This window comes from Indicator indicator, chromosome 32 (genome assembly GCF_027791375.1).
Source record: "Indicator indicator isolate 239-I01 chromosome 32, UM_Iind_1.1, whole genome shotgun sequence".
NCBI classification, from domain to species: domain Eukaryota; kingdom Metazoa; phylum Chordata; class Aves; order Piciformes; family Indicatoridae; genus Indicator; species Indicator indicator.
In genome coordinates this window covers 2,975,274-3,045,494 of record NC_072041.1, presented here as the reverse complement: position 1 = coordinate 3,045,494, position 70,221 = coordinate 2,975,274, and the positions used below count along the sequence as shown (strand labels likewise).

General features: G+C 49.3%; 2 protein-coding genes across 2 annotated transcripts in view; one reads left to right on the top strand and one right to left on the bottom strand.

Moving 5' to 3' along the window:
• Positions 1-27,929: 27,929 nt before the first annotated feature.
• TTLL10 (tubulin tyrosine ligase like 10) lies at positions 27,930-62,439 on the top strand. The gene is made up of 13 exons (XM_054394831.1): positions 27,930-28,023; positions 32,002-32,167; positions 32,567-32,685; positions 33,634-33,754; positions 35,637-35,722; positions 36,554-36,725; positions 50,317-50,325; positions 51,323-51,485; positions 51,792-51,932; positions 53,577-53,693; positions 60,050-60,147; positions 60,634-60,763; positions 62,299-62,439. Exons 1-13 carry the CDS (start codon positions 27,930-27,932, stop codon positions 62,437-62,439), a joined length of 1,557 nt encoding a protein of 518 aa, XP_054250806.1.
• Positions 62,440-66,050: 3,611 nt separating this feature from the next.
• TNFRSF18 (TNF receptor superfamily member 18) overlaps positions 66,051-70,221 on the bottom strand; it is a 7,992-nt gene continuing 3,821 nt past the window's right edge. Inside the window, exons 4-6 of the mRNA XM_054394830.1 lie at positions 69,090-69,178; positions 67,750-67,890; positions 66,051-66,193 (exon numbers count right to left, since the gene is read on the bottom strand). Of these exons, the coding sequence (XP_054250805.1) occupies positions 66,051-66,193; positions 67,750-67,890; positions 69,090-69,178 (373 nt within the window). The remainder of the gene's footprint in view (positions 66,194-67,749; positions 67,891-69,089; positions 69,179-70,221) is intronic.

Below are 70,221 nucleotides of genomic sequence, written 5' to 3'. Positions count from 1 at the left end.
CTCTAGAGCCATCTTGCCTGCTGGATTTTTGCTTTCCCCCCACATTTTTTAGTTTGAGAATGAAAACATAAATAAAGCTTCAATGGTTGGAGGTACTGGAGGGAAGGGAAGAGTTCTAGAGCCATCTTGCCTGCTGGATTTTTATTGCCCCCCCCATTTTTTAGTTTGCAGTGGCAGATGGAGCAGAAGGTTGGCTGTAGTTGCCCATGCCTCCAATAAATAAATCCATCTTGATACACTTTTGACTTGCTCAGTGTCAATACAAATAAGATCAGTTATTGATGTGACAGTTCTGAAGACATTGGAGGGGGGGATGGTGGGAAGAGGCAGGACTCTGAGCTCTGCAACTATTCCTGGGCTCACCTGTCAGAACTTTCCCCAAAGGAAGAGCATTTGGTCACTGCTTCAATCACAAAGGAGGGACAGCTCCAGGTGGTATTTGGTTTTATTTTTCTCCCTCCCACCCCCAAGTTTTGGGGTTTCTACTCCAAATAGTCAGACTCCTGAGCCTTGTGGTGTAGCTGCTGTCTGTAGAGCACTGATACTGAGATGCCATTACCATCTTACTGGGCAGCATTGGATGTTTTCTGTCTTTCTAATACTGCCTGGTAATGATGATGATGGTGTTTCCTGTACAACGTGGAAAAGCTCAACAGTGCAGTTGGGGAAACAGAGGTCAGGGGCCAGTAGAGAAGTGCAATGCTTCAGGCTCAAATCTCCCCCCCAGGCAGAAGTAAATTGACAACTAAAATGGTTTTGGCTTCTTAGAGCAAAGGGTGAAAGTGACCCTGAGTGATTAAATCAGGTTGGAGGGAGCCTGGCAAGAGAAAGCCCTGCAGAAGGTGGAGCAATGAAACACATTCAAATGAAAATGGTTGGTAGCAGCAAGATGAATGCAGGGAACTCTGCTCCCAACATGCTCTTTTTTTGTTTGTTTGTTTGCTTTTAAACAAGGGCAGGTCTCCAGAGAATGAAAGGAAACATCTTCTTGAAGTGGAAGAGGGGAGTTGCTCAGCCTTTTCCCTCACAATCCAACTGTTCTCCTACATCCAAGCTAACTGAACAGCTAGGCTGCTGAAGGCAAAAGTGGAGCTGATTTTCTTGCAGCTCAGCTGTTGTAACTTAGTCTCTTTCCTCTTCACACCAATTCCTCTTCTCCAGTACAAGGTTCTACCAGCAAAGCCATTTGATGTAGAACTCTGGGCTTGCAGTTTATTTCTATACAGAGACTCTTACATCCATTTGTCACTTTTAGGGGAGGGAAGGGAGCCAGACCAAGACTGAACTCCCTTTGCCTTTAGGGAAGGAGAGAGAACAAGTCTTAACTCCCTCTCCTTTTGGATTGTTTTCATTATAGAATCACGGAATGGCTTAGATTAGAAGGGACCTCAGAGATCATCTTCTCCAACCTCCCTGCTATGGTCAGGGACATCTCTCAACTATATTCAGCTGCTCAAGGCCTCATCCCCAGGGAACAGGCATCCACAATCTCCCTGGGCAGCCTGTTCCAGAGTCTCACTACCCTCATACTGAAGAACTTCCTAAGATCCAGTCTAAACCTCAGCTTAGCTTCAAACCATTCCTCTCTTGTCCTACTGCTAGCCACCCTCATGAAAATTCCTTCTCCAGCCTTCCTGTTTAATGGACTTCACGTTACAACACCTTTTAAAACCTGATGGGCTTGATTTTTTTAATCTGGGAGGTTTCTAAGTCACTTAAAGTCACCTTGAAAGGACTAAAGGGACTGTAGTGGAAGTTGAGAAGGTGTCTTAACTGCTTCATGGAGGCTTTTTGTTCTTTGTGGAGGATTAAAACAATGAAGTTATTCTTGCCAGGTGTCTGTAAGGTACTGTAAATAATGATTTAGGAAGGCTAGCTCTGAGCAGGGGCATTATTGCTGCCAGCTGGGTTGGACCTGACACACAGCTTTAAGGGCAGGTGTTTCACTACCTGGCAGGTGTTAAGCACCAAAATCCAACAATAGCAGCATCCTGCCCCACTCCTCCTCACTCTCCCCTTGGGATCTCTCCTTGCTATATGGTGTGCTGGGGCTGGGGGTTAATTGCTTGCACTGTTTCCTTGACCCCTGTTCACCCCAGATGAATTATATTCCTCTACAGTTTAGGGGGGAGAGGAGGGTAGAAAAGTTCTCTCTACACCCTTTGAAATACTCTGCTGGACCCACAAGGATTTAGGAGCATCTTTCAGCTACACTAAATATCCCAAGACAGCACAACATCACCTCCACAGCTCAGACCAGAGCTATCACCTAGCCAGAGGCCATCAGGACCCCAAGGCATAAGAATTAGTAAGGAGAAAAGAAGACAAAACCAAATCCTGCTGCCCTCCTCCTGGGTGATGCAGTGTTGGGGTGTGTGTGGGGGGGGAATCTGGAGTCTTTTTAAGGGGTTGTAGCCCCATTTGGAATGGCACAGAGCCCTCACCCAAGGAGATGCTGAAGGGAGAGAAGTCTGTGCTAGATTTTTTTCTTTGCTTTTAACCTTCTCTGCACTACAGCAAACTTCCCCTTCTGAAAACCCAGCCACCCAAAAGCAAACAAAAGAGGTCTCTTATCTTATCTTATCTTATCCTCTTTAGCCTCATAGTCACTACTCTTCATGACATTACTGCCTAACAACTGTCCACCCAAGGCTCCTGGCACTGTTCTTTGAAGCTCAAATTTGCCTGCATCCCCCCAACTACAGCCACCACAATAAAGCAGCTGAGTGTCTTAACCCCCCAGCCCTCTTTGTCCCTTTTTTTTTTGGTGCCCTCAGTCCTGATTTCTTCAGAGATCAGTTTTCACTCTGCCTTTTTTAATTGATTGGAAGGCCCTGGATCAGTGTTTTGGGGGATTAAAAGGGAGGAGGGAGTGGGGAGAAAAAAACAACCAACCAAGCCAAGAAACCTCTCTGCTTTTCCATCACCTTGAAATGGATCTTAACTTTGTGTTTCTATTTTAGATCTTTATTAAATCAACCTTTTGGGGTTGTTTTTGCACTAGTTCTGTCTCCTGCCCTCCACCATGATATTTTTCTTTTTTTTTTTTTCAATCCCCAGTGTCTTCCTTCTGGCCACCACATACTGGGGTCAATTATTTACACACTACCAATGGTTCAAGGCAAACCTTTCTCAAGCTATTTTCTGTTTGTTTGGGGGTTTTGGTTTTGTGTGTGTTTTTTTTTTTTTTTTTTTTTTTATGGAACACTGACATCCTGAAGAGTGTGGAATCATTACTGGAGGCTTCCTTTCTCCAGCTGCTGGACAGACTCTGGTCCTCTGTGGGCATCTTACTAGACAGTGCTGGATTTTTTGGCTCTATTCTAACACTGTCTGGTAACGATGTTTAAAGGGTGAACCAAACAGCAACAGAGCATCAGGAGCAGCTCTCACAGACATTGTGCCACAATTTAGGCCAAAGAGGAACAATTTTGGACTAGAGGGTAAGGATGATGGCTCTCATGTTAACATGTTTAGATATTCTAAATGGCTGTACTCACAAAGAAGCTGCTGGGAAACCACTCTGTTAGGTGCTGCTGAACCTCAGCCTTGTTGTGGTGAGACAGGACATGTTCAGCTCTATCACATCTTCTCAGTGGCACAGTAATGCTTTCTTCTCTCCAAACAGTGCTTAGAGCTCTAGGGGGGGTTGGCATGGCACAGCCCTTGTCCAGGAGGCTGAAAGATTTGCTTGTCATGCTGCAGTGCCTTGCTGTGAGAGGTGGTTAGGGCAGGATGCTGCTTGTAAAGGTCATTCCCCCCAATTACAGTTCAATTATACCTCCATGCTTGAGCAGCCTGTGAACTTTCAACCTCATCCCCTGCCCTGCTTTCAGCTTGGAGACCAGGTGGGTTAATCTCTCTGATCATTCCATTAAGAAACAAAAGAATTAACCCAAGCAAGGGACTTAGCTTTAACCCAAGCAAGGGACTTAGCTTAGCTTTACCCCAAGCAAGGGACTTGGACTTAGCTTAGCTTTACCCCAAGCAAGGGATTTAGCTTAGCTTTACCCCAAGCCAGGGACTTAGCTTTAACCCAAGCAAGGGACTTGGACTTAGCTTTACCCCAAGCCAGGGACTTGGACTTAGATTTACCCCAAGCAAGGGACTTAGCTTAGCTTTACCCCAAGCCAGGGACTTAGCTTTACCCCAAGCAAGGGACTTAGCTTTACCCCAAGCCAGGGACTTAGCTTTACCCCAAGCAAGGGACTTAGCTTAGCTTTACCCCAAGCCAGGGACTTAGCTTTACCCCAAGCCAGGGACTTGGACTTAGCTTTACCCCAAGCCAGGGACTTGGACTTAGCTTTACCCCAAGCAAGGGACTTAGCTTAGCTTTACCCCAAGCCAGGGACTTAGCTTTACCCCAAGCCAGGGACTTAGCTTTACCCCAAGCCAGGGACTTGGACTTAGCTTTAACCCAAGCAAGGGACTGCTGCTGAATGTTTACCCTGCTCTACCTAACCAAGCAGAGGAAGATGCAGGGTTGCCACCCCACTAGGATTCATTCCTACTCATGTAGAAGTGCACCACTGAGTGCAAGCCCAGATGAGGCTTTAGTTAGAAGCTGAGGCTCCTTAAGATGCTCTCAGCTGCCACAGAGGTCAGATTGAAAGGCATTTTCTGGCACAAGAATGGAGCAAGCACTGGAGAAGAGCTCTTCTTACTCTAAGAACCCTATCCTAGTGACTTCCTATTTGATCCAGATGGTCCAGCTCCATCAGCTTTAGTCAATGCCCCCAAGGTTCAGTGATGATATTGCTTGCTGTGATGAAGATCTGATTCTGCTGGCAGGTCCTGGGATCTAAACCAAAGCATGTATGGGGACTAAACTAGGCTTAGGTCTTGCTCTTCTCCTCCAGTGACATTTAATACCTTCTGTCTGAACTGCACTTCCACCATGGAGAGTATTTGCTCACCCTGTAGGTCCTTCCTATCCTTACAGATCAGTCCTGGTCAGTGCTTTGCAGAGAGCCTGGTCTAGCTGTAGAGGTTAGGGACTCACGTCAGAACTCATTAGCAGCTCACTGCACACATTCACACTGCCCAGCACTTGGAGTCACAGCATCACAGAATTGTTTCAGTGGGAAAAGACCTCCAAGATCACCAAGTCCAACCATCAGCCCAACACCACCATGGCCACTAAACCCTGGCCCCAGGTGCTGTGGCCACAGGTTTTCTGAACACCTCCAGGGATGGGGACTCCACCACCTCCCTGGGCAGCCTGTTCCAAACCCTGACCACTCTTAAAGGAAATAAGTTTTTCCTAATGTTCAACCTAAACCTCCTCTGGTGCAATTTCAGACCACTTCCTCTTTTCCTATTGCCTGATACTAGGGAGAAGAGACCAACTCCCCACCTCACTCCATCCTCCTTTCATGGAGTTGTAGATGGCAATGAGGTCTTCCCTCAGCCTCCTCTTCTCCAGACTAAACAAGCCCAATTCCCTTGGCTGCTCCTCTGTACAAGACCATAAAGTTTTGGGGATCTAATTTGAGGTGGGATGGTTGCACAGACCTTGTACCAGTTCCTCAGTGCTGCAGCCAGGGGGTTTCAGCTTCTTTCAGTGAGAATTATAAGGCAATGATCCACAAGCACTCTGACCACTCACTCCTCACCCTAGACCTTTAAATAGATTCCAAGTTCATGGATTCATAGATTACATTGGGTTGGAAGGAACCCTCAAAGGTCACCTTGTCCAACCCAATGCAATCAGCAACCCAACTAGAGCAGGCTGCCCAGGGCCACATCCAGTCTGAATTGATTTGTGCTTGAATCACAGCACCAAAACCTTTTCCTCATCCTCAGTGCAGCATTGATCCCTTCCCTCACTCCAAAATGGAACTGGGAACAGCAGCAAAGTGCCAGGCAAGCAAATTCTGCACTCTCTGCCTTCTCACTGGAAATTCCAACTGGTTTTTGGGTTGTTTTTTTTTTTCTTTTTTCCATGCTTTGCAGTAAGCAGATTCCTTGCCAGCACTACCAGGTAGGGAAACAAATAAACAAAGAAGAACCAATTCATAGCATGGTTTGGGTTGGAAGAAACCTTAAAGTACATCCAGTCCCAACCCCCCCCTGCCATGGGCAGGGACACCTTCCACTAACCCAGGTTGCCCAAGGCCTCTCTTGGTATTTAACTTCAGGTTGTTTCCCATTCCAATGTGAACAGCTTGAAAGGAGCTGACTATGCTTGCTTGAACTCCTCTCTGTTGACTCACTGGGACTGGCTCAGTTTAATCCTCAGGAAAACAAGGCAGAGAGAAGCAAGGAGCAGAGAATCAGGTTGGTGGTTTTTTGGTTGGGATTTTGTGTGTGTGTGACTAGCCTCTGTGTTAATAAGTAACTGCTTGACAAGGGGCTGAGGAAATGGTGTGGGATGTGAGTGACTCCTGCAAATTGGCTTTTAACAAGCATTTGGTTGAGAGGAATGGAAGTGCACAGCTACCTCCCACCCTTCTTAAAGTGTGGGTCCTAACCTGGGATGGAGTTGAGTAACTAATAATAATATTAATGAAAGGAGGAGATAATTCTAACTGGGCATCCATGGGAATGGCATCTTAAAAATCAATGAAATGGAGCCCATGCTGATGCATGCTTAGGAAAGCATCCATTGAGTCTTGTCTCAGGGAGATGGTTAGTCACAAGAGCCAGAGGCAACCAAGGGAAAAACCCTTTCTGCCTCAATGTCTTTCCCTCCCCTTCTGCTTCTGATTTTCCCCTCACTGAAATCAGTGTCAGAGCAGAGCAATTCCCACAGGCAGTGCTGCTTCTTAGGAAGGGTTAAGAGCTGTCAGAGCCTGGTCTGCATCAGACTTCTCATCTCCCATCCCTGCAGATATTCAAGGTGAGGCTCAACAGGGCTCTGGGCAACCTGATCACTATAGTTGAGGATGTCTCTGCTGACTGCAAAGGGGATTGTACTGGATGACCTTTGGAGGTCCTTTCCAACCCAGACCATTCTGTGACTCTGTGATTCTCAAGTTCACTCACTGAGAGGAGTTTTAACACTGCTGAGGGCACCATCTTTAGCCTGAAACACGCATCCACAGTCTTGCTGTGCTGCTGCTGCTGCTATCAAAGAATCATTTGGGTTGCGGAAAAAAACCCTCTAAGATCATTGAGTCCAACCATGACTATATTGCTGCAGCTCCACCAGATACAGGCATGGGGAGCAATTTCAGACCAAGGTGGAAGCAGTGGCCAGACAGAGCTCTTGGTAAGTTCTCTACAATGTTTTTTTCTCCTGCATGCCAGTGAACTGGAACCACTTTGTGTTTTCAACCCTTCTGCTGCCTCACAATCAGTTAAATATTTACTGCTTATGGCTTTGTGCGAGGGAGAGGCCCTCACAGCCTTTCCCCTGCCCTCTCTCCTTTTTAAGCCTTTGGATCTGGAGAAATCCCTTGGCTGTTGGTGGTTGCCTTCAGCCTGAGTGCCTGCTGATTGCTGTCTTACCAGGCAAAGTTAGATCTACCTATTTGTGTCTAATACTGTCTGGTAATGCCGTCAATTGCATTGGCAAAGACCTGCGTCCTGACAGAGGTGTGGAGAGAGGAGAGGAAAAAAAAAACCCAAACCTTACCTTGCTTAGAAGAACCCCTGAAGTATGCTGGGTGGCTCTCCTCACTGGGCTTTGAGCTGTTCTGGGTGCACTGGGTCTGTGTCTACCTTGCAAACACCCAAACCTGATCTGCAGTGCCTGCAGAAGCCTAAAGAGAGGGGAGGGAAGGCAAGAGAATAAGCTTAGGATGTCTAGAATGTGTAGAGATGTTTTCTGAACTTGCTTCTCTAGGTGGTCTTGCTTTGCAAAGGGGGAGGCTGGACCAGATGATCTCTAGAGGTCACTTCCATCCCTAACATCCTGTGATTCCCTGGGAAACCAGGATCCTGCATTTAGGAACAAGTTCTGCACCATGAGGGTGGTAGAACACTGCAACAGGTTGCCCAAGCAGGTGGTTGAGGCTCCATCCCTGGGGATATTCAAGGTGAGGCTCAACAGGGCTCTGGACAACCTGATCTAGTGGAGGATGTCCCTGCTGACTGCAGAGGGACCTTTGGAGGCCCCTTCCAGCCCAGATCATTCTGTAATTCTATGATCTGTAGGTTAGTAACTTTTGGACCTATTGCCAGACCCTCTTGAAATTTGATGGGTGCAGACAACCCAACCCAGTAGCTTTGAGACAGACATCATGAAACCAAATCAGCTAAGAAGAGACCACCACTGATGGTAAGAGTGCAGAGTAAGCACAGCAGAAAACTCCCAGTGCCATGACACGAGAAGCTGACAGCTTCTGGAGCTTTTTGGAGTCTCCTTCTCTAGAGACTTCAAAACTCAGCTGGATGTGTTCCTGTGTGACCTGCCCTAGGTGACCCTTCTCTGGCAGAGGGCTGTTGGACTTGATGATCTCCAGGAGTCCCTTCCAACCCCTGGCATCCTGTGATCCTAAAATCCTCACCAGAAGGAGTTACTCCTATACTCCCTGTACTCTTCTGTCCTGTCTCAGTGCAGAAACCACTGAGCTTTCTTCACTGTTGTTTAAGATGAGGAGAATTTCTCAGAGGAAACTCAGGCCACTTAATCATCTCAGGCTGCTAACCAGATTAAGTAGCTGGTTCTGTTTGCAACTTATTAGTTAAATGAGCAAAGTTCAGCCACAGATCAGTGCAGCCTGTTAGTAACTAAGGAGGATGAGCACTGGAACAGGTTGCCCAGAGAGGTGGCTGAAGCTCCATCCCTGGAGGGATTCAAGGTGAGGCTCCACAGGGCTCTGGGTGAGCTGATTTAGATGAGGATGCAGGGCTGACTGCAGGGGGAATTGGACTGGATGAGCTTTGGGGGTCCCTTCCAACCTGGGTGACTCTATGATTCTATCCTAATTTGGAGCAAGCTCTGCTTTATTTCTACACTGGCAGAGAAACACTTTGGAAGGTGTCCTATAAAAGCCTTGCAAAGCCCTCAGTTCAGCACATCCTCTGCTGGGGTTGTGCTGAGTCCACTGATAGAAAAAGAGAAGTGGCCACCCCCAGAAGCTCTCTGCTTGCCCCCACACAGGGCTACCACCAGGCTTCCCCCCTGGATTTCTTCATCCAGGACTCTGAGGTTGTGCAATGCAGCAGTGGTGGGAGGAGGGATGGGAGAGGCTGCACCCTGACCTCAGCTGCTCAGCATCCTGTGCCCCGAGGCAGCAGCAGGAAGGCAGCAGCACGAAGGCAGCAGAGCTCCCCCTGCACCAGGGCTCCCTGAGTCAGGAATTCCCCAGTTAGGGAATGGCCTTGCCCAAAACTTCCCTGATGGAGGAGATGCTACCTGGGGCCTGATTAATGAAAAAAAAAAAGACTCAGTGCTGGCAAGTCTCATTCTGCAGGCTGCAGATGGAATTCTTTCACCACAGGAGAACTTGCTGTTTCTAAAGTCATTTCTTAAGTATTGCTCATAGTTACAGTGTTAATACTGCTGCCTTTTATAGGCTTCTAATATAAGGGTTTAAATATTTGTATTATTCTTATTATTCATTGAAATTTACATCTTTTCTGTGATTTCTAGCATTTATATCCTTTATACAGCCGTTTTTATATGATTTCTATCATTATATCCTTTCTATAGCTATTTTTATATGATTTCTACCATTTATATCCTTTATAAAGCTATTGTTATAAGATTTCTATCATTTATATCCTTTCTATAGCTATTTTAATAAGATTTCTACCATTTATATCCTTTATAAAGCTATTTTTATGATTTCTACCATTTATATCCTTTATAAAGCTATTTTATATGATTTCTGCCATTCATACCCTTTCTAAAGCTATTTTTACATGATTTCTACCATTTATATCCTTTATGTAGCTATTTTTATATGATTTCTACCATTTATTTTCTTTCTATAGCTATTTTTATATGATTTCTATCATTTACATAGCTATTTTTATATGGTTTCTGTCACTTACATTCATATATTTTATAGATTTGGTTTATATTTCCTTTATATTGCTTAGATTATCAATTGTATGAAGTATAAATAACAAAATAAATATCTATAATTCACATAATACCTAAAATCAGTATGAAAAACCCCAAATGTATTTATATTATTGATACCTATATCATTTCTATTCTTTGTATTTTTAGATTACTTTTTTATTTTATTATTATTTTTTTCCCTATCTAAAATATTCTATTCCATGGCAACTTGTTGCTTCTGGGGAAAAAAAAAAAGAAATAAAAAGGTGACTAAACCCAAACTAGGCAGTGGAAAACTGAGAAGAGAGGTTGGGATAAGGAGATGCTGAGAGTCTCTTTTCAGTGGTGCCCTTAGACAGGACAAGGGACAGCAGATACAAACAGGAACACAGAAGGTTCCACCTCAGCATGAGGAGGAGAAACTTTACTGGAAGGGTGGCAGAGCCCTGGAGCAGGCTGCCCAGAGAGGTTGTGGAGTCTCCTTCTCTGGAGACTTTCAAAACCCATCTGGAGGTGTTCCTGTGTGATCTCCTCTGGCTGATCCTGCTGTGGCAGGGGGCTTGGACTGGAGCATCCCTTGGAGGTCCCTTCCAGCCCACACCATTCTGTGAGTCTTTTGGTAGGCTGCAGTCTCATCAAGCTATCAGTCCACCACATTTCATACTTCTACCTGTGCCTATCCCTCCACTTCAACTGCTGGGCTCCTTCTTGTCCCTTCCTCTCTTTGTCCAACACTTACCCTTTGGATTTCACAGAAGCCAAAGTCCCTTGTTGGAAGCTTCACTGTTTCTAGTCACAGTCTCACAGTGTATCAGAGGCTGGAAGGGACCTCCAGAGATCATCAGGTCCAACTCCCCTGCCAGAGCAGGATCCCTTAGGGTAGTCTGCACAGGAATGCATCCAGGTGGGTTTGGAAAGTCTCCAGAGAAGGAGACTCCACAACCCCCCTGGGAGCCTGTTCCAGGGCTCTGTCACCCTCACTGTAAAGAAGTTTCTCCTCCTGTTGAGGTGAAATCTTCTCTGGTCAAGTTTGAACCCGTTGTTCCTTATCATTGTGAACCACCCAAAAGAGCCTGGCCCCCTCCCCTTGCCCCCCACCCCTCACCTATTGATAGACATTGATCAGATCCCCTCTCAGCCTTCTCTTCTCCAGACTAAACAGCCCCAGGGCTCTCAGTCTCTCTCCATAGGGGAGATGCTCAAGTCCCCTAAGCATCCTCCTGGCTCTCTGTTGGACTCTCTCCAGCAGGTCTCTGTCTCTCTTGAACTGGGGAGCCTTTATGAGGTGTTCAACATGAGGTCCAAGGGGTGGCTTGGTGGGTTGGTTGGTTTTTCTTGGAGTTGTTTTTTGGTTGGTTGGGTATTTTTGAGTTAATGTCTTTCCTGGAATGAAACATATTTGACCTTTCAGCCAAACCACCCTCACTAATGACCTTCAAAAAGAGTGAAAAGAGGATCTCCTTCTCTGTTATTAGATTGGGTAGAATCACAGACTCATGGAATGGGTTGGGTTGGAAGGAACCTTAAAGCTCATCCAGTTCCAGCTCCCTGCCATGGGCAGGAACACCTCCCGCCAGCCCAGGTTGCTCAAAGCTTCATCCAGCCTGGCTTTGAACCCCTCCAGGGAGGGGACATCCACAACCACCCTGGGCAACCTGTTCCAGAGTCTCACCACCTTTACTGGTAAGAATTTCTTCCTCATCTCCAGTCTATATCTGTCCTCTTCCAGCTTCAATCCATCCCCTCTCCTCCTGTCACTCCAAACCCTTCTAATGTGAGGTGTTGGAGGTTGGGGTTGGAACTAGATGATCCTTGTGGTCCCTTCCAACCCTGACTGACTGATTCTATGAGTCTAAAAAAAAAAATCCCTTCCCAGCCTTCTTGTAGGCCCCCTCCAGGTACTTGTTAACAAAACCAATCCCCTGAGATGCCCTCTCGGTTTTAAAGGCTAGATATGGACAAAACACTCTCAGAGAAGACCAAGAGCTGAAGACATGACTCTAGTTCCTAACCCTGTGTCCTGATATTCTGTTACCAGCATCTTACTCTAATTATTTTGATGAACATTCTGCTGTCACTGCTTTTATCCCTAGCATCCACATGTGTGGCTAAACACATCCATAAAGATTATTTGCAGGGGTAGGGAGAGAGCAGTTTCACCAGCTGCTGCTGGCTGCTGCCTGGATGCATTTTTCTCTCTTGCACACTGTTTAATGTGCTGTTTCACTGCCTCTAGAGCTCATGTTTATTCATTTTAGGTGTTTGAGTTGTGTATTTAATAAAAGAGATGACTCCCAGTCCAGCTCTGAGTTGCATTCATTTTGAAGCAGGGCTGTGTGTGCTTCAAACCAAGAAAAACAGCATTCCCTGATGATTGGATTCAGTCCAGGAGCTTCTCTGTGTGGTGACAGCCAGCTCCTTGGGGATTCCCAACTGGTTTGGGTGGGTTGCGGCACTGGCACAACTGGATGGTTGCATTTAGACAAATAATCCTGTCCAAGAGCTTGTCTGAGTGGAGCCATCTCCTTGGGGGATTCCTGACTGGTTTGGATGGGATGTGGCACTGCTGCAGCTGATTGTCAAATGCACTCCAGAGCTCTGCTCCTCATCCATCTGCTTCAGGTGGGCTGTGTTGAGCTGACACAATTTACAGCCAACTGTTCAAAGGGGTTGCACCTCTGGGAAGTGGAGCTGGGTGTTCTAGGCAGTGCTGATAAGGCATTGCCTTACCCTTGCCCCACTCCCAAAGCTCTGGCCAGCCACATGAGACTGAAAACAGCTCAGGAACCTTGAAACAGCCTTGAGTTCCAAACCAAAGACCTGCCAGTGGGTGTGTTGGGGGTGGGAAGGTGTTTCTAGGTGTGCTTCCATCTAAAAGAAAACCTTTATCCAGAAAAAGATGTTCCTTACACCAGGCTCTAGTGTCTCTCAGAGAATACAAGCATTGAACTCTCAGTGGTTCTTACACAAGGTTCTAGTGTCTCTTAGCACAAGCATTAAACTCTCCACACTCCTTACACCAGGTTCCAGTGTCTCCTAGAGAGCACAAGCATTAAACTCTCTATGGTCCCTACACCAGGCTCTGGTGTCTCTTAGAGAGCACAAGCATTAAACTCTCCATGGTCCCTACACCAGGCTCTGGTGTCTCTTAGAGAGCACAAGCATTATACTCTCAGTGGTTCTTACACCAGGTTCCAGTGTCTCTTAGCACAAGCATTAAACTCTCCATGCTCCTTATACCAGGCTCTAGTGTCTCAGAGAGCACAAGCATTAAACTCTCCATGCTCCTTACACCAGGCTCTGGTGTCTCTTAGAAAGCACAAGCATTATACTCTCAGTGGTTCTTACACCAGGTTCCAGTGTCTCTTAGCACAAGCCTTAAATTCTCAGTGGTTCTTACACCAGGCTCCAGTGTCTCTCAGAGAATACAAGCATTAAACTCTCCCTTTCAGCTCCTCAACACCCATGCATTTAATGTTAGTTGTCCTTCTCTAGTCTGCAGCAAGCCAAGGAGACTTTTAACTTGAATTCCCTCTTACGATCCTTGAACCAGCAAGGCAGAGACCCTAGACCAAACCCCCTCTACTCAGAGGAAAGCAGTAGGAAGGAAATAAACAACATCTATGGCAGCAAAAAACCCCCACCCTTTGATTGACAAGTGAACACCCTGGGTAGGTTATCTGAGTAGCAGAGAGTGATGTTTTGCTATCAGAACAGCCTGGGCTCAGATAAGGTGGAAACAGAAGCAATCTGTCTGTGCCTGGTGTAATCACATCTTGCTTTGTGGACTGAGAGCTTATCATAAGAGCAAGGCAAGCAGGAACCTTCCAGCTACTTGGAATATCTTCAGCAATACTCCAAAGGCAACAGAAACTCCCAACACAGTACCTGGTACCATCTCTGGGTTGGAGGTAAAGGCACAGCTGCTTAATCCCTGCTTTCAGTCTTGGTACCTAGAAGATTTGGGTTTGGTTTATGGTAAGAAAACTTCATGAGGAAATTATTACATTGAGGCTAAAAGGCTAAAGGGTGAACTTTCCTTTTGCTCTGCTCCCCTTTTATTAAACAGAATCATCACAGAATTGTCAGGGTTAGAAAGGACCTCAAGGACCACCCAGTTCCAACCTCCCTGCCATGGGCAGGGACACCTCACTCTAGATCAGGTTGAGGTACAGCAGGTTTTGAAAGGCACTGACAAATGTTGGGTTTAAAGCTGTGAAAAGGACTTATTTATATATATATTTTTTTCCCCAGCCTTTTTTATTCCTCCAACCCCCTAAAGCCTTTATTTCAACATCCTAAGGTGATCACAGCTTGTCCTGAAGTTAACTCTCCCCTTCACCAGCTTACAGCTTGTGCAATGAGCTACGAAAATCGAACTCTGAGGACTCTGTTGCATGACACTTTCCATAGGAGCAGGTAAAATAAGTCCCTTTTACATCACCAGGCAGCACTTGGCAAGAGCAAGCACAGCATCAGAGCAGGGAGAGCCCTCAGACACTTCCTGTTTGCTTGCCTCCCTTGAGTGCCCAAAAGTATTCTCAGTACTTCCTCCTGCTGCTGGGGAGGGTTTCAGAGCTGGCTCTGTTTGCTCTCACAGTGCCACACAGCAATGTCACCAGGCTCTGAGTGCTGCACAGGAGCATCCTCCCCTTCTCCACCACCCAACCTGCAACTGCCAGCTGAAGACAGGATGGCAACCAAAGTGCCCTGCATGACCTGCATGCAGAACTACAGCTCACACACAGCAAATAACTTGTCCAGACAGTTGCAGGAGCAACCAACCAACCAGGAGGCTTTGTTCTGGGCTCCAAGTATTCAGACTTCTCCTTTGGCTTTAACTCACTAACATTAATAACGTCCTGGCACAGCAAGGCAGGGGGTTAAAAACAAGCTCAGCACCTCCTTTCCTCTCCTACCATATTAGTAATGTTAAAAACAAGTGAAAATAAAAGAGGGGTGGCTGACAGGGAGCTGAGCAGAGACAAAGCATTTTGTTTTCCTGGTATTTCATACAAATCAAGGCATCTGGGGGTGGAGGGGAGGGGAAGAAACCAGCTTGAACCCTTCTCAATGATCTGTTTGGTTTTCTTCCAACCCCTAACATCCTGCGATCCTGTAAATACTTTATTAGTCATCATGAAGCAATAAAACGTCCAGTGCACACACACACAACCCACTTCATAGCACCTTTAACTATGCTGAAAGCACCACCAGTGGGAAAGGATTGTTCTCAGTGGGGGTATGGATCCTCCTCAAACCTTCAGAATATAAACCTGAGATGCTTAGGTGGTAGGGAAGGAAAAAAAAAAAAATCACAGAATCATAGAATTGTCAGGGTTGGAAGGGACCTCAAGGCTCAGCCAGTCCCAACCCCCTGCCATGGACAGGGACACCTCACACTACAGCAGGTTGCTCACAGCCACATCCAGCCTGGCTGCAAAAACCTCCAGGGATGAGGCTTCCACCACCTCCCTCAGCAACCTCTGCCAGTGTCTCCCCACCCTCATGGGGAAGAACTTCTTCCTAACATCCAATCTGAATCTCCCCATTTCTAGTTTTGCTCCATTCCCCTCAGTCCTATCACTCCCTGACACCCTCAAAAGTCCCTCCCCAGCTTTCTTGGTGCCCCCTTCAGATACTGGAAGGCCACAAGAAGGTCACCTTGGAGCCTTCTCTTCTCCAGAATGAACAATCCTAACTCTTTTTCCTCATAGCAGAGCAGCTCCAGCCCTCTGATCATCCTCATGGCCCATCTCTGGACACCTTCCAGCACCTCCAGATCCTTCCTGTAATAGGGGCTCCAGAACTGGATGCAGTACTCCAGGTGGGGTCTCACCAGAGCAGAGTAGAGGGGAGAATCATCTCCCTCACTGTGCTGGCTATGCTTCTCTTGATGCAGCCCAGGATGTGCACACTGCTGGCTCATGTTGAGCTTCTCATCCCCCAGCACCCCCAAGTCTCTTTCTTCAGGGCTACTCCTAAGCCAGTCCCTGCCCAGCCTGTATCAGTGCTTGGGATTGCCCTGACCTAGCTGGAGGACCTTGCACTTGGTCCTGTTGAACCTCATGAGGTTGTCATAGGTTCACCTCTCCAGCCTGTCAAGGTGCAACAAATAAACCACCTGGCCCCCTTAAGAAACTCCTGCTTGGGAGAAGCTCTTTTCATATCCCTTTGTCAGTTTATTTTAGGCAGGGAGAGGTGGAGCCAGCTCCCTGGGCAGTAAAACTAAGGAGCAGCTCCTGGCACAGCTCTTACAACCTAAACCAATTCAAGAACAAAGTTCAAGACATTCAGACTACAGAAACTGTGAGCTCACACTTTGATCCTCTGGATCAACACAGCTGAATTTCAAGCATGAAAAGAAGCTGCTTCATGAAACAGACACACTTCCAGCAAGCCAACAGTGTTTGATTTCCCAGGGATTTTGAACTTGCTCTGAGAGTAGATAGGGAACTAAACCAGCCTGTGTGGCCTGCCCTCTGTGACCCTGTTTTAGCAGGAGGGTTGGGCTTGCACTGGATGATCCCTAGAGGTCCCTTCCAGCCTCCAGCATTCTGTGAACAAAACAAATTCCAAGCTCAGGTTAGGGTATTAGTGGTTGTGACACTGCCCTGGGGCTGCGTAGAGCAAGGAGAGTCTCTAGGAGAGAGCCCTGGGGGTAACCAAGGAATCCCAGGGTGCCAGCATGGAGGGGGTTGGAAAGGACCTCTGGAGAGCATCCAGTCCAGCCCCCTTGCTAAAGCAGGGCACCCACAGCAGCTTGCCCAGGATCACAACAGCCAGGTGGGTGTAGAAGGAGACTCCACAACCCCCCTGGGCAGCCTGCTCCACTCTTCAGTCACCTTCACAACAGAGGAAGCTTTCTTTAAGTTCAAGTGAAACCTCCTGGCTTGCAGTCTGTGCCCACTGCCCCTTGTCCTGTCACTGAGCCACCACAGAAAAGAGCGCAGCCCCAGCCCCATGACCTCCATCTACTTCAGCTCAGCATTGAGAAGATCCTCTCAGTCTGCTCTTTTTCCAGGCTAAACAGCCCCAGGTCTCTCTGAGGCACTCACTCCCCAGCATCACTGTCCCCTCCTGCCACTTTCAAACAGTGTTGTGGCCACCTGTCTTAAGGAGGGGATTGGAAGGACCAAGAAGTTCTACTGTTTCCCCTTGATCCCATTTCAATTTGGCTGTCCAAAAGCAAATCAACTGATAGCCAAAGATCACTTTCAAATGAAACCATTCCCTCAGCCCTTCCAACTGGGAGGCCGAGGCAGGGAGAGGCTGAGCAAACACCAGGAGGAGGAGAACCAACCACATTTGGATTGCTAATTTTATTTGCATACCAAACACCCACTTTAAACAAAGCCATTTGGATTGCTCTGTGTGAGCTCAACTCATTATTCACTCACTGCCTGCTCTTTGATGACTCTCAGCATTTCCTTTCCATGAAAGAATGCAGGGCAAGAGGAAAAGGCTTGAGTGCCACTGAAGACAGGGGAAAGCAGTAAGCAAACTCAGGGGAGTTAATGATGTGCAACACTTTCAGCTTGCCTTTGGCCTTTATCTCCCTTAGAACCAGTCCTAAAATGAGGGATGTGTCACAACTCCTTGGGAACAAAGGAAATGCCTAGAAACAGCCTTTTAAAAACAGCAAGCAGAAGACTAGGAAGAGTCTGAGCTAACTGTGGTTGCTTGGTGAACAGAGGGAATGAGACACAGCCTGCATTTAAACTCTTCTTTTAGAACCACTAAGGTTAGAGAAGCCCTCTAGGACCATCAAGTCCAACTCTCAACACCCCGCAGGCCACTAAACCCTGTCCCCAAGTGTCATGGCCACAGGTCTTATGAACACCTTCAGGGGTGTGGACTCCACCACCTCCCTGGGCAGCCTGTTCCAGTGCCTGATTTCTCCCCTAGCCGCCACTCAGAAGTTCTGGACATGATTGTGGTGGGACTGAGAGGCCTCCCATTCCCTGCTGTATCCCAGTGTCCTGCCCTTTGCCTGCACAGGGGGGTATGGTGGAGCAGGGCTGTGATTCCTTTTGGTTTGTTTGTGGGTCTGTTTCATTCTTACACTAATCTGGCAGCTAAAGAAATGGTAGGAGGTTTACTCTCCCTTCCTCTTCCCAGCCTTGTGTTCCCTCACTCCCTGCATGTTGCTGGCTCCTCATTCACATCCATGCCAGCACTGGCAAGCCCATGGTCTGGAACAGAGCAGGAAAAGAAAGCCTGCTGCTCCCCAAAACACACCAGCCCTCTGGGCAAGAGAAAGAAGCATCACTCAGTGGCTGGACACAGAAACAGAGTGAGCCAGGCACCAGCACCACATGCTGAGGAGCTCAGCAGAGCAGTGGAGCCCCCCAGCCACCAGCTCCCTTGCTGTGCTGACGACCAATGAGTCCCTCAGCTCCCAGACATTCCAGCCACAGAGCAGAGTGGTTAAAGACAGATTCACTTCTTTCCTGGTTGCTCCTCAGGACAGTGCTGCAGTAGCTGCTGGTCAGGTTCACAGGGTCTGAGGACAGCCTTCATACCTGGCCAGGTGAGTCCCACCACCACTCACTTGGGAAGCAAGTCCCTTCAGCTGAGCCTCAGGTATAGCTGGAGCTTCTCCAATGCCTTCTGCTGGCCTTCAAGCTCTTATCCAATTTCTTTCCCGTTTCCTGAGGCTCTGTAAGTGTGCCCAGGCCCTGGACCCCCAGTGCTCACCATGGTTTCTGTCCCAGAGCTGGCCCAAGCTGTTGGTGTGGTCTGTAAGAGGGAATTTGATTGTGATTACAAAAAGGCAATGCACTTTTGCTTAAACCCCCCAAAAGTCCAGCAACCAGGAATGTGCTGTTTTAGTACTATTATGATTTTTGAATATTTTGGGATCTTTTTGGAACAATTAGGAGCAAACAGGAACAGTTAGGAGCAAATAGGAACAATTAGGAGCTAATAGGGACAGTTAGGAGCACACAGGAACAAGTAGGAGAAAATAGGAACAGTTAGGAGCACATAGGAACAACTAGGAGCAAATAGAAACAGGAGCAAATAGGAACAACTAGGAGCAAATAGGAACAGTTAGGAGCACATAGGAACAAGTAGGACAAAATAGGAACAGGAGCAAATAGGAACAGTTAGGAGCACACAGGAACAAGTAGGAGTAAATAGGAACAGTTAGGAGCAAATAGGAATAGTTAGGAGCACACAGGAACAAGTAAGACAAAATAGGAACAGTTAGGGGCACATAGGAACAACTAGGAGCAAATAGGAACAACTAGGAGCAAATAGGAACAGTTAAGAGCACACAGGAACAAGTAGGACAAAATAGGAACAACTAGGAGCAAATAGGAACAGTTAGGAGCACACAGGAACAAGTAGGACAAAATAGGAACAGTTAGGAGCACACAGGAACAACTAGGAGTAAATAGGAACTATTAGGAACCTGAGGAACAATTTCTTTCCCCAAAAGGTCTTTCAAGCCCTGGCCCAGGGCAGTAGTGGAGTCCCCATCCCTGGAGGGGTTTCACAGCCATGAAGTTGTGGTGCTGAGGGCCATGGTTTAGTGGTGACCTGGCAGTGCTGGGTTGATGGTTGGGGTTGATGATCTCCAAGGTCTCTTCCACACAAAACAATTCCATGGCTCTATGTTACAAGGAGCTGAACTGGTAGATGCTAACTGAGTATCTCAAAGGAGAAGCCAAGTTCTGGATCCCTGCAGGAGGCTCTTCCCCCATCTGAAGCTAGAGAGGAGCGATGCAAACAGTTCACAGATGACTTGGGCTATGGCAAATAAATGGTTAAGTTTGCTGGGTTGTTCTCTCCATAGTGAATAAATGGATAGATAGAGAAATAGAGAAATCAACTTAAATCAAAATAGCTCCGTGGGTTGGGCTGTGTGCTTTATGCAAACCATGACTGACAACAGGCAGGGAAATTTGGCCCCCATCTGATAGCTGTGAAGCAACTGCTTCTTTCAACTGCAAGAGGCTTTGCCAGGAGCTCCCAGCAACAGATGGGGCCCTGTCAGGGTTGGAACAGCTCACAAGGTACAGGAAGAAAGAACTGGAGGGACTTTGTAGCCCAGAACAATCTGATCCCCATAGAGCTACTGCAGCGGCTGCCGTCGATGCCCTCGGACTCTGAAAGTCATCTCTGAGAGCTTCTGGGCATCCCTTGCAGCTTCCCAAAGAGGGTGGACTGCTGGGCTATGGGTGGAGCCTGTTCAGAGTTCACTGGCATCAGTTCAGAGTCCTGGAGGCACCCAAGAGGCAGGTCCAGACTTGAGCAGCTGTGGGTTCTGAAATGAATGGGAATGTGTTTTCGAAAGAGGACGCAGCTATGGCAAGCAGGAATTGCTTCAGCCTCAGGAGAAGTCCTGCCAAGCAATGCTTGGAAAGCTCTCCCAAAGTGGGATGGGAAATAAAAAAAGCCTGAAAAAACTCCCCACCGCAGCAGAGAAGGAACAGTGAAGCTCATCCAGAGAGGCAAAGGTGTCTAGCTCATAGATTCACAGAATGGGTTGGGTTGGAAGGGACCTTCAAGATCCTCCAGTTCCAACCCCCCCTGCTATGGGCAGGGGCACTTCCCACCAGCCCAGGTTGCTCAAGGTCTCATCCAATCTGGCTTTGAACACCTCCAGGGAAGGGACATCCACAACCTCCCTGGGCAACCTGCTCTAGCATCTCCCCACCCTCACTGTCAAATTTCTTCCTACTCTCCAGTCAAAATCTCCCCTCCTCAAGCTTCAATCCATTCCCTCTTGTCCTATCACTCCAAGCCCCTGTCAAAAGTCCCAGACTCTTTCCTCTCCCAACTCTTTCTCTGCTGAAGAGATGAGCTCCTGCCTTCCTGTCATCTGAAGGTGCTCAGCAACACTGAAATCTGGTCCTGGTGTGAGCAACTGGTTTGGTGAAATCACTGTGCAGGCAACTCAGCTGTCTCTGAAGCTGTGTGGGTGTCAGTCTAGATTAGCTGCTCAGCTCAGCTGCTCTCTTTTCCCATTGAGCTGCAAGAAACCCTTGTGGGAAGGGGGTCACAGAATGGTAGGGGCTGGAAGGGACCTGTGGAGCTCAAGTCCAACCCTCCTGCATGGCTGAGTCTCCTTGCATGCACAGGGTTTCTGTGACAGGTTGCACCAAAGGGGCACTTGTGCTGAGCCTGCCACAGCTGTGGGGTGGTTTGGAGGGGACTGAGTATAAAACCATGAGAGCAGCCAGCCAGAAACCTTGGATTTCATGTTTGAATCTAGAGGCTTTGTCTTCGTGGAGTCAGGCTTAGATGAAATGAGCACAAGTGCTGACCCTTCCCCACCTGTGGGATGGCTTGGAGGGGCCTGAGTACAAAACCAGGAGAGCAGCCAGCCAGAAAATTGAGATTTCATGTTTGAATCCAGAGGCTTTTGTCTTCTCCTAACTGCACAGCTTTGTTTTCAGGATTTGGGTTTAATCATTAATTTCCACATGTCTGTGTCCTGCATGCCTGCTGTGCAGTGAGAGCCAGGGCTAGGCTGATAAGCTGCTTTGGGAAGGCTGACAAAGGGTTGCTCTGCTTCCTAGGATTTTTCCTCTGCTCTGGAAATCCAGCCATGGCTGCAGCTGGGGACCACACAACCCACTAGTGGGAGGCCCAAAGGTGTGTTGGTTAAGAAACCTATCAAAGCAATTTGGAAGGATCCATTCTTGTTAAGCTCCATGAGGTGTAAATAGGATTTACTTTTTTTCCCCCCCATCATATAGGTGAGAAGTTAAAGAAGATTTTCCTTATCATATAGGTGAGAAATTAAAGAAGGTTTTCCCCATCATATAGGTGAGAAATTAAAGGTTTTCCCCATCATATAGATGAGAAATTAAAGAATCTTTTCCTCATCATATAGGTGAGAAATTAAAGAATCTTTTCCCCATCATACAGGTGAGAAACTAAAGAATATTTGAGTTTTCTGGTCTCAGTGGCTTTCTTGCAGAAGCAGAAGGAGGTGATGCTTTCTGACTCCTACAACCTCCCTGAATGCTGAAGAAAATCCTTGGTGGGTGCCCATGGTGGGTTTCTCCTCCCAGATGGTGCTGTAAGACACCACCCCCACCCCCCACCCAGTAAAAGCACTCCAAACCCCACTGCTTTTTGTTGGAAAACAGCAGTGCCAAGCTAGGGAAAAAAAAACCAGGCTGGAACTGATCTCAGCTCAGCTCAGCTCCTGTTTGGTGGGGGAGGAGATGAGGAAACAGCCTCCAAACGTGATTAAAACATTGTTTCGTGAGAGCCATGCTGCTCTGACCCTCCAGTTAGCTGTGGGAAAGGGCACTTGGAGCAGAGGTAACCACCAGCACATGAGTCACTCCTAAAAAATCTTTGAATGCAACAGATCATCCAGAAGAGAGCCCAGTCCTCCTCCCCCACTACCAGTGAGGCCACCTCTGGAGCACTGTGTCCAGTTTTGGGCTCCCCAGTTCAAGAGGGACCAGGAGCTACTGGAGAGAGTCCAGTGGAGGGCTGTGAGTATGCTGAAGGGCTTGGAGCAGCTCTGTGAGGAACAAAGGCTGAGAGCCTTGGGACTGAGAGCCTGGAGAAGAGCAGCCCCAGAGGGGATCAGAGCAATGCTTAGCAAGAGCTGAAGGATGGGGGACAAGGGGCTGGGGTCAGGCTCTTCAGAGTGGTGCCCAGGGACAGGACACAAACTGGAACCCAAGAGGTTCAATCTGAACTTAAGGGAAAACTTCTTTGCTGTGAGGGTGCAGAGCCCTGGAGCAGGCTGCCCTGAGAGGCTGTGGAGTCTCCTTCTCTGGAGAGATTCCAACCCCCCCCCGGCCATTGTGACCCTGGGCAAGCTGCTGTGGGTGCCCTGCTTGAGCAGGAGGGGTGGATTGGGTGATCTCCAGAGGTCCCTTTAGCCCCTCACAGATCACTTTGTCACTCCCTGCCCTAATGACTTTTAAACTGTTGGTCAAGTTCTACACACCTCAGCTTTCAGACACCTCCTGACCTCAGACAGGCTTCATGCAAACAGGCAGCTGGGTAGAAGAAGGAAGGGAGGTGCTGAAGGTCCCTTCCCCCTCCCTGCCTCCTCCCATCCAAAGGCAAACTTCCAGCATTGAATTACAAGCTTGGCACACAGAGGTTCAAACTGAAAGGGGTGGGAAAAGAGGTGGCCAAAGGGCATTTAAAGTGTGTAGGGAATCTCAAATCCTCAGAGGGGATCCTCTCTCTTAAAAAGAGGTGCATCCCTGGGGTTAGGGTCTCAAAAACCCAGGATACATCATTCAGTCTTCTCTGGTGATTCCCTAAGGGATGTCTCATTTCACTGCACACAGAGGACAACTGAATCATGGGGAGCACTGGGTGGGAAGGAACCTTGAAATCTCATCCAGTCCAACCCCCCTGCAGACTGCAGGAACATCCCCAGCTGGAGCAGGTTGCTCAGAGCCACACCTTGAATATCTCCAGGGATGAGGAGATGAACCTCCCTGGGCAACCGGTTCCAGTGTTCCACCTCCCTTATAGTAAAGAGCTTCTTCCTAATGTCCAAAGAGCTTCTTCCTAATGTCCAAAAAGCTTCCTAATGCCCACTTGAATTTCATCCAAACTGCTCCTTGGTTTTCTAGGATTTTTTTTGGTCTTTCTGGCCTTGAGCACCTGCAAGCTTGGAGCCTCCACAGCTTGTCTGAGCAACCTGTTCTGGTGTCTCACCACCCTGAACAGCAAAGAGCTTCTTCCTAATGTCCAACCTAAATCCACCCTGCTCCAATTTCACCCCACTGCCCCTCATCCTGTTGCTACCAGCCCTTGCGAACAAGTCCCTCCCCAGCTTTCTTGCAGGTAGCTTCCATCAGGCAGCAGAAGGCCACCCCAGCAGCTGTCCCAGGTGACTGAGCTGCCTCCTTGGGCTCAGCCTCTCCCCTTCTCCAACAATGAGGCAACGTTTCCTGGAGGATGTAAGGTTTGTTGAAGGTGTTTGCCGTGCCGGGGGTTGCCACACTGCCATCCTCCCACTCCATGCCACTCTCCCTCTGCGTGACCAGGGAGATTAGCTTGGCTGGCTTGGCCACCAGAGGTAATCCAGGAAGGTTGAAGGTAAGGCAAGGACAGGATCCTGCCTGGCTCCAGTGTGAGCACTGGAGCTGAGCAGAGGCATTGTGCAGCCACAGGAAAGCACAAGAGAAGGTTCCTGAAGGTCGCCGTGACCGCCCGGGGAGCAGTGCCAGAGCATTCACTCCGGCTTGGCACCTCCATACCTCCCTGGGTGTGCAGGGCCAGCCCAGACAGAGGCTGAACCTAAGCCAAATTCCACCTCCCATCAGCTTTTCTCATCCCTTTGGGCTTGGGGGAGTAGTGGGAGAACTGCCAGGAGCAAACCCCCATTTGCTGCTGGATTTTCCCTTCTCCTTCCCAATGCCCAATGCCAGCACAAGGGGCAATGGTGGAGGTTGAGGCACAGGAAGTTCCATGGAAACAGGAGGAAGAATTATTTCACTGTGAGGGTGACAGAACACTGGAACAGGCTGCCCAGGGAGGTTGTGGAGTCTCCATCTCTGGAGACATTCAAAACCTGTCTGGGTGAGTTCCTGTGTGACCTGCTCTAGGTGACCCTGCTTGGACTGGATGAGCTCTGGAGGTTCCTTCAAGCCCCTCACATTCTGTGATTCTGTGATGCTTCTGTGATGCTTCTGTGATGCTTCTGTGATGCTTCTGTGATGCTTCTGTGATGCTTCTGTGATGCTTCTGTGATGCTTCTGTGATGCTTCTGTGGTGATTCTGTGATGCTTCTGTGATGCTTCTGTGATGATTCTGTGGTGATTCTGTGATGCTTCTGTGATGCTTCTGTGATGCTTCTGTGATGATTCTGTGGTGATTCTGTGGTGATTCTGTGGTGATTCTGTGATGATTCTGTGGTGATTCTGTGATGCTTCTGTGGTGATTCTGTGGTGATTCTGTGATGCTTCTGTGATGCTTCTGTGATTCTGTCATGATTCTGTGATTCTGTGATGCTTCTGTGATGCTTCTGTGGTGATCCTGTGATGCTTCTGTGATGCTTCTCTGATGATTCTGTGATGATTCTGTGGTGCTTCTGTGATGCTTCTGTGGTGCTTCTGTGATGATTCTGTGATGCTTCTGTGATTCTGTGATTCTGTGATTCTGTGATGATTCTGTGGTGATTCTGTGGTGACTCTGTGATGCTTCTGTGATGCTTCTGTGATTCTGTGATGATTCTGTGGTGATTCTGTGATGCTTCTGTGATGCTTCTGTGATGCTTCTGTGATTCTGTGATGATTCTGTGATTCTGTAATGCTGCTGTGATGCTTCTGTGATGCTTCGATGATTCTGTGATGCTTCTGTGATTTTGTGATGATTCTGTGATGCTTCTGTGATTCTGTGATGCTTCTGTGGTGATTCTGTGATGCTTCTGTGATTCTGTGATGCTTCTGTGGTGATTCTGTAATGCTTCTGTGATGATTCTGTGATGCTTCTGTGATGCTTCTGTGATTCTGTGATGATTCTGTGATGCTTCTGTGATTCTGTGGTGATTCTGTGGTGATTCTGTGACGATTCTGTGACGATTCTGTGATGATTCTGTGGTGATTCTGTGGTGATTCTGTGGTGATTCTGTGACGATTCTGTGATGCTTCTGTGATGATTCTGTGGTGATTCTGTGATGCTTCTGTGATGATTCTGTGGTGATTCTGTGGTGATTCTGTGGTGATTCTGTGGTGATTCTGTGATGATTCTGTGGTGATTCTGTGATGATTCTGTGGTGATTCTGTGATGATTCTGTGGTGATTCTGTGGTGATTCTATGATGCTTCTGTGATTGTGTGATGTTTCTGTGATTCCCTTCTGGCTTTAACTGGGAGGAGCTGCCTGTGCTCCCTGGAAGGTGATCTCCTCACAGAGCAGCTTTCAGCATCTCAGCTGCTCCTGGCAGAGGCAGGCAGAAGTTTTCTGCGCAGGCCAACAATTGATCTGTTGTGCCCTGCAGTCTAAGTGTGAAAGCCTGGAAAGAAATGCAGCCCTTTACCAAGCTTCATCTTCTGCTCTTCACCCTGGGGATGACTCTTTGTGCACAGCCAGCTGAGGTCACAGAACATCCCACATTGGTTTTTGCTCCTGCACCTGAAGGACAGAAAAATCTCTCTATGGAGAGAATTTGAGGCTGCATAAACAGACCTTTCCACCTTTGCAGTTCTGCCTGAGGCTTCATTAAGTCTCAAAATCCTTCACAAGTCTCAAAATCCTTCACAGATGATCTTTGAAGGTCCTTTCCAACCCAAACCTGTTGTTGGGGCTGGTTTGATAGCACACAGCAGCTGCCTGGGGGGTGGGGTGGGGATTAATAAAATAATAACAATAATCAAAGTCCCATTGTTTGAGTCACTTTTCACTGCACTCAGGGAATGAATGGTCTAATAAAAAGCAAAAATGTGAGGGAGGAGAGAGCCAACAGAAATAGTGATTTTTTTTTTCTCAGAGTCATGGAATTGTTCATTTAAAGTCATTGAACTGGCAATGAGTGCACCCCAAACTACAGATCTGGGTTTTTTCCATGCTCATCCCAGGATTCTCACTCCTGGAAATGCATGTAGGGCTTCATGAGGATTGGGATGAAGAGGGGAATAAATCCTTTTGCATTTTGACCATCAGAGCTCCTTGCCTGATCAGCCAGAGTGGCCTGGCAGCTGTTGCTAGGAGATCAGCCTGTGTGGATTGTGCTGAGGGCTTCCTGACCCTCCCAGGCAGCACAGCAGAAGCTCCACACACAGAAAGCAGAAGCAAGACGAGCCTCTGAGCCTCCTCCACCATTCTTCAGTCAATGCTGTAAGTGACTTGGTCCTCCTCCTGCAGATCACCAACCTGCTCCATCAGGGGCTGGTTTGGTCCTGTGGAAGCTGCTTATGGCCTGGCTAGAAGTCAAGTGCAAGGGCAGGGAGCAGCTCAAGCTCTGCTGGAGCATTCAGAAGTTGACTGTTTGGTACTTTTGCTTGTAAGTAGAAGCAGGAAATGTATTTCCCTCTCTGATTCCAGATGGTTGTTCCTCCTGCCCTGCGCTTGCTAAGGTCAGAATCCTTCCTACAAAACAGCTGCAGCCTTGACTCAGCACTACTCCTTTGTTTTTTTCCACAACTGACTGCTGCAAGCATGAAACTGACTGAGAATTTGCTTCCTACTCTATGTCCAGCTGCCCAGGATCATGGTTTCTGCCTCCAGGCAGAATATCTCATTTGGGTTTTTCCATACCCATTGCAAAGACAAACTCTTGAGTCTTAGCTTCCAAGCTTCCTGCAAAGAAGCATTTGACCCCCACAGACAGAGATCAACTTGAAAATAAGTCATGGACACTGCTCCAACCTGAGCAGCAGGCTGGAGAAAAGCACCCAGACCTTACACAGGGTTGTAGAATCAGGGAATCCTTCTGGGTGGAAGACAGCTTTAAGATGACGGAGTCCAACCCTTAACCCAGCACTGCCAGAGCACCACCAAACCATGGCCCTCAGCACCACAGCTGTGAAACCCCTCCAGGGATGGAGACTCCACCACTGCCCTGGGCAGCCTGTTTCAGGTCTTGACAACCCTTTCAGGGAAGAAATTGTTCCTCACAGCCAACCTAAACCTCCCCAGGTGCAACTTGAGGCCACTTCTTCTTGTCCTACTATAAGTTTACAGCAAATTTACCAGGCAACCCAAGACCCACCTGAATGGGAAGGGAGTAGAAAGAGCACAAAGATCAGCTACAAAAGCACTCAGATGTCCATCACAGTCACCAGCAAGCTTGTCTCTAGAGATATCTCCAGCTTCAGTAGACAGAAAGTAGAATTTGGGTATTCCCAGGTAAAGAACTAGGGAAAGATAAAGATTCTGATGAAAGGAGAAAACTGCCAGAAATGGCATCTAAGCCCACCAGAGCAAATGATGGCAAAGAGGAAAATAAAATTGGATCTTAACAGATTTTCCAAGCTCACTCCTGACCAAAGTGGCTGATGAGGATCTTTCCTTCTGCAGGCTGGGCTGAGATGGGCTTTGTGCCAGCCAAGGGGAAAGAGAGCACCAAATCCATGATGTCAGAAGGCAACCAACAGGAGGCAGGATCCTTCTCTGCTGCCAGAGGTGACTCTTCTCTCCTTATTTGCAGCTGTTAATTGTGCCAAGGCCTGTGATCAGTTTCAGTATCTTCTTAACTTAGCCAAAGTGCTGGCCACTAATTCATGGCAAATAAATGAAAATGCAAGTCCACCCCTTTTCCCCTGAAAGAATTCAAGGTAATCATTCTAAAAGAATAGTCTAAAAAGAAGGTTTTAACACAATTCCAGGCTGTGAAAATACCAATCCAAGCCTTTGCTTCTAAAGCAATTCAGGACAGAAATTATCCCAGAATCACAGAATTGTTGGGGCTGGAAGGGACCTCAAGGCTCAGCCAGTTCCAGCCCCTCTGCCATGGGCAGGGACACCTCACACTACAGCAGGTTGCTCACAGCCACATCCAGCCTGGCTGCAAAAACCTCCAGGGATGAGGCTTCCACCACCTCCCTGGGCAACCTCTGCCAGTGTCTCCCCACCCTCATGGGGAAGAATTTCCTCCTAACATCCAATCTGAATCTCCCCATTTCTAGTTTAGCTCCATCCCCCCCAGTCCTGTCACTCCCTGGCACTCTCAAAAGTCCCTCTCCAGCTTTCTTGTAGCCCCCTTCAGATCCTGGAAAGCCACAAGAAGGTTTCCTGGGAGCCTTCTCTTCTCCAGACTGAACAGCCCCAAATCTTTCAGTCTGTCTTCGTGATGTGGGATATTGATGACCAACACTGAGTGAAATGAAAGATTTAATATTCACCTATGAAGTGTTTTGTAGCAAGCAGGAAGGGAAATACATTAGCAGCAGTGTAGTGGTCATGGCAGTTGGGTTATGGCTGGGCTCAAATGATCCTCCTGAAGGTCTTTTCCAACCTAAATGATTCTCTTTTTTTCTGGAGAGAGAATTTGGCTGAAATGCCACAGATCTTTCACTGACAACACCAACAGCATCATCTGGGAGTTTTCTTTCCTGACCTCTTTGTTGCTGAACTCAGCTCTGGCAGTAAAAAAAACCAACCAAATGATTAATCAGTTTCAAAACACAGAGAGAATCTTCAGAGCAAGGCTTGTCTGTGGAAAGGTGGTTGGATCATTTAGGTCTCCAGCATGAACCTTTCAGCTGGATTTAAACTCAGGATTTTAAAGACATCACTCAGCTGCTGCTCCATTAAACCTTCCTTTTCATGGAAAAAGGGGAAAAGAGAAGTTCTGTCTTCTAAGCTCTGCTTGTTCTGCCTTTTTGCTAGCACAAAATGACCCAAAGCAAGCTGCATTCCCCCTGCCAGTGTGTGTTTATTCCCTGGCTGCACTGAAAGCAGAGCTGGGATGAGCCAGGAGCTGCTTGCACAGACACCACCCCCCACCCCCCCCCCCACCTCCCAGCACACAATTCCCAAAGAAATTAATGAGCTGAGCTCAAAAATTGGCTGAAATGATAGAATTCACTGGCTGCACCTGCTGGGAGGGCAATCTCTGTGCAGGCTCTGTGGAAAGGAATCACACTGCTTAATTCCATGCTGCTGGCTCAGGAGGGGAGGTAGAAGAGTGTTGCTCCACTACAAATACCTGCTGGACAGAGAGAGAGAGAGACTCTTTCACACACAGAACTGAGCTGAGCTGCACAAAAGTCCTCTGAAATATCCACTCCCCTCTGCTGCTGAGGTCTGCAAGCTAAACCACTCTGCTTTTTGTTTCCTGAGAGCTCCAATCCTAAAGAGCATCTAAACCCCACCTCTGGTTAGCAAGTGAGAAGACCCCTGCCTGAAATTTGAGAGAATAACCTCTTGCAACCCTGTTTTTTTCCCCTTCTCTCAGCCATCTAAGGACACAAACCAATATGCAAGACTAAGGGGACTCTTGCTTAAAAATAATCCATGTCCAAAAGATTCCAAGAGAGGAAGGTTCATCCTGAATCCTGGGAGGTTTCATAATTAGCCAGAAAAGATGACACAAGGCTCCCACCCCCTGCATGAAGATTAGAGGAGGAGAGGAGAAGTCCACCTAGAGCCTGATGGAAGAATTCCTTACCCCTGGAGGATGTGTCCATGTCTCAGGACAAATGGGACTGCTTAAAATGGGTTAATTTCTTAGCAATCCAGGCAAGAAGGGAGATGATAAGAGTGACAAAAAAAAAATTCCAAGGGGAAAACAAAACAAAACAAAACAAAACACAAGGGAAAAAACCACAAACAAACCCAAACCAAAAAAGCTGTGGCAGGAGGGATGCATGAGCCATGAAATGCTAAAAAGAGATGAATCAATATTTACATTCCCACAGCAAAGAGAGAGTTAGCAGCGAAGCACTGAGCTAAGGCAGGGGAGAGGGCTCAGCCTCCCTCCTGGAAGATACCAGGAGCTGGAGGGGTGGTACCAGTTCATGGCACAACCTCTCCATCTAATCTGTTCTGTCCAGGAAGCAGCTGAGCTCTGCCACCTCCCTGCAAGCCTTTTGCCTTTGCCTGCTGCTTGTGCATAATGCATGAAGCCTGTATTTGAGCTACCTTCACACAGATGGTTCTAAAGGGGGGGAAAAAAAACCCGAAATAAATAAATTGGAGCGAGTGGCTAATGCTGGTCTGATCGAGAGGCAGCTGGAAGATGGAATGTATGCTTCTGTGAGAGCAAAACGAGATGCTGAAGCCAAGAGCCAGGCACTGCTCCCTGCTGGAGAGTCCTCCCCGGTGCAACCCTTCTACCACCCTCCTGCAGCCTCAGCTTCACGGAATTACTGCAGCTTCACGGAATTACTGCAGAAAAGGTCTTTTAAGAGAGAATCACAGAATTATAGGAGTGGGAAGAATGCATCTGGAGCTCAGCCAGTCCAACCCCCCTGCTACAGCAGGGCACCCCCAGCAGCTTGCCCAGCAGCACAATGGCCAGGGGGGGCTGGAAGCTCTCCATGACCTCTCTGGGCAGCCTGCTTTCCTCACAGGCAAGGTTTCCTTTATGTTTAGGTGGAACCTCCTGGGTTCCAGTTTGTGTCCTGTCTCTGGGTACCACTGAGAAGAGTCTGGCCCCAGCCTCTTGCCCCCCACCCTTCAGCTCTTGCTGAGCATTGCTCAGATCCCCTCTGGGGCTGCTCTGCATTCTTTACCACCACAGCCTCTCTACAATGACACAGCCACAGGTGATGCCCTGCAGCTTAGTGAAACTAAGACACTTCAGCCCCTCACACCACAGAACTTTCTCCTTAAGTTCAGATGGACCCTCCTGGGTTCCAGTTTGTGCCCACTGCCCCTTGTCCCATCACTGAGCACAGAGTCTGGGAGATCATCAAAGGTCAACCACAGAACCAGTAATGAGCAGCTTGAAATGCACCATGGGGGAGGCTCCTTTCTGCTGGGGACAAGACTTTGCCCAGGCAGTGTTTTCCATCCTGGATGCTGAGCCCTGGCTGGTTGGAGCTGGTCATTGGGGATGTTCTTCTGGGCTTAGTTGAAGGAGGAAACTGCAGGCAGGAGGTTCAGTTTGTGCAGTTTGTGCTGAGGCTTCTACTGGCAGGACCCTTTGGAGCCAAGTCCTGTATGAGGCACAAATGGAAAGCAATTTCCACCTCAAAGAGTCTGCAAACCTTTATTCCATAGCAAAGCAGAGCAAAGCAAAGCAGGTGTGGCAGCCTGCTGGAAAGTGCAGTAACTGGGCACAGAGTTCACAACAGGGACATCAAACAGGTGCTTGGAAACTAGGGAGAGGTTCCAACAGCCAACACCTTTGCTCCACTTTAGGCAGAGCAGTTTTGTCCCTGAGACAGCAGTTTCCACTCAGGGAGCACAAGACTTGCTGTTAGAGATAACAGTAAAGGAACAATGCAATGAGTTAGACAAATCCAGCTGCTTGCTTCCTGCTCCTCTCTTCCCTGCCACCCACCTGATTCCAGCTGGAACAGAACTAGGACAGAGTGGATTTGTTCTTCTGCTCACAGGCTTGGTTCCCAAACTTCTGTGTATAGCCAGGTTGAGGAGAAACCAGGGGCACAGTTTTATCAGCCTCTGCAAGCTTCTCCATCTCCACTTTTGCAGCTGCTTCTACCACCTCTGAAGTGGAGCTTGACAGAGCCAAGTCCAACAAGAGCAGGACACAGGGCAAGGCAAGCCCTCAAAAACAACAGCCAGAAGAAGAAACACCAAAAGTGCCAGTGGGGCCAGGACCATATTTCTATCTGAGTGGATCTAATGGAGCTGAGCTGTAAGTAGGTCCTCTTGGCAGACTCACAGGAACAGCAGCATGAGGAGGTGGTTGGATCCCCACCCCTGGAGGTGTTTCAGAGCCACAGAGATGTGGTGCTGAGGGATGTGGTTTAGCACCAGCCTTGGTAGAGTTAGAGAATCATAGAAGCACAGAAGGGACCTCAAGGCTCAGCTAGTTCCAATCCACCTGCCATGGGCAGGGACACCTCACCCAGCAGGTTGCCTAGAGCCACATCCAGCCTGGCTGCAAAAACCTCCAGGGCTGGCTTGGACTCAATGTTCTTCAAAGGTCTTTTCCAACCTAAGTGATTCCATGGTTGTATGACTCTATAGGAAGCCATGCAAGGTGATCCACTTGCCTCAAATAATCAATACTAATCAATCACCCCTTCTGCAGAGTGAGCAGCTATTGCCAGGGCAGAGGCTGGCAGCGTATCTATGACAACAGGAGAGAGGATTATGCACTGAAATGGTGTGAAATCAAGAACCCAGAGACCTATCTGCATTTCAAAGAAGGTAGAGGGGCCTCTGAGCCTGGGCTGGGAGAGGGTGGTGAGAAAAACTTGAGCATGCTGGACTTGTGCCTCTCTGGGCAGAGGAGGTCACCTGGGGGTAGAAGAAGTTGGTAACATCAACTCCTTAGCAGACCTCAGAGGGACATCTGGATTGCCATGGTGATTAAAGAAAGGGTTTAGAGAGGAGAACATCTTGGGGAGAAAGGAAGTCATAGGAATGAATTAAATGTAGTGAAATGAGCAGTGTAGGGATTCAAACCCAAACCATCACAGCCACCTCTGAGATGTGCTCCTCTCTCCCTCTGGATCTGAGCACAGGCCCCTCAGCAGCACATCCTGACTCCCCAGGATCCCAGTTGTCCCACCAGGGAAGCATAAAACCAAGGACTCCCCCAGCAATGCCTCTGAGAGGTACTTGAAGAAGCACAACCAACACAAACCTCCCTGGACAGACCCTTAGGGCAATCTTTGTGCTTCTGGGAGCTGGTCAGGACCTGTGCCCTGGCAAGCCTGAGCACCATGGCACAGAGCTGTGGGCTCTCCTGGGGCACAGGAGTGGGTGAGCTCTTCCCTTCCAGACCAGGTAGAGCCCTCCCCCTCCAGCCAGTTCTGCTGGCAGTGGGGTGATTATTGATCAGGTTGCACCACTGCAGGAGTTGGTCTCAGATATGGTGGTGCAGCAGTGGTGGGATTGTGAGCTCCAGGTGGACTTGATGATCCCCAAGGTCTCTATGATTCCATTTCTATGACCCTATGAAACCTCCTCAGTTTGATTTGTTCCACCCCAAGGCTGGACAGAAGCACATTTACAGCCTAACTCTGCTCTCTGGGTTGTCACTGCTGCCTTAGAGCAAACTGGTCAAAGCCAGCAGTGGCAAAGTCATCTTCACCCTCCAGATTCTGCTGCATGGGACAAGGAGGACAAGCTTGGTTATTGTTTCCCATGCAGGTGAACAACTTCTCTACCAGATCCCCAACAACAGAGTCCTCACCACTAAGATAGAGCTTCTGTGCTGCCTGAGAGAGCAAGAGAGGAGGATGAAAAAGAGTAGGAGGAGCTCCAAATTCAAGTAAGAACTCTCTCCTCTTTGAACCTGTGACCAGAAACACACCAACATAAAGTGGGAGCACAGCAGCCCAAGTCCAGTTTATCCTGCACTCATCACAGTGCAGGGCACAAAGCAGATGGGGATTGCTTTCTTGCTTATCTTCCAGGAAAATCACTTTTTTTTCCCACCAGGAGTACATACAGCAGAGAATTTCCTCCCTGTATCTGGAGTCAGAGGAGTGCCAGGACCCCCAAAGACAGCAGCCACAAGAATTGAGGCTGCAGAGGAACTGTTTGCAAAGGGCAATGGTTTGGATTGAGAGCAGAGCAGATTTAGATTGGATGTGAGGAACAAGTTCTGCACCAGGAGGCTGCTGGAACACTGCAACAGGTTGCCCAGGGAGGTAGCTGAGGCTCCATGCCTGGAGATATCCAAGGTCAGGCTGGGCAAGGCTCTGAGCAACCTGCTCCAGTGGAGGATGTCCCTGCTGACTGCAGGGGGGTTGGACTGGATGACCTTTGGAGATCCCTTCCAACTCAAACCATTCTCTGATTATCCTACTGGAAAAGCCACACCTTCTTGTGCCATAGACACTGTAGCAGAAGAGAAGCTTATTGCCACTCCTGCTCCTTTATTTTTTACCTACCCAACCCCCAGAAGGCAATCCTGCACCTTGCTTACCTGCAGCCAGCCCAGCTGAGCATCTGAAGAATGTTTGAAAGCCAGTTCTTGAAGGCTTCTAGAAGGAGGTAGCTCAGGAAAAACACACAGCAAACACCCAAGTGTCCAAAACTACAAGAGCATTTCTGAAGCTTCTCCTTGCAAGAATCCTTGCTGAGAGTACCTGAGGAATGAATGTGTTGGACAGGGCTTACCACTTAGAATCATAGAATCAGGCAGGGTTGGAAGGGACCACAAGGATCATCCAGTTCCAACCCCCCTGCCATGGGCAGGGACACCTCACACAAGATCAGGCTGGCCAGAACCTCATCCAGTCTGGCCTTAAACACCTCCAGGGATGGGGCCTCAACCACCTCCCTGGACAACCCATTGCAGGCTCTCACCACTCTCATGGGGAAGAACTTCTTCCTCACTTCCAGCCTGAATCTCCCCACTTCCAGCTTTATTCCATTCCCCCCAGTCCTGTCCGTCCCTGACACCCTCAAAAGTCCCTCCCCAGCTTTCTTGTAGTCCCCTTCAGATACTGGAAGGCCACAAGAAGGTCACCTTGGAGCCTTCTCTTCTCCAGACTGAACAGCCCCAACTCTCTCAGTCTGTCCTCATAGCAGAGCAGCTCCAGCCCTCTGCTCATCCTGCTGGCCCTTCTCTGGACACCTTCCAGCATGTCCATATCCCTCTTGTAACAGAGGCTCCAGATCTGGATGCAGTACTCCAGGTGGGGTCTCAGCAGAGTGGAGCAGAGGGGGAGAATCACCTCCCTTGACCTGCTGGCCACACTTTTCTTGATGCAGCCCAGGCTCTGGTTGGCTCTCTGGGCTGCAAGTGCTCACTGACAGCTCCTGTTGAGCTTCTCATCCCCCAGCACCCCCAAGTCCCTCTCCTCAGGGCTGCTCTCCAGCCAGTCCCTGCCCAGCCTGGATTTGTGCTTGGGATTGCCTCAACCCAGCACTTGGTCTTGTTGACCCCCCTGAGGTTGGCTTGTGCCCACCTCTCCAGCCTGCCCAGGTCCCTCTGGATGGATCCCTTCCCTCCAGCTGTCAGCTGCACCACACAGCTTGGTGTCATCAGCAAACCTGCTGAGGGTGCACTCGATGCCTCTGTCCATGGCACCAACAAAGATGTTGAACAAGACTGGTCCCAGGACTGAGCCCTGAGTGACTCCACTGGGACATGGAGCCATTGACAGCCACTCTTTGGGTGCAGCCATTTGATTCTCCCACAGGTTCCTGAAGATGGAAGAATTCTTCCCAGAATCTTTCCGCCTGGACATAGAAGAGGAGAGAAACAACTTCCTAAAGCTCTGCAGAGGTGAATTGTTCCAATCATGAGGGCAGTTAGGGGCTGCAGAGCCCTTGATCATTCTCTGTATGCGACAGGGCAGAGGAAATGGCCTCAAGTTGCACCAGGGGAGGTTTAGGTTGGATATTGGAAGAAACTTCTTCACTGAAAGGGTTCTCAAAGACTGGAACAGGCTGCCCAGGGAGGTGGTTGGATCCCAGCCCTGGGGGGTTGGAACTAGATGATCCTTGTTGTCCCTTCCAACCCTGACTGATTCTATGATTCTATGTGTTTAAAAGCCACAGAGATGTGGTGCTGAGGGATGTTCATAGATTTCAGAATGGGTTGGGCTGGAAGGGACCTTCAAGATCATCCAGTTCCAAACCCCTACTATGGGCAGGGACACCTCCCACCAGCCCAGGTTTCTCAAGGTCTCATCCAACCTGGCCTGGAACACCTTCAAGGAGGGAGCATCCACAACCTCCCTGGGCAACCTGTTCCAGTGTCTCCCCACCCTCACTGGAAATAATTTCTTCCTAATCTCCAGTCTAAATCTGCCCTCCTCAAGCTTCAATCCATTCCCTCTCATCCTGTCACTCCAAGCCCTTGTCCAAAGTCCCTCCCCAGCTCTCCTGGAGCCCCTTCAGGTACTGGAAGGCTGCTCTGAGGTCTCCTTGGAGCCTTCTCTTCTCCAGGCTGAAGAGCCCCAGTCTGGGTTAGGACCAGGCTTGGCAGAGTTAAATGATGTTTGGATTCGACGATCTTCTCCAACCAAAATGATTCTATGATTCTAATGTGTCTGGTGTGCACCTGAGTGCTTCCTACCACACTCTTCAGTAACAGACTCAATCCTCTCTGCAGAAAAAGAGATTTGGATCTGCAAACCAAGCTGCTCCAACCAAGGCAAAGGAATTTTCCTGCTCAGAAGTCCAGCTGCCCTCAACAGCCTTCAAGCCAAGCTCCACAGCACTGAGAAGCACCCACCCAAGAGGAAGTTGCTGTGCAAGGCTCCCCCAGCAAGAATAGTGCAAAGGTAGAGGCGGAAGCCTGGGAATCCCTGTGTGAGTAGTGTGCTGGGTTAATCACTGTGACCTGAGGGAGCTGAATCCTTCCATAGGTATTTAGTGTGGTTACACCACACCTCAGCATCCCATGGGATGTCATTTTGTGGGAGAGAAGCTTTTTCCCTGCTCAGTCTGTCTCACATCCACACACTTCAGTCATTCCAAGGTAGATCTTTGGCAGATCTGAGTTCCAGACTGAAAGCTGAAGAATGGCTGCAAAAGGCCAGGTGCTGCAGTTCTGTGCATGAGCTCTGGACATAAAGCCTTGGCCAGAGCAATTCAGAGCAGGTGTGGCAGTTTAGGCTGGGTGCCCCCTTCTACTGCCACATAAATTACACCTCTGGTGTCCCGGGTGCCCACCCAATAGGGGTGGACACAGGAAACAGCGTATTTCTACCCATAAATCCTGCACCCTATAAGTCCATCTGCAAAGCCATTCTCTTCCTCTTTCTTCCCTCTCTGCCCCCGTGGGAGATGCTCTCTCTTATCGGGTAACGGTGGGGGAGTATTTCAGGCCCCTTAGGCCTGACTAGGCCTAATGCCAGGAGGAGAATGGAGGAGGGGGGGCAGTCTCAGACCTGGCCAGCCTGAGACTTGCCTAGCAGTGGGAGGGGGAAGAAAGAGCCCTGGGGGTTTGGGTATACCCTCAGGTGGGAGAAGGGAAGGATTGGAAGCCTCTGCAAATTATGGAAGGGACTGTGTATGCTTTGGGATATTCGTTGCCACTATGCTTTGTAGTTTTTCTGTAGCTTCACCAATTGCGTTTCCATTTAAACTCTCCCTCACTCTCCAATCCGTTTGCGTGTGTCATTCTTTTGTCCCTTTCGGGGCAAGAGATGTTCTGGCTGGCCTCAAACCAGCACAGATACCAAAGTAGGAGAGGATGGTTCCTGTGCTGAACTCTGCGAATTGGACTGGAAAAGTGTAGAGGTGGAAAAGTTGAAATGGATATCTGGGCGTTGCTGGTTTTGTGTGGCTGAGTTCAAGGCTTTGTGCTGGGGCGACCGTGTGGGCGTTTTATGGGTTCCGAGGGGACACCCTGGTGCGTAGCCGTGGCGTGGAATCCCATCTGCTGTTCTAAGGTGGCAGCGGCGACTCTACAGCTACAGGCACTGGGAAGAGCTTAAGAATGCGGTGCCTGTCCCTTTCCCTTTTGCTCCCCGCGGCGCCAGCGGCGAGTAGAGCGGCGCAGAGCCGAGGAAGGGGGAGGGACAGTCGGAAGCAGACCAGGGTCGGCTTTTCCCGCGGCGGTGGGGGCTAGCCGCAGCGGGGCGGTGAGCGGTGGCTCCCGCAACTCAAGAAGGCGGGCGGTGGCTCCAGTTCAAAAGCTGCTTCCGAGGACCCAGGGAGCGAGTATAGCTTTGGCTGGAAAAGCCGCTCGTGTGGCCCGAGGGGTGGCGGCGGTTTGGATCTGTACCGCGGCTGCAGAGGTGACGGCGGCTCTCGCTGTTATCTCTCCCCTGATTTTCGGACGCACTCCGAAAATGGCGCCTAGCACCTGGCTCCGCCTCTCTTCTCGGTGGGTTGCAGTGCAGCCACTCCCTCTCCGGGGAGGGCTGTGTAGCCGGATGCCTCCACGCCTCGGCATGCGTACGCTCAGGGGGAGCGGTGTGCCTGTGCGTGGTGTGCATCCGTATTAGCCTCAGGCCGCGGCTGGAAGCGGTCAGCACTGGGCTTGGGAAAGGTCCGTGCAGCTTTGGAAAGTCTCAGCGTGCTGTTGCCTGCAAGGGGTGGAAGGAGTCGAGTCGAGGAGCCTGATTGTTCTGACTCGATTGCCCCGAGGGGTGGAAACATGCCGCTTGAGTGGATGGAGATAGATATTTGATTGAGAAGTTGTGAGGTTGTTTCCAGGTGGCCAGGATGTCCATCGGACCCATGAAGAGTTCACCATGCAGAAGAATGAACTCTGCGTCACTGGGAGGTTCCACAGGATGAGGGAGAAGAGCTGGACTGAACTGTTACCTGAGCCCGAGGGAGAGACCTTTCGGAAGGACGCCCAGATGGAGACTTGGACTTTGCTAGACATGTCATCTGAAAGTTGTTTCTAATTTGATGATATGTTTTGGGTGCAGGAATTATGGGTATGAAATAAGGGGTGGAATGTGGCAGTTTAGGCTGGGTGCCCCCTGCCACTGCCGCATGAGATACACCTCTGGTGTCCCGGGTGCCCACCCACAGGGGTGGACACAGGAAACGGCGTATTTCTACCCATAAATCCTGCGCCCTATAAGTCCATCTGCAAAGCCATTCTCTTCCTCTTTCTTCCCTCTCTGCTCCCATGGGAGATGCTCTCTCTTATCGGGTAATGCCGGGGGAGTATCTCAGGCCCCTTAGGCCTGACTAGGCCTAATGCCAGGAGGAGAATGGAGGGGGGGGAAGTCTCAGACCTGGCCAGCCTGAGACTTGCCTAGCAGCGGGAGGGGGGCGAAGAAAGAGCCCTGGGGGTTTGGGTATACCCTCAGGTGGGAGGAGGGAAGGAATGGAAGCCTCTGGAAATTATGGAAGGGACTGTGTATGCTTTGGGATATTCTTTGCCACTATGCTTTGTAGTTTTTCTGTAGTTTCACCAATCGCTTTTCCATTTAACCTTTCCATCACTCTCCAATCCGTTTGTGTGTGTGTCATTCTTTTGTCCCTTTCGGGGCAAGAGATGTTCTGGCTGGCCTCAAACCAGCACAGCAGGTATTGTCAGTTCATAGAATGGGTTGGGTTGGAAGGGACCTTAAAGATCATCATAGAATGGGTTGGGTTGAAAGGGACCTTAAAGATCATCATAGAATGGGTTGGGTTGGAAGGAACCTTAAAGATCGTCATAGAATGGATTGGGTTGGAAGGGACATTAAAGATCACCCAGTTCCATCCACCCTTCCACAGGCAGGGACTCTTCCCTCCAGCCCAGGCTGCTCAAGGCTTCATCCAACCTGACCTTGAACACCTCCAGGGAGGGGGCACCAACAACCTCCCTGAGCATCCTGTTCCAGTGTCTCCCCACCCTCACTGGAAAGATTTTCTTCCTCATCTCTAGTCCAAACCTGCCCTCCTCAAGCTTCAGTCCATTCCCTCTCATCCTGTCACTCCAAGCCCTTGTCCAAAGTCCCTCCCCAGCTCTCTTGCAGCCCCCTTCAGGTACTGGAAGTTGTATCCATGCAGCAGGCAGCATAAGGAGCAAAAACCCAATTGATTGATCAAGGGCTTACGCTTAGTTAGACCAATCTGAACATGGCCAAGCAGCTGTGCCAGCGGAAGATGTGGCTGGACCCTATCTTAGCTGCCACCTGGACCTCTCTCAGTGAGTAGTGGCTGATGCTGTGAAGCAGGAGGCTCCCTTACTCCTTTGTAAAGTGCTGTTGGCATGGATTGTTCCACAGCACCTCCTGCTTCTTTGTGTAGCCATCCAGCAAGGTTTGCTGCTAAAGGGCAGCAACTCCCACGCTGCATCAGGCTGGCAATAAAAGCAGTGGTGCTGAATGAAGAGCTCTTTGTGCTCAGACATAAACTTTGTGTACTCCCCAGTAAACACTGGTAAATCTTTAATTCCCTCCCCCTCCAGAGACTCAGCACAAGCTTCTCTTCCTCTGCAGAGAAGCTTTTTATTTTGGCCTTTCCAGCCTCTCCTGCCATCTGCTGCCACTCAACCCAGAAGTCTTTAAGGCCAAGCTGGATGTGGCTCTGAGCAACCTGATCTAGTGAGAGGTGTCCCTGCCTGTGGCAGGGGGGTTGGAACTGGATGAGCCTCGAGGTCCCTTCCAACCCTGACAATTCTGTGAGAATTCTATGATCTAGTTGAGGATGTCCCTGCTGATTGCAGGGGGGTTGGACTGGATGATCTTCGGAGGTCCCTTCTAGCCCAAACCATTCTCTGATTCTAGGATCTTGAAAGGTCCCTTCCAGCCCAAATCGTTCTCTGATTCTAGGATCTTCAAAAGTCCCTTCCAACCCAAACCATTCTATGATCTTGAAAGGTCCCTTCCAGCCCAAACCATTCTCTGATTCTAGGCTCTTGAAAGGTCCCTTCCAACCCAAACCATTCTCTGATTCTATGATCTTGGAAGGTCCCTTCTAATCCAAACCATTCTCTGATTCTAGGATCTTGAAAGGTGCCTTCCAACCCAAACCATTCTCTGATTCTATGATCTTGGAAGGTCCCTTCCACCCCACCCCATTCCATGGCTCTACTGCACCATGGGACACATTGATTTACCCTTACCTGATGGAGTGATGTTGCTGTTCAGCTCCATGAACTGAGGAGATGTCTACGCCCTTTCCTGGATTTGAATGCAGGAGTCAGGGTGTGTCAGAGCCACCTGCCTGGAACCAAACATCAGGAATTACTCATTCCAATCACAAGTGACAAGGACATGGCAGAGCACATGGCAGGGGGGGATTGGAACTGGATGATCCTTGAGGTCCCTTCCAAACCTGACAATTCTGTGATTCTGAAGCCAATGTTGGACATGGGAGTGTGAAAATGTCTGACTATGTGAATTGTCTGAACTGGTGTGTCAGTGTGAGCTGAAATTCCCCCCCCCCCACCGACAATAACCAGGCTAGCCCAGTCTGGAAGCAAATGAAGGCTGTATTTACAAGCAGAGTCTAAAATCTATGATGAAATGCAATGAATATGTACAAATATACAAAATTCACAACACTTACAAATATATACAATCAACAGAAAAGCACAACCAAGCTCCCTTTGCTTCCCCCCAAGGGGACCCTCCCAAAGGGGCCTCCCTCTCCCAGGAGCTTCCCCCCCAGACCCCCCTGGACAGAGAAGCAGAGTTAGTTAAGCAGAAAGTTGTTAACTTAGCTGCCAAGGTCAGTGTGTTATCTTCAGCCAGAAGAGAAGAAGAAACAGCAGCCAGACAGCCCAGCAACTGCCCCCACTGCCGAACGCAGAATGTGCCGAATGCCTACTTTGTTTTGGGTAATAGTTCTTAAACATTTCTATCTATCCAATGGAAGTGTTTAGAACAATCGTTATTTTGCTTTCTTACACCCAATAGTGACTTATTTACATTCTTTCACTTTCTCTGTTCTGAACTTTGCAAGGAAAAATTAAAAAGACAGTTTCAAACCATCACAGTCCACCCCTTCTAAACAATTCCATTGGCTGCTACTATCATTTATCTAATCTAAAATAATATCTACAACAATAGGTGAATAAAGACCATAGTCCATTCCGGCTATCTCAGATGTAGATGATTCAAAAGAGTCAAATCACAGGAAAAACAGCAAACAGCTTGTTTCCTCGCAGATGGAGCGAAGGAAGGAACAGGGACTCTCAGGTGACTCAGGGCTCTCAGGGTTCGTGCACCGTAGATCTCATGAACTCTCCTCTTGGGCGCGATGCTGTATCTGCGCAACACTCTGAATTTAACCTCTCTCAGCCAAAGTTAGATTTCTTTGTGGAATACACTGAATTTCACCATTTTCTTGCATCACCCAATAGGTGTGACCAGGACCTTCAGCAGAAACCACCCCTCGGACAGGTTTGGCCTCTCCTGAAGGAGAAAATACCCAAACAGTTTTGCCTAACAGATTCTTTTCTCTGATAACAGGAACTCTATCACCTTCCTCCTTTTGCAACAAATCTGATTGGGCAGGTCCAGCTCGATTCACTGAACCTCTACTATTCACCAACCAGGTTGCTTGTGCTAAATGTTTCTCCCAGTTTTTCAAAGATCCACCCCCCATGGCTTTGAGAGTGGTTTTCAGCAAACCGTTGTAGCGTTCGATCTTCCCTGCAGCTGGTGCATAGTAGGGAATGTGGAATATCCACTCGATGCCGTGCTCTTTGGCCCAGTTTTTTACAAGATTGTTCTTGAAGTGAGTTCCGTTGTCCGACTCAATCCTCTCTGGAGTTCCGTGTCTCCACAGGATTTGTCTTTCCAGACCAAGAATGGTGTTACGTGCAGTTGCATGAGGAACTGGATAAGTTTCCAGCCATCCAGTGCTTGCCTCTACCATAGTCAGCACATACTGCTTACCAGATGGAGAACGAGGTAGAGTGATGTAGTCAATCTGCCAGGCTTCACCATACTTGTACTTGGACCATCGGTCACCGTACCACAAGGGCTTGATCCGCTTTGCCTGCTTAATAGCAGCACAAATGTCACAGTCATGGATGACTTGTGTGATAGCATCCATGGAAATGTCAATGGATCTGTCACGAGCCCATCGGTAGGTTGCATCTCTGCCTTGATGTCCTGACGAGTCATGGGCCCACCGAGCTAAGAACAGCTCACCTCGGTGTTTCCAGTCAAGATCAGGATCAGGATCAGAGTTTGTGTCCACCTGGGAAACTCTTGCAGCTAGATCTGCCTGATGGTTGTGTTGTTGTTCCTCTGTAGCTTTGCTCTTAGGAATGTGAGCATCGATGTGTCTCACTTTCACTGGGATTCTCTCAATACGAGCAGCAATGTCTTGCCACAGATCTGCAGCCCAGATTGGCTTTCCTTTCCTCTGCCAGCCATTCTTCTTCCAGTCTTTCAGCCAACCCCACAAGGCATTGGCTACCATCCACGAGTCGGTGTAGAGATAAAGCTTTGGCCATCTCTCACGTTCAGCTATGTTAAGAGCTAGCTGGACAGCTTTTACCTCTGCAAATTGACTGGATTCTCCTTCTCCATCTCTCGCTTCTGCAACTCTGCGCGTTGGACTCCACACTGCAGATTTCCATCTCCGCTTGTTCCCAACCAGACGACAGGAACCGTCTGTGAACAAAGCATATCTCTTTTCATCATCAGACAGATCACTGTAAGGAGGAGCTTCCTCAGCACGAGTTACTCTCTCCTCTGGAGGTTTTGCACAGCTTGTGCCTTCTGGCCAGTTTGTGATCACCTCCACCAAACCAGGCCTTTCGAGATTTCCCATTCGAGCTCTCTGTGTTATCAGAGCCATCCACTTAGACCAGGTAGCATCTGTTGCATGATGTGGTGAAGAACCTTTGCCTTTGAACATCCAATTCAGAACTGGCAATCTAGGAGCTAGAAGAAGTTGTGACTCAGTTCCGATCACTTCAGAAGCAGCTTTCACTCCTTCATAAGCAGCTAAAATCTCTTTCTCTGTTGGAGTGTAGTTTGCCTCTGAGCCTCTGTAGCCACGACCCCAGAAACCAAGAGGACGTCCTCGTGTCTCCCCTGGAGCTCTTTGCCATAAGCACCAGGTTGGACCATTGTCACTCGCGGCCGTGTACAGAATGTTCTTAATGTCTGGACCAGTTCGGACAGGTCCCAGACCCATCGCTTGGACTACCTCTCGCTTGATCTGGTCAAAGGCTGCTTGTTGCTCAGGACCCCATTGGAAACTGTTTCTCTTTCGAGTCACATCATAGAGAGGTTTCACAATCTGACTGTATCCAGGAATGTGCAGTCTCCAAAATCCCACTATGCCTAAGAAACGCAGAGTTTCTTTCTTGTTGATGGGATTTGCCATGGTGGAGACTCTGTTTATCACATCCATTGGGATGTGACGGCGACCATCTTGCCACCGCACTCCCAGAAACTGGATTTCTCTGGCAGGTCCTTTCACCTTGTCTCGCTTGATAGCGAAACCAGCTTGCAAGAGAATGTCAATGATTTTGTTACCTTTCTCGAAGACTTCTTCAGCAGTCTCACCCCAGACGATGATGTCATCGATGAACTGAATGTGTTCTGGAGCTCCACCTTTCTCCAAAGCATCATGGATCACTGCATGGCAGATGGTTGAACTGTGAATCCACCCCTGGGGCAAACGATTGAATGTGTACTGAATGCCTCTCCAGGTGAAAGCAAACTGAGGCCTGCATTCCTCTGCTATGGGAATAGAGAAGAAAGCATTAGCAATGTCTATGGTAGCATACCATTTGGCCTGCTTGGATTCCAGCTCATATTGGAGTTCCATCATGTCTGGTACAGCTGCACTCATGGGTGGAGTTACTTCATTCAAGGCACGGAAATCAACTGTCAGACGCCACTCTCCATTCTGCTTTCTCACAGGCCAGATTGGACTGTTGAAAGGTGAATGAGTTTTGCTGATGACCTTCTGACTCTCCAACTGACGAATCAAGTTTTGAATGGGCACCAAAGAGTCACGGTTGGTTCTGTATTGTCTGTGATGCACAGTTTGAGAAGCAACCGGCAGCTTTACATCCTCTATCTCATGTTGTCCCACAACTGCAGATTCATCTGAAAGCTCAGGTCTAATGGACAACTTCAATTTTCCTCCATCAATTTCTACAGTTGCTATTCCAAAAGCCCATTTGTAACCCTTAGGGTCTTTAAAACGCCCTTCTCTCAGAAAGTCAATTCCCAAAATACAAGGTGCATTAGGACCTGTTACAATAGTATGTTTCTTCCACTGCTTCCCAGTTAAACTTATGTCAACCTCTATCTTAAACAACTCTTGAGATCCACCAGTGACTCCCTGAATAGTTATAGATTCTCCCCCTTGATAATTTGATGGTATGATGGTGCACTGAGCTCCTGTGTCAACCAAGGCCCTGTACTTCTGAAATTTTGAAGTGCCAGGCCACTGGATGTACACATCCCAATAGATTCTGTTATCTCCATTATCCCTTACCTCCCCCTGGCGGAAGGCAGGGCACCCCTAATGGTGGGGATTACCTCCACATGTACAGCTGGCACAACGTCCAGCACCAGAATTAGGATCACTGTTGGAGCTATCAGAGTTGTTCTGGGAAACTGAGGAAGCGACAGCTACCCTCCTGGTATTGCTACCTCGGGATCTGCCCCTCTGCAGCTCCCGTAACCTCTTGAAAAGATCAGAAGTTGGTTGACCATCCCATCTGTTCATGTTCTCACCAAACTGATCACGCAGAGTTATCCAGATACTGCCACGTGATTGCCTCTGCTGTCTGTTTTGGTTTGACCTATTCTGGAATGGCCTCCTTGGAGCACGTCTGTTCCTAACAGCTGAAACTTGTATCCATCTGGAGGAAGAGGAATTAGAATCATCCCCCTTCATCAAGTTGGATATGGAGGTTTTAAGTTCCTCCTTCAGCTCTTTCATGCAATTCTCCATCTTTCCAGACAGAGTTTCAATGGCTGAAACCAAAGAAGTACGTGCAAGACTATCCTCCAACTGCCTCATTTGGTCAGTGAAATGGCCAACAGTAGGAGGCACTCCACCATAATTTCTTGCCACAATCCTGCTTGCCAGAATAGTAGCATAATTAGGAGGAGCAAGCTTAATGAGCTTTTTGGCAAGGCCTGTTCCAACAGGAATTTCATCAGGATTCAGAGTCTTATGATCTCCATACATTATTTCTCTCACAGCAAATTCTCTCAGACGCTTGATTCCCTCAGCTATTGTGGTCCAAGGCTTAGGGTTCCATGGTAAATCATCTCTGCTGGGGTACCTCAGCGAGACTGCCAGTAGGAGGCGTGCCCACAGAGAAACTTTACCAATGCACTTGCCTAGGTGCCTGTCTATGCCTGTATCCTTTGAGAGCATCCCCAACTGAGAGGCCGACTTGTCACCTACCACCAATGCTGGGGCTCCCATATCAAAACACCTGGCTAGCCAAGACAGGACTGGCTCATTATCTCCTCTGATGTAATCCTTCCTCACATGTCTAATTTCCTGTCTGGGTGCATTAGCTGACTGTATGTCATCCTCATCATCATCATCATCATCATCATCCTGAGGTCGCTGTCCCCATAATCCTATTTTAATCCTCCGTTGAATTTCCTTGAGTTCAGAGGCACTACCAGCAGTTGCTAATTTAGCAGGGTCTACATCTCCATCATCCATGTGGGGTCTCAAGAGGTCTGCCAGAGTTTTAAGGCTAACCTTCTCTTCCTCACCAGAAGGATCTTTCTTAACAGAGGGACCCTGAGTAGAAGGACCCTCATCTCTATCTGCACCATCTCCTGCAGCATCTGCATCTCCTCCTGTAGCTCCTTTGCGCTTTCTGGTGATAGTGGCAACCAAATTCACTGGTTGAGCTTTCACATTCACAGCAGAGTTGGAGGGAGTAGAGGAATTTTGTGCAGGGTTAGCAGGAGCAGAGGGAGTCTGTGCACGGTTGGCAGGAGGTGTGCTTTGAGATCCTGCAGACACTGCTGCGTCCGTCTGGGCAGCAGAGGGAGGAGGAGGAGACTGTGCCTCGTTAATGGCGTCTGCCTGCACAGCTATGTCTGTCCGCGCAGCCATTTCTCTCTGCGTAACTATGTCTGCCTGGACAACCATTTCTCTCTGTAACTATGTCTGCCTGCACAGCCATTTCTCTCTGTGTAACTATGTCTGCCTGCACAACCATTTCTCTCTGTAACTATGTCTGTCTGCACAGCCATTTCTCTCTGTGTAACTATGTCTGTCTGCGCAACCATTTCTCTCTGTGTAACTATGTCTGCCTGCACAACCATTTCTCTCTGTAACTATGTCTGCCTGCACAACCATTTCTCTCTGTGTAACTATGTCTGCCTGCACATCCATTTCTCTCTGTGTAACTATGTCTGTCTGCACAACCATTTCTCTCTGTGTAACTATGTCTGTCTGCACAACCATTTCTCTCTGTGTAACTATGTCTGCCTGCACAACCATTTCTCTCTGTGTAACTATGTCTGCCTGCACAACCATTTCTCTCTGTAACTATGTCTGCCTGCACAGCCATTTCCCTCTGTGTAACTATGTCTGTCTGCGCAGCCATTTCTCTCTGTGTAACTATGTCTGCCTGGACAACCATTTCTCTCTGTGTAACTATGTCTGCCTGGACAACCATTTCTCTCTGTGTAACTATGTCTGTCTGCACAACCATTTCTCTCTGTGTAACTATGTCTGCCTGGACAACCATTTCTCTCTGTGTAACTATGTCTGCCTGGACAACCATTTCTCTCTGTGTAACTATGTCTGCCTGCACAACCATTTCTCTCTGTAACTATGTCTGCCTGCACAGCCATTTCTCTCTGTGTAACTATGTCTGCCTGCACAACCATTTCTCTCTGTAACTATGTCTGCCTGCACAACCATTTCTCTCTGTAACTATGTCTGCCTGCACAACCATTTCTCTCTGTGTAACTATGTCTGCCTGCACAACCATTTCTCTCTGTGTAACTATGTCTGCCTGCACAACCATTTCTCTCTGTGTAACTATGTCTGTCTGCGCAGCCATTTCCCTCTGTGTAACTATGTCTGTCTGCGCAGCCATTTCTCTCTGTGTAACTATGTCTGCCTGCACAACCATTTCTCTCTGTGTAACTATGTCTGTCTGCGCAGCCATTTCTCTCTGTGTAACTATGTCTGCCTGGACAACCATTTCTCTCTGTGTAACTATGTCTGCCTGGACAACCATTTCTCTCTGTGTAACTATGTCTGCCTGGACAACCATTTCTCTCTGTGTAACTATGTCTGCCTGGACAACCATTTCTCTCTGTGTAACTATGTCTGCCTGCACAACCATTTCTCTCTGTGTAACTATGTCTGCCTGCACAGCCATTTCCCTCTGTGTAACTATGTCTGTCTGCGCAGCCATTTCTCTCTGTGTAACTATGTCTGCCTGCACAACCATTTCTCTCTGTGTAACTATGTCTGTCTGCGCAGCCATTTCTCTCTGTGTAACTATGTCTGCCTGGACAACCATTTCTCTCTGTGTAACTATGTCTGCCTGGACAACCATTTCTCTCTGTGTAACTATGTCTGTCTGCACAACCATTTCTCTCTGTGTAACTATGTCTGCCTGCACAACCATTTCTCTCTGTAACTATGTCTGCCTGCACAGCCATTTCTCTCTGTGTAACTATGTCTGCCTGCACAACCATTTCTCTCTGTAACTATGTCTGCCTGCACAACCATTTCTCTCTGTGTAACTATGTCTGCCTGCACAGCCATTTCTCTCTGTGTAACTATGTCTGTCTGCGCAGCCATTTCTCTCTGTGTAACTATGTCTGCCTGCACAACCATTTCTCTCTGTGTAACTATGTCTGCCTGCGCATCCATTTCTCTCTGTGTAACTATGTCTGCCTGCACAACCATTTCTCTCTGTGTAACTATGTCTGCCTGCACAACCATTTCTCTCTGTGTAACTATGTCTGTCTGCGCATCCATTTCTCTCTGTGTAACTATGTCTGCCTGCACAACCATTTCTCTCTGTGTAACTATGTCTGTCTGCACAGCCATTTCTCTCTGTGTAACTATGTCTGTCTGCGCATCCATTTCTCTCTGTGTAACTATGTCTGCCTGCACAACCATTTCTCTCTGTGTAACTATGTCTGCCTGCACAACCATTTCTCTCTGTGTAACTATGTCTGTCTGCACAACCATTTCTCTCTGTGTAACTATGTCTGCCTGCACAACCATTTCTCTCTGTGTAACTATGTCTGCCTGCACAACCATTTCTCTCTGTGTAACTATGTCTGTCTGCACAACCATTTCTCTCTGTGTAACTATGTCTGCCTGCACAACCATTTCTCTCTGTGTAACTATGTCTGTCTGCACAACCATTTCTCTCTGTGTAACTATGTCTGTCTGCGCATCCATTTCTCTCTGTGTAACCATGTCTGCCTGCACAACCATTTCTCTCTGTGTAACTATGTCTGTCTGCACATCCATTTCTCTCTGTGTAACTATGTCTGTCTGCACATCCATTTCTCTCTGTGTAACCATGTCTGTCTGCACAACCATTTCTCTCTGTGTAACTATGTCTGTCTGCACAACCATTTCTCTCTGTGTAACTATGTCTGTCTGCACAACCATTTCTCTCTGTGTAACTATGTCTGCCTGCACAACCATTTCTCTCTGTGTAACTATGTCTGCCTGCACAACCATTTCTCTCTGTGTAACTATGTCTGTCTGCACAACCATTTCTCTCTGTGTAACTATGTCTGCCTGGACAACCATTTCTCTCTGTGTAACTATGTCTGTCTGCGCATCCATTTCCCTCTGTGTAACTATGTCTGCCTGCACAACCATTTCTCTCTGTGTAACTATGTCTGCCTGCACAACCATTGCTCTCTGTGTAACTATGTCTGCCTGCACAACCATTTCTCTCTGTGTAACTATGTCTGCCTGCACAACCATTTCTCTCTGTGTAACCATGTCTGTCTGCGCATCCATTTCCCTCTGTGTAACTATGTCTGCCTGCACAACCATTTCTCTCTGTGTAACTATGTCTGTCTGCACAACCATTTCTCTCTGTGTAACTATGTCTGTCTGCACATCCATTTCTCTCTGCGCAACTGTGTCTGTTTGTGTACCCCTGTCTGCCCGTGTACCCCTCTCTGCCTGTGTAATCGAGTCTGTCTGTGTCGCCGAGTCTGTCTGTGTAACTATGTCTGCCTGTGTACCCGAGTCTGTTATCTCAGATTCTGGCAAAGGTCCTGCAGCTACTGCTGCTGGCTCTGAGTCAAAACTATCGGCAGCTTTCTCACAAACCTGAACTGTGATTTCCTGGTCACCGTAATCAGAATCAGAAACCAATTCCGAACCTCTCTGAGCTTTTCTATGTTTCCTCTTACATCTACACAGGTCGGAAGAGCAAGTAGCCTTACGTCTTTCTTGGCACAGTGCTATCAGCAGCCATATGATTATTCCAAGAAACAACAAAATTAAGGCTAGCACAAGATATCTAGGGTACCACTGGTTCCAAAGACCCTCTGTAGTTGTAAGAGGAGTAACAAACTCAAATGTGTCTGCTAGCAGATTCATAGTTGAGTTACCATATCTTCTAAGCCCAATAAGACCACAACAGAATTCAACAGCATTCAGTAACTTGTTCTTAACCCAAAGAAACGACTTATATGCCACATATCTCACAATCTTGTCTATCATGCAGGAAACAGCCCATCTGTAAACAATCACACTGATAACAGAGGAAATAAAATTACTCAAAATCCAAAACAGCTTCATTTTGCTTCCTAATCTGAGCAGGAATAAATCATACAAGCAATCGAGCCCCACGTTGGGCGCCAAAAATAAAAAGTGTGTCGGTGTGAGCTGAAATTCCCCCCCCCACCAACAATAACCAGGCTAGCTCAGTCTGGAAGCAAATGAAGGCTGTATTTACAAGCAGAGTCTAAAATCTATGATGAAATGCAATGAATATGTACAAATATACAAAATTCACAACACTTACAAATATATACAATCAACAGAAAAGCACAACCAAGCTCCCTTTGCTTCCCCCCAAGGGGACCCTCCCAAAGGGGCCTCCCTCTCCCAGGAGCTTCCCCCCAGACCCCCCTGGACAGAGAAGCAGAGTTTGTTAAGCAGAAAGTTGTTAACTTAGCTGCCAAGATCAGTACGTGTTATCTTCAGCCAGAAGAGAAGAAGAAACAGCAGCCAGACAGCCCAGCAACTGCCCCCACTGCCGAACGCAGAATGTGCAGAATGCCTACTTTGTTTTGGGTAATAGTTCTTAAACATTTCTATCTATCCAATGGAAGTGTTTAGAACAATCAGTATTTTGCTTTCTTACACCCAATAGTGACTTATTTACATTCTTTCACTTTCTCTGTTTTGAACTTTGCAAAGAAAAATTAAAAAGACAGTTTCAAACCATCACAACTGAGGGGGCTTTGCATTGTGTTGATGATGTGTGTGGGACTGCTGACCTCACAGGTACATCCAGCAGTCCCTTGCTCCTGGAAGGGAAGAAGTTTGATGTCCATTCTTACCTCCTCATTGCCTGCACAGCTCCATTCCTGGTGTTTTTTGCCCAAGGTTATGCCAGGTTGACCTGTGGCCATTATGATCTTGTTTCTGATGATCTGACTGTTCACCTCACCAACCAGGTAAAGTCAAGTCACTCAGCTCAGAAGAAGGGCTGGATGAGGCCTTGAGCAACCAAGTCTAGTTGAGAGGTGTCCCTGCCCATGGCAGGTTGGAGCAGATGATGCCTGAGGTCCCTTCCAACCAAAGCCATTCTCTGATTTGAGCTGCTACTGAGAGCTTCTATTCCCTCTGTCTTCATGACTTAATGCTGGGGTTCTTCCAGAAGCCTGGAACAACTCAGGCTAGTCAGATGCCTGCCATGCAAGCTGCTCCCCAGTTAGTCTTTGCTGCCAGAGATCAAACCCTCCCTTTGCTGTCTTTCTCAGTGCATGCAGAAGAAGCACCCCCTGTACAGACAGCTGAAGGAGGAGACAGTCTGGAGGATGGAGCACTTGGACAGCTACCTCAATGAGAAGTTCAGAGAAACCAGTGGCCTCCCTGCAGACTGGGTGTTCACTGTGTTCACTGTAAGTGCCAGAGAGTCTGTGGAGTGCTGGTTTGCTTCATTAGCGGGGCTGGATTGGGGAGAAACCCTCCCTCAGGTCACTGGAGCCCCCAAGGAAATGCACACAGCAAGGAGAAGATACTGATGGTTCCATGGTAACCATTCCTCTGCACAGAAGTGAATCACAGAATGGTTTGGATTGGAAAAGCTCTCTAAGATCATCCAGTCCAACCACTGACCCAACACCACCATGGCCACTGAACCCTGTCCCCATTGGCCATGGCCACACATTTCTTGAACCCCTCCAGGCATGGGGACTCCACCACCTCCCTGGGTAGCCTCTTCCAATGCCTGACCACTCTTGCAGCAAAGAAATTGTTCCTAACCTCCAACCTAACCCTCCCTTGGCACAACTTCAGGCCATTTCCTCTCCTCCTAGTGCCTGATGCTAGAGAATAAAGAGCTTCACATTACTAAACCTGGCCAAAGACCTGGGAAAGGGAAGTGTGAATGTAAATGCCAGCTATAAAAATGCACTTCTGGGCTGGGGGTTCCTGGCCCAGTGCTGTGACCCTGCACTAAAAAGAAAAACAAAGTGCACATGAGAGCTCTCCATCCTGACAGGTCTTAGCCTGACCTCTTTTAGCAGTCTCTGGTTTTGATCTCTTTGTACCTTAGTAAGGTTTAGTAGCAGAAGCAGAGTCAGACAATGGTTGGATGTGAGCGCCTGAAAGTTCTTTTCCAACCAAAACAATTCTGTGATTCTCTGATTAATTTCCCATCTGATTTTTGCCACATGAAATTCCTGTGGGGAGAAGGAGAGATAAGAAGACTCCTCTGGCTTGGTTTCTTTCTCTCTCACAGAAGAAACAATGTGAAGAAATTATCTCAGTCCCTGAGACTTCACTTCACCAGCCTGAGCCTAATGATGCTTCAGTTCTCTGCCTGGCATGCTGGGTTGCAAATGCCAAAGGCAGAGGCTTTCTGAGATTCGTTTTGGAAAGGCTGCGGTTTAGAAGCCAAGTACAAAGAAAATGAGAAGGCTAAAAACTTTGCTAAAATCTGCTTCTTCTGTAGGAAAACAGCCCAGAAGCCAATCCAGTTGGATTGTTCAAGTTTCCTAGGGGAACCAGAAAGTTTTCAGCTGGCTTTATGGTGTCTCTCTCTCTCTCTCCACACAGTAATTCCCCACTGAGCTTTTTAACTCCTAAACAAAGTGAAACTTAGCATCACCTACTGCAAGGAGCTCTGTCTCCCCAGGCTGCTCTCAAATACTCTGCCCAGCCCAGCTGTGAGGGGGGTTGTGAGGCAGAAACAGCTGTGTCCAGCTCATCTCTGGGTGCCCCCGCAGGAGTCAGTGGCAGAACACATCTCAAAGCTCTGCAGGCAGCTCACTCTGAGAGCAAAAGGCCAAGATCCCTTCATGCACCACCACTGCAGCCACCTGGAGAACCAAGTTCAAGGGGGACTTTCACTCAGCTCAAAGTGGACAGGCAAATGGTCTGCAAGAAGGAACATCCTTCCTAGCCTAGAGATGAGCTCTGCTGGAGGCAGGGGAAGGGAAAATGTCCCTAAACCAAGGGGACAGCTATGACTTAGAGTGACTCCTGTGTCCTTTGTGCCCTTGGCACTCACAGTTGGCACCATTGCCTGTCTCCCCCTGCAGGAGAGGATGAAGCAGATCATGCTGCAGTGCATCCTGGCAGCCCAGCACAAGCTGGCTCGCAGGTTGGGCTACTTCGACCTCCTCGGCTGTGACTTCTTGGTTGATGAAAACTTTAAGGTACAGATATGGGCAACTTCAAACCCCTCATCTCCAGCTTTCCTGGAGGATCCCTTCAACTACTGCAAGGCAGCTCTAAGGTCCCCCTGGAGTCTTCTCCAAGTTGAACAACCCAGGCTCCCTCAGCCTGTCCTCACAGCAGAGCTTCTCCAGCCCTTGGATCATCTTTGTGACCTTCTCTGGGCTCACTCCAGCAGCTCTGTGTCCTTCTGATGCTGGGGACACCAGAACTGGCTGCAGGATTGGAGGTGAGGTCTCAGCAGAGCAGAGTCAAGGGGCAGAATCCCCTCTCTTGCCCTGCTGCCCACACTCCTCTGGATGAAGCCCACACTCCTCTGGATGCAGTCTGTTGATTCACATGTCAGCATCCACATCTCCACCTTCACTGTAGGTTCACCATGAAGCAAAGGGTCGATAAAATCTGCTGGAATCCCAAGTGGGACTTGTGAAGGGTGACTGAAAGGCAGAGAAGAAAAGGCAGAAGAAAGGGAACCGTTAAGCAGGGTGATTGAGGTGCTCTGAATGCAGCCCAGCCCTCCCAAAGCACCTGGCCTGAACAGAACAGAAAAGCCATCTGGCAGATTCTGCTGTTGCTAAAGCAGAAAGGAACTCGAATAGATCCCAGCAAAGGGCAGTGGGAAGAGCAAACCCTGTGAAAGAGAGGAATTAATGCATGCAGCAGTGGGCAAGGCACTCAGACAATAGACTCCTTTGTGCAGGGAAGTCAATGGCAAGGGAGAGTAAACGGCAAAAGAGACAGAAAGTGGAGCCTCTCAGATTTCAGTGGGAATTGTCTCTTGCATGGCTGGCATTCAGAGCCCTGGCTGAGTAAACCTGGACGAGAATAGGAGCTCCAGTATCACTCTGGTGTGGTAAATCCTTACTTGGCTTGCTCAGCACAGGAGTGTTTGTGCTGAGCATTGTGTCCTGGGGGATTTTACACATGGAAATAGAAGCAAAAGCTGTTTCTTGACAAGTGTTGGGCAGAAGGATGATGATGGTGATGAAGATTTCTGGGCACTTAGTGGTGACAGAGGCAGCTGGAACATTCTGCCCCTTGACTCTGCTCTGCTGAGACTCCACCTCCAATCCTGCAGCCAGCTCTGGTGTCCCCATCATCAGAAGGACACAGAGCTGCTGGAGTGAGGCCAGAGGAGGCCACAGAGATGATCCAAGAGCTGGAGCAGCTCTGCTGTGAGCACAGGCTGAGGGAGCTGGAGGTGTTCAGCCTGGAGAAGAGAAGACTCCAGGGGACCTTATAGCTGCCTCCAATAACTGAAAGGGATCCTGCAGGAAGGCTGCAGAGGGACTTTCCATGAGGATGTCTAGAGCCAGGCCAAGGGGGAATGGTTTGAAGCTGAGGGAGAGCAGAGTTGGACTGGAGCTGAGGAGGAAGTTCTTCAGTACAAGGGTGGTGAGACTCTGGAACAGGCTGCCCAGGGAGGTTCTGGATGCCTCTGTTTTGGGGGTGTTCAAGGCCAGGCTGGATGAGACCTTGAGCAGCTGAGTCTAGTTGAGAGGTGTCCCTGCCCATGGCAAGGAGGTTGGAGGAGATAAGCTCTGAGCTCCCTTCCAACCTGAGCCATGCTTTAGAAGGTGGTTTTTCCTCTCTCAGGGTTCTTAGAAGCATAGACCATGAGAAGCAAGACCTGCTGAGCTTTCTGTAGGGCTTTGGATATTCCTGGGTAAGCTGGGGGAAGAACAAAGAGCTTTAAGAGGAGCAGGAGCAGAAGTGATGGGTTTGCTCTTCACAGAATCATGGAATGCACTGGGTGGGAAGGGACCTTTAAATGTCATCTAGTCACAGAATCACAACCCTTCTGCAGTCAGCAGGGATATCCCCAGCTAGATCAGCACCCAAAGAGGGAGAAATGCTTCTCTAAAATTCAGCAGATGTTTTGAGACAGAACCACAGAATGGTTTGTGCTGGCAGGGACCTTTAAAGGTCATCTAGTCATGCTGCTGGCTTCTCTCCTGCTTCCTCCTGAAGATTCCAAGCACTGCACTGTGAATGCCTAAGTCACCTAACAGCTTGGGACAAGATTTAGGACAAGGGGCAACAAGCAGAAACTGGATCACTCTGATTAACGGTTCCCTTTCTTCTGCATTTTTCCACATGCTTAGAGATGGCTATAACAGGTGACAGGAAAGAGCTAGTCCAGAACTGCAAGCTCCATTTAGTCTCTCCCCTCAAAATAAAACAAATAGAAAAAGAAATTTGGTGCTAGGAGGTTCCCTTCATGTGATAGGCTCCAATGCTTTTCTTTGTCTCTGTGCGGCTTGTAAAGCAACATTTTCCACCTGCTTAGACATGGCTGTAACTGGTGACAGGAAAGAGCTAGGCCAGAATTCAAAGCTCCATTTAGACTCTCTCCTCAAAAGAAACCAAATGGCAAAAGAAATTTGGTGTTAGGATGTTCCCTTCATGTGTTAATGCCCAATGCTTTTGTTTGTGCTGCTTGCAAAGCAACTTTTTTCCACATGCTTAGAAATGGCTGTAACTGGTGACAGGAAAGAGCTAGGCCAGAATTGCAAGCTCCATTTAGTCTCTCTCCTCAAAATAGACTAAACGGGAAAGGAAATTTGGTGCTAGAAGGTTCCTTTCATCCTTTAGCCCCCAATGCTTTTGTTTGTCTCTGTGCGGCTTGTAAAGCAACTTTTTTCCACCTGATTAGACATGGCTGTAACTGGTGACAGGAAAGAGCTAGGCCAGAATTGCAAGCTCCATTTAGTCTCTCTCCTCAAAATACACCAAATGGCAAAAGAAATTTGGTGCTAGGAGGTTCCCTTGATGTGTTAGCCCCCATGCTTTTCTTTGTCTCTGTGCGGCTTGTAAAGCAACTTTTTTCCACCTGCTTAGACATGGCTGTAACTGGTGACAGGAAAGAGCTAGGCCAGAATTGCAAGCTCCATTTAGTCTCTCTCCTCAAAATATACCAAATGGCAAAAGAAATTTGGTGCTAGGAGGTTCCCTTCATGTGTTAGCCCCCAATGCTTTTCTTTGTCTCTGTGCGGCTTGCAAAGCAATTTTTTCCACATGCTTAGAAATGGCTGTAACTGGTGACAGGAAAGAGCTAGGCCAGAATTGCAAGCTCCATTTAGTCTCTCTCCTCAAAATAGACTAAACGGGAAAGGAAATTTGGTGCTAGAAGGTTCCTTTCATCCTTTAGCCCCCAATGCTTTTCTTTGTGTGGTTTGTAAAGCAACTTTTTTCCACCTGCTTAGACATGGCTGGAACTGGTGACAGGAAAGAGCTAGGCCAGAATTGCAAGCTCCATTTAGTCTCTCTCCTCAAAATACACTAAATGGCAAAAGAAATTTGGTGCTAGGAGGTTGCCTTCATGTGTTAGCCCCCAGTGCTTTTTTCTGTCTCTGAGCGGCTTATAAATCAGCTTTTTTCCACCTGCTTAGACATGGCTGTAACTGGTGACAGGAAAATGCTAGCTCAGAATTGCAAGCTCCATTTAGAATCTCTCCTCATAAGAGACCAAATGGAAAAAGTAATTTGGTTCTAGGTGTTTCCCTTCATATGATAGCCCCCTATGATTTTTTTTGTCTCTGTGCGGCTTGTAACAGGAAGTTCCACCCAAACATAAGGAAAAAGCTCTTGACTGTGATCCCTGGAGCAGTCTGCCCAGAGAGTTTGTGGAGTCTCCTTCTCTGGAGAGATTCCAAACCCCACCTGGCCGTTGTGATGCTGGGCATGCTGCTGTTGGTGTTGGACTGCATGACCTCCAGAAGTCCCTCCCAACCCCACCATGGTCGGATTCTGTGTAATTTAGACACTGAAGGAAGCTGTTTCCAGAGAGGTTTGCACTAGCTGTGCCCAAGAGCCTTTCTCCAGATAGCAGCTAGGAGGAAGGATGTGTAGGGGGTTTTTTATTAGCCCTAAAGGGATTTAGCTCTCTGTCAGTGGAGGACAGAGCAGAGATAAGCCACTTGCCAGCTTTTGATGGATGCACAGAAATGAAGAGAGAATCATAGAATCAATTGTTAGGGTTGGAAGGGACCTGAAGGCTCAGCCAGTTCCAAGTCCCCTGCCATAGGCAGGGACACCTCACACTACAGCAGGTTGCTCACAGCCACATCCAGCCTGGCTGCAAAACCCTCCAGGGATGAGGCTTCTACCACCTCCCTGGGCAACCTGTGCCAGTGTCTCACCACCCTCATGGGGAAGAATTTCTTCCTAACATCCAATCTGTATCTACCCATTTCTTGTTTTATTTTTTCCCATTCCCTCTAGACCTATCACTCCCTGACACACTGCAGTCCCCAGTGAAAGCAGGCAGGGTTCCTTTGGTTTGAATGACACAGCTCCTCCTTCCCCCCAGGAGCAAGACGTACCAAAGGGATGCTGTAGACTTCCTTGTGCCCACCCCAGGTTATTATGATAAAGAAGAAAACCAAGCATCTGATAAAAACCTGTTAGGACTGTTGGAAACAGAAGTCCACTGCCTTAGCCTGTGGCCTTTTCTGACTCATCAGCATCTGAGTGCCTCTTCCAGTGCTTGGTTCCTGGCTGAGCATGTGGCTTCAGCTATGTCCACACAGGATCCAGCCCAAGGCCTTTGATTCCTCTTTCTGGCTGCTGTTTAAAGCTCCTGGCCAGAGAGAAGCTTTCCCTTTCCCTTTCTCTTTTCCTTCCTGAGAAGCTTTTCCAAGGCAAATAAATGTAACTGAGGTGCCCTCTGTTGGCATCTTCCAGAGCAGGTTTTGAGCAGCTCTTTCAGTTCTCCTCTGGAAAATAAAAGATAAAGAGAGAGAGGGAAAAAGAAAAAAAAGGGAATTAAAAAAAAAGCAATTGAATTGCCCTCACTTAGCAGTTGTTTCATTTATCTCATCAAGCCTTTCAAAGGAGTGAAAATGATTGCTGTAGTTTACTCTCAGCAAAATCAAATGCTTAAGTGAAGGCCGAAGTCTGGCCAGCCACTTAGACTTCATTTCCTGGGTCCTGGCAAGCAAGATCATTGCTGCTTCAGGGACCCAAAAATTAAAAAATACATAAAGAAATAAAAATTATTTATTAGAGTCAATTAAAAGGGAGTCAAATTCTCCTGGGGGTGTTACATGGTTAGATAGCCTTCCTCCCAGAGCACTACATGTGCTGCATCCAGGGTGCTGCACCAGATGGTGGAGGCAGAAAGTGAGCAGGGAAAAGAAATCGTAAAGATAGGGTCATAGAATTGTTGGGTTTGGAAGGGACCCCCAAAGGTCACCCAGTCCAAGCCCCCTGCAGACAGCAGGGACATCCTGAGCAGGTTGCTCAGAGCCCTGTTGAACCTGACCTTGAATATCTCCAGGGATGGAACCTTAACTACCTCCCTGGGCAACCTGCAGCACCCTGGTGGTGCAGAACTTGTTCCTCACATCCAGTCTCAGTCTGCTCTTCTCCATTGTCAAACCACTGCCCCTTGTCCTGTCCCATCCCTGCAGGCCTTTGCAAACAGTCCCTCTGCAGCCTTCTTGTAGCCCCTTTCAGCTACTGGCAAGCTGCTGTTAGGTCTGCCTGGAGCCTTCTCTTCTCCAGGCTGAACACCCCCAGCTCCCTCAGCCTGCCCTTATAGCAGAGCTGCTCCAACCCCCTGATCCTTTTTCTGGCCCTCCTCTGGACCTGCTCCATCAGCTCCATGTCCTTCCTGTGTTGAGTGCCATGGGCAGGGACACCTCCCACCAACCCAGGCTGCCCAAAGCCTCATCCAACCTGGCCTGGAACACCTCCAGGGAGGAGACATCCACAGCCTCCCTGGGCAACCTGTTCCAGTGTCTGGAAAGAATTTCTCCCTGTTGTTTTTGTTTGTTTTGATCCCTTGTCCACCTTCAACCAAAAATGATCCCTAGATCCCTCAGAACTTTATCTCATGGCATCCAAAAAGTCCAGCTAGAAGCAGGTGGGGGAACTGGTGTGCTGAGAAGCACACAGCTGGGGAGGAAGGGGCAACACAAAATGCATCAGCCTGAGACACACAATAATGGCCAGGGTTGTTCTCAGGTGAGTAACTGGATGCAAAAAGGGATTTGGTTTAGAATCACAGAATTGTCAGGGTTAGAAGGGACCTCAAGGATCATCTCATTCCAACCCCCCTGCCATGGGCAGGGACACCTCACACTACAGCAGGTTGCTCACAGCCACATCCAGCCTGGCTGCAAAAACCTCCAGGGATGAGGCTTCCACCACCTCCCTGGGCAACCTGTGCCAGTTTAATTCTTCCAGTCCTGCTTGCATCCTGTGTCACAGGGTTGTGTGGGGATTTATCATCACTGCTACCTCTCAAGGTGCTCACAAGTCAGTCAAAGGCCCTGGCACTCACTCCATGGAGTCCTAGCCTCATTTCCTGCTTGCCATTCCCCTTCCTCAGGTCTGGCTGCTGGAGATGAATGCCAACCCAGCACTGCACACCAACTGCAAAGTCTTGAGACACATCATCCCAGCTGTTGTCTATGAGTGTCTTGGTAAGCAAACAAGCCCCAGATTGGCAGGCAGCAGGTCACCAACCCACTGCCTTGCTTGTCAGAGCAAAGACTCCTCTTCCTACAAGCTGTAGGTCCAAAACAACCTTCAGATAACAATATGGGTGGTGAGACACTGGAACAGACTGCCTAGGGAGGTGATGGAGCCTCCATCCCTGGAGGTGCTCAAAATACCTCTAGCCATGGCACTTGGGGACATGGTTTAGTGGCCATGGTGGTGCTGAGTTGAGAGCTGGGCTTGATCTTAAAGGTCTTTTCCCACCTTGATGATTCTATGACTCTAAAAGTGTGGGGCTTGGAGGTTGTGTAAATTGTCTTAGCAAAGACAGTCCCCAGAGGCCACGGTTCACAGGTTGGAAACCACTTCCCCTCCTCATCCTTCACCCTTCCCACATCCAGAGCAGCTTTGTGTGCAGACATGGCAGCTGGGGGGGAGGCATTTTAGTACTCACAGCTCCATCTTCTCTTCCAGATTTCTTGGGGTTTTCCAGAAGCGCCTCAGAGGTCATAAGGTTTTGCCTTTAGAGACACTCAGACACTTTGTACTTCTCTACCACAAGGATGCTGGAGCCCTGGGCCAGAAATCATCCTCAAAGCTCAGAGCTGGCCAAGGGAGAGGTCAATATCTGCAACCACAAACAAGAAGTGTCAGCTGGTTTGGTCAGAGCCCTGCCAAAGTGCTGCAGAACTCTTCCACAAAGCTCCTGGAGAACTCCTCCACAAAAAGCTCCTGGAGAACTCCTCCACAAAAAGCTCCTGGAGAACTCCTCCACAAAAAGCTCCTGGGGAACTCCTCCACAAAGCTCCTGGAGAACTCCTCCACAAAAAGCTCCTGGAGAACTCCTCCACAAAAAGCTCCTGGGGAACTCCTCCACAAAGCTCCTGGGGAACTCCTACACAAAGCTTCTTTAGAACTCCTCCAAGAAGCTGCATTGCTCCAGAAAAGAAGTTGCTGTGTTGCCCAAAAAAGAATTTCCAGGAGTCTTAACCATACCATAGGTGTAGCTCCTCAACCAGGATGGAAAACCCCTCTGAAGCACCACACACAGGCTCAGGAACCATGGGAAACAAAAAAAAAAAAAAAACAAAAAACAAAAAAAAAACCACAAAAGAAAAAAAAAAAAGGAAAGAGAAAAGCAAGCTCAAGTGGTGTGTGCTGGTGTGCTGTGCTTGGTCAGCTCATTTTCACCTGACAGAAGCAAACAGGCAGCAATCCCAGCTGGAAACCCAGGAATTGCTTCTCTGAGCATTTAGTTCTTCTGCAGAAATACTTCAGGGCAGGCAGAAAGGAGAGGGAAGCTAGAGGGAGATGAGGCAATGGCTGCCACGTTGGAGCCATTCCTCTTAAACCCAAGGCTGGTCTGACTGATGCAACCCAGAAACAGCCCAAAGCAGGGAGAGGAGCTGCAATGACTAAACTTCAGACTTAGCAGTGGGAATCCCCCAGCCTGGCCCATCAGTTGTAGCTGTCCATCAGCTCCCTGACTCAGCAGACCCTCTTTAACCTTCTTCTCCTAAAAACTCTTCCAGTTCTCATCTGGTTGAGGTGACAGCCAAGCAGGAGCTCCTGCTTCTGGCATCAGACCACCACCTGAGCAGGAAATGGTGACACCTGGGGGGCCAAGGGGACAGGGAGCAAGAGAAAGAGGTTTTAGACCCAACAAGAAATGCTTTCACACCTCAGGCACTGCTGAATCTAACCCAAGAGGAATTTAAGTGAGCAGTAAGTCAGAGCACATCTTTATTTCCTTCCTCCCCCCTGCTCACCCTGACTACCTGGAGCTCAGGCACATCCAGGTGAGCCTGGGACTACAGCATCACTTTGAAGCAACCTTCTGGGGATGGAGGAGCCATTGACCAAGGGTGGGATGCTGCAGGCAGGCTGGGTCTGCAGGACCAGGTCAGGGTGAGGTGGAGCTGCTGAAGAGAGGCAGGAGCAGGTGAGTAACACTTTTGGAGGTGCATTTAAAAGCCTCTCAGCTCTACTCAAACAAAGACATCTGAAGCCCAGGGGCTGGATGTGCTTTCCTCTTCAGGGAGAGGCTTTCCCTGCTTCCCCTGCTCCAGCCAGGATTTAAAGCCTTACTGTCAGGTTTGCCTAACCTTCTGAGCAGCTCCTGCTTACCTCTGCCCTCAGGTGCTGCACACTCTGGTAGCCAGCAGCCAGGCAGTGCGGCATGCCCGAGGCTCAGCAGATGGCAGGGTGGCACTGCCACTGCTCACACTGCAATGCAGGGAGAAGGCCAGGCTGGGTCAGGCCTTAAGCAACCTCTTCTAAAGGAAGGTGTCCCTGCCAGGGGGTTTGCATCCTCAAGGTCCCTTCCAACCCAAACCATTCTGTGAAGCTGTGAACTTCCAAAGCTTCTGCCCACCTGTGGGCACGCAGGACAAGAGCCAGCTGCTGCCAGCTTGCCTCTCCCCCTCCCTGCTGTCATGCACTGACCCTTCTGCTGAGGGTTCCCCTCTTTTAACCACCTACTCTGCTGGCCTGGCTGCCCAGCATGCTGTGCACTGTGCCTCAGCTGTGTCTAGCAGGATGCTGGGCTTCAGTTTGCAGGGAGAAAGGGCAACCCAGACCACAAGAACTGTGAATTCTGACCACCCTGGCTGGTGTGCTGGGTGGAAAATTCCCCCCAGCCTGAAACTACCAATGCAGGAAAGAATTTTTTTTCCTAATCATAGAATCAGTCAGGGTTGGAAGGGACCACAAGGATCAGCCAGTTCCAACCCCCTGCCATGGGCAGGGACACCTCACACCACAGCAGGCTGGCCAGAGCCTCATCCAGCCTGGCTTTAAACACCTCCAGGGATGGAGCCTCAACCACTTCCCTGGGCAACCCATTACAGGCTCTCACCACTCTCATGGGGAAGAATTTCTTCCTCACATCCAGCCTGAATCTCCCCACTTCCAGCTTTATTCCATTCCCCCCAGTCCTGTCACTCCCTGATAGCCTCAAAAGTCCCTCCCCAGCTTTCTTGTAGCCCCCTTCAGATCCTGGAAGGCCACAAGAAGATCACCTCAGAGCCTTCTTTTCTCCAGACTCTTTCAGTCTGTCCTCATAGGAGAGGTGCTCCAGCCCTCTGATTATCCAACCTAAATATCCTGAATATCCAACCAGAATATCCAACCTAAACCTCCCCTGGGCACAACTTAAACCAATTTCCTCTCATTCTACTTGGGAGAAGAGACCAACACCAGCCCCACTCCAGTCTGCTTTCAGGATCCTCAGCACTTTTATTTTACCCTCCTACAAACACTGAAAAACACCAAAATTATCCTCTCTCATTTTGCTCTGTCTCTAAGTAAAGAAATAAACACATGAATGAATGAATGAATAAATAAATAAAGTGTTGTACAAAGAACAGGGGAAGAAAAAGGAGCTGATGAGCCCCCCATTGCATGACACCATCCCAAAGTGGAGAGGAAAACCTGCTGAGGACCTGGGAAGGATACAGCATTTGACCATGGTGGCTGTGTGGGGGGTGATGTGCAGTGTGCTCTGACAGAGCTCAGCAGGGAGCTGTCTGCACCTCTCCTATGAGGACAGACTGAGAGAGTTGGGGTTGTGCAGCCTGCAGAAGAGAAGGCTCCCAGGAGACCTTCTTGTGGCTTTCCAGGATCTGAAGGGAGCTACAAGAAAGCTGGGGAGGGACTTTTGAAGATGTCAGGGAGGGATAGGACTGGGGGGGATGGAACAAAACTAGAAATGGGGAGATGCAGATTGGATGTCAGTAAGAAGTTTTTCCCCATGAGGGTGGTGAGGCACTGGCACAGGTTGCCCAGGGAGGTGGTGGAAGCCTCATCCCTGGAGGTTTTTGCAGCCAGGCTGGATGTGAGCAACCTGCTGTGGTGTGAGGTGTCCCTGCCCATGGCAGGGGGGTTGGAACTGGCTGAGCCTTGAGGTCCCTTCCAACCCTGACAATTCTATGACTGAAGGTTGGCTTTCCCCTGCTAAAACTCACCCCTGTGGCCAGTTCAATATCAAAGGGCATTCAAAAAGAGGAAAACTCCCTCACAGCAGGGGCTGCATTCTCTCTGCATGCAAATTGCACTGCAGTGTTTGCTTGCAAGCTCCCTCTCCTGAGCTCCTCCTCCTGAGCCAATGGCTTTCATTTCATTTCCTTTGATGCAAAGAGCAGCTCTGACATTCTCCAGGGCTTAAATGAGTCACACTTGGGGTTTTTCCCTCTGCCCTGGAGCTTTAAGAAGTCAGGAAATGGGTTGCTTTTCCCATCAGTGAGGCAGCTGGCAAGTCAGGTGGTTGGGTAAGCAGGAACTGTGTCTGCCCTTCAAGGTAGGCATCTAGAAACCCAAAAAGCCACTGAGCAAACTTTCGAGTGAACAGCCTGGCCCTGCTGGGGGTGTTTCAGTATGAACTGGCAGGAGTGGAGGCTCCTCAGCACCCACAGAGTCTTGTGCACCTCAGGCGAGATGTTGCTTCCTGCTGCCAGAGGCACAGACTTCCACCAGACACTCAAATCTTCCCTTCCTCAAGGAGATTTATTCAGTTATTAATTCGTTTTTGGCTTTTTTTTTTTTCTTTTTGCCCAGAATGTTGCTGCTTCCCTGGTCCCACACAAGAGACAGATCCCTGGTGCCAAGACAGGAGACAGATCCCTGGTGCCAGGAGAGGAGACAGATCCCTGGTGCCAGGAGAGGAGACAGATCCCTGGTGCCAGGAGAGGAGCTGCTCCCTGGTGCCCAGACAGGAGCAATGTGCTGTCACTGGGCCCTGCCACCCTTTTATAGCCTGGCAGGCAGACCCCCACTCCCTCCCCCATTGCAACATCATAAGAGAGGCAGAAACCTCCCTTGGGGACATCATGGGGCAGTAGCTGGGGGCAGTGCTGCTCCACCAACATCTGTGCTCCATGCCAGGGAGCCCAAGAGCTCTTTGAGAGCCTCCAAGGGGAGAACTTGTACTGCAGAAGCTGCAAGCTCAGGGTTAAACTCTTCTTTTAGAGGAACTGGAAGAAGGAAGAGGAGGTCTTCTGGTAGAGATGTCCTTGAGAGTGGAGATGTCCTAGATAAGGCTGGGAAAATTGCTACCAGGTAGCACATCAGCTCCTGTGGGACTGCTGTCCAAGAGCTGCAGTTAGAAGGTGGCCTTCTGGCCACCAGGACAAAGCCATCTGAATGTTCCCCTATACCCTTGCCTCACACTGTGGTGCAAGAGAGAGGTGAAACCCAGTTTCCTGGGAGGAGATGAGGGGACCCCAGAACTTGCAGAGAACTCCCTTGTGGCCATGGCAGTGTCACCCTGGCACCCCTGTGCACCTTCTAACACCTTCAGGTCTAACACCTCCTGCTGGGGCTGGGGAGTGTTGGATGGATGGAGGGGGAGGGTCCTTTGCTGCAGGGCAGAGGGCAGCTGGGCAGGAGGGCAAAGCACTGCCTGCTTGGAGAAGAGGAGAGCCAGCTGCCAGGGACACTGTCTTGTTCCCTTAAAGGGAGCATCAGGACACATCTTGGGAATATGGAGAGCCTGTGAAAGCTGTGAGAGCCCTCCAGGCACTCCTGCAGCCCTGCAGGGATGGGTGATGGGACACTGGCCCCCTACAAACACAGCGATCTGTTGGAGCTCCACAGAGACCTGCAGAGGATGCACAAAGAAGGTCCCCAGTCCCAAAGATGAAGAGGACATCCCAGAATAAACCCCCCCAAACCCAGGAATCTTGCAGCTGAACTGAATGCCAGCCTGACTTAGCAGTTTTCCTATCTCTAAATGCCAGGTCTGTTGAAAAGATGCAAAGCAAAGCTCCTCCCAAGCCCATTCCTTGCTCCTATGTATCTGAGGATGCTTCACATGCCCAGCTCCTCCCTTCTTGCTTGGAAAGCTGAGCCCAGGCCTCCCCCCCTGTTGCCAGCAGAGTGCCAGGGATCTGCTTTCATGGGAGGTGGAAAGGGCAGAGCTTTTCTTCTGCTGTTTTGTCTCCATGTTCTTCTTCTGGAAACTGGCAGCTGGAAGTTTCCTCTCTGTAGTGTGATGGCTGTGGAGGCAGCAGGTGCCTTGGGAAGTCAGGTTCCAGATCTGGAGGGAGCACAAGCAAAAGAGGTCTTCAGACATCTCAGTTGGCTGCCCATTACCTTTACACAATGCCAGCATGGTGGGGGGTGGAGGGCACCTCTGGAGATCACCTAACCCAACCCCCTGCTGGAGCAGGGCACCCCCAGCAGCTTGCCCAGCACCACAATGGCCAGGGGGGGTTGGCAGCTCTTCATGGCCTCTCTGGCAGCCTGCTTTCCTCACAGGAAAGTACTCCCTTATGTTTAGATGGAACCTGCTGGGTTCCAGTTTGTGTCCTGGTTCTGGGCACCACTGAGAAGAGTCTGGCCCCAGCCTCTCGCCCCCCACCCTTCAGCTCTCGCCCCCCACCCTTCAGCTCTCGCCCCCCACCCTCCAGCTCTCGCCCCCCACCCTTCAGCTCTTGCTCCCCCACCCTCCAGCTCTCGCTCCCCACCCTCCAGCTCTCGCCCCCCACCCTCCAGCTCTCGCCCCCCACCCTCCAGCTCTCGCCCCCCACCCTCCAGCTCTCGCCCCCCACCCTCCAGCTCTCGCCCCCCACCCTCCAGCTCTCGCCCCCCACCCTCCAGCTCTTGTCCCCACCCTCCAGCTCTCGCTCCCCACCCTCCAGCTCTCGCCCCCCACCCTCCAGCTCTCGCCCCCCACCCTCCAGCTCTCGCCCCCCACCCTCCAGCTCTTTTCCTCCACCCTTCAGCTCTCGCTCCCCACCCTCCAGCTCTCGGCCCCCACCCTCCAGCTCTCGCCCCCCACCCTCCAGCTCTCGTCCCCCACCCTCCAGCTCTCGCCCCCCACCCTCCAGCTCTTTTCCTCCACCCTCCAGCTCTCGCCCCCCACCCTCCAGCTCTCGTCCCCACCCTCCAGCTCTCGCCCCCACCCTCCAGCTCTCGCCCCCACCCTCCAGCTCTCGCTCCCCACCCTCCAGCTCTCGCCCCCCACCCTCCAGCTCTCGCCCCCCACCCTCCAGCTCTCGCCCCCACCCTCCAGCTCTCGCCCCCCACCCTCCAGCTCTCGCCCCCCACCCTCCAGCTCTCGCCCCCCACCCTCCAGCTCTCGCCCCCCACCCTCCAGCTCTTTCCTCCACCCTCCAGCTCTCGCCCCCACCCTCCAGCTCTCGTCCCCCACCCTCCAGCTCTCGTCCCCCACCCTCCAGCTCTCTCCCTCCACCCTCCAGCTCTCGCTCCCCCACCCTCCAGCTCTTGTCCTCCACCCTCCAGCTCTCGCCCCCCACCCTCCAGCTCTTTTCCTCCACCCTCCAGCTCTCGCCCCCCACCCTCCAGCTCTCGCCCCCCACCCTCCAGCTCTCGCTCCCCACCCTTCAGCTCCTGCTGAGCATTGCTCAGATCCCCTCTGGGACTGCTCTGTATTCTTTACCTCTCTCTAACCTGACATAGCCATGGGTGATGCACTGCAGCTTAGTGAAACTAAGCCACCCCAAACCAAGGAGTGAATCCATCCGTACTCTATTAATTCCACTTGATTTATTCCATTCTGACTCTGGATCAGTGGACACATTTGGTCACCCCTGAAAAAGCTCCCCACAAAGTCCCCAGGGGTGCACTTACTCTCAGCTATGGAGTATTTCTCTTTATTCATGGACCAGATGCAGAAATGCAAGTGGAAGGTCAGCAGGATGAGCACAAAGAGAGCCACAGCAATGAGGATGGCCAGGATGGTGGTGTAGAGAGAGGGACTTTTCCCAGGAGCTGCAATGGAACAGAGGGGTTAAAGAGTAAGAAATCCTGAGCTTGGACTTTGCTTGAAGGCAAGGCAGAGGTTGCTTCATTTCTTTCTGTGGAGAAGAATTTTCTGAAGGAAAAACCCCAAACAACAGTGCAGGCAGTAACAATAAAACTGAGATGCTCCAAGACAGGGCAATAGAGCAGGGGCTGTGGTGGGAAGCATTCATGCAGACAAGCCACAGCCCTCTTCTTCTTCTCCTTTCTCTTGCAGCTGTAAGTTCTTTCTGCTCTGGTTTGGGTTTTGCTCTTTTGTTTTTTTTCTAGGCAGGGGTTGGTTGCTTCCCTTGATTAGTAGGGAAACAAATATCCAGTCCAACCCCTCTGCAGTCAGTAGAGACATCCTCCACCAGGGTTCCACCACCTCCTCCAACCACAGCCTTCTCCAGCCTGATATCTCCAGGGATGGAGCCTCAGTTACCTCTCTGGGCAACCTGTTGCAGTGTTCCAGCACCTTCATGGTGCAGAACTTGTTGCTCACGTCCAATCTCCATCTGCTCTTCTCCAGTTTCAAACCATTGCCTCTCCTCTCATCCTGTCCCTGCAGGCCTTTGCAAACAGCTCCCCTGCAGCCTTTGTGTAGCCCCCTTCAGGTCCTGGCAGGCTGCTCTTAGGTCTCCCTGGAGCCTTCTCTTCTCCAGGCTGCACACCCCCAGCTCCCTCAGCCTGTCCCTGTAGTAGAGGTGGCTCCAGCCTCCTGACCATTTTCATCACCCTCCTCTGGACCTGCTCCATCAGCTCCTTGTCCTTCCTGTGCTGAGGGCTCCAGGGCTGGCTGCAGCACCCCAGGTGAGGTCTCAGCAGAGCAAAGTGGCAGAATCAAGACAAACCAGCAAGAGCAGCACAATGAACCCTGGCAATTCCCACACAGGTCTGTGCTGCTCAGGGAAAACTGCTGAGCTTTTCTCTACTTTTTTTTTTTTTTTCCCCTGCTGATTCTTTGCCCAGGTCAACAAATTCTACCCATCCTAACACTGCAAAAAAAAACCCCAAACAACCCCAAAACCAACCACCACCACCACCAAACCACCAGAGTCCTCATTTTGCAAAGCACGGTTCCACCACAGCAACCTCTGGATGCTAACTAAGCAGCAAGTCAGCAGCTCCAAAGAAGGGCAGGGGACAGTTAAAGGCTGGAAGGAACAACTCAGTGTGTGGGAAGGTACCTGGCTCAGGGTCTTTAGGAGGCAGACCACAGACTGCATTGTGTGTCCTGTTGCCTTGCTTGATTGTTAGAAACCCAGAACTTTCACAGCTGAAAGGAGAAGAGTCACCTTTAGAATGTCCCTGAAGCTTTCACTTGGTTCCTCTCCAGCCTTCCTCTTCACTCCACTTCTTCCTTCCCACCACTCCTTTCCTTCCTCCCCTCCCCCCCCCCACACTTTTTCTTTTTTAATAGCAGCAGAAGTAAAGTTATGGCTGTGACTGCATCACAATTATTTATGTGGACAGGCTTGGGGTTGTTTGGTTTTTTTTTTTTTCAGCCTGTTTCAGCCTGATTCCAGGTTTGGAATCATTTTGCATCAGTTTTGAACTGAAGAAAACTGACCACAAAGCAGTTTGAAGCTCTGCTTTGCCACCAAGTGTTTAGAGAGCCAAAAGGGAGACACAGAGAGATTTGTATGGCTGGATTTAACCCCCTCAGCATTTCACCTTCTTGGTGGTCTTGTCTTGGATCTCTTTTGCTTTGCTCATTGAGGTCTGGAGCATTCCAGAGTCATCTCATTCATAGAATCATAGAATCAGGCAGGGTTGGAAGGGACCACAAGGATCATCCAATTCCAACCCCCCTGCCATGGGCAGGGACACCTCACACTACATCAGGCTGGCCAGAGCCTCATCCAGCCTGGCCTTAAACACCTCCAGGGATGGAGCCTCAACCACCTCCCTGCACAACCCATTCCAGGCTCTCACCACTCTCATGGGGAAGAACTTCTTCCTCACTTCCAGCCTGAATCTCCCCACTTCCAGCTTTATTCCATTCCCCCTAGTCCTGTCACTCCCTGATAGCCTAAAAAGTCCTTCCCCAGATTTCTTGTAGTCCCCTTCAGATACTGGAAGGCCACAAGAAGGTCACCTTGGAGCCTTCTCTTCTCCAGACTGAACAGTCCCAACTCTCTCAGTCTGTCCTCATGGGAGAGGTGCTCCAGCCCTCTGATCATCCTCTGGACACCTTCCAGCATGTCCATAGCCCTCTTGGAACAGAGGCAGTACTCCAGGTGGGGTCTCAGCAGAGCTGAGCAGAGGGGGAGAATCACCTCCCTTGACCTGCTGGCCACACTTTTCTTGATGCAGCCC

Bases quoted from the DNA above. Each gene is read 5' to 3' on its own strand.
- TTLL10 (XM_054394831.1), top strand. From the start codon at position 27,930: ATGGGCTTTGTGCCAGCCAAGGGGAAAGAGAGCACCAAATCCATGATG. The intron at 32,168-32,566 runs GTAAGTAGGTCC...CCCCTTCTGCAG, and splicing joins GGATCTAATGGAGCTGAGCT to AGTGAGCAGCTATTGCCAGG. The intron at 53,694-60,049 runs GTACAGATATGG...CCCCTTCCTCAG, and splicing joins TGGTTGATGAAAACTTTAAG to GTCTGGCTGCTGGAGATGAA.